The 66,989-nt window shown below is 37.6% G+C and overlaps 5 protein-coding genes and 1 long non-coding RNA gene across 8 annotated transcripts; 2 read left to right on the top strand and 4 right to left on the bottom strand.

The window, feature by feature from the left end:
- Window positions 1–5,213: 5,213 nt before the first annotated feature.
- LOC115978099 lies at window positions 5,214–9,355 on the bottom strand. Its single transcript, XR_004088640.1, has 3 exons — window positions 7,460–9,355; window positions 6,459–6,525; window positions 5,214–5,540 (listed from the first exon to the last, which is right to left on the bottom strand). It is a non-coding gene; the product is annotated as an uncharacterized LOC115978099 (long non-coding RNA).
- An 8,549-nt stretch (window positions 9,356–17,904) lies between these two features.
- LOC115975894 (nascent polypeptide-associated complex subunit beta-like) lies at window positions 17,905–21,200 on the bottom strand. The gene is made up of 6 exons (XM_031096932.1): window positions 21,036–21,200; window positions 20,584–20,651; window positions 19,981–20,129; window positions 19,796–19,852; window positions 19,472–19,510; window positions 17,905–18,251 (listed from the first exon to the last, which is right to left on the bottom strand). Exons 2-6 carry the CDS (start codon window positions 20,649–20,651, stop codon window positions 18,082–18,084), a joined length of 483 nt encoding a protein of 160 aa, XP_030952792.1. The 5' UTR covers window positions 21,036–21,200; the 3' UTR covers window positions 17,905–18,081.
- A 4,258-nt stretch (window positions 21,201–25,458) lies between these two features.
- Window positions 25,459–28,660, top strand: LOC115975890 (pentatricopeptide repeat-containing protein At5g66520-like). Its single transcript, XM_031096929.1, has 2 exons — window positions 25,459–27,452; window positions 28,089–28,660. The coding sequence occupies exon 1, from the start codon at window positions 25,795–25,797 to the stop codon at window positions 27,400–27,402; it is 1,608 nt and encodes a 535-aa protein (XP_030952789.1). The 5' UTR covers window positions 25,459–25,794; the 3' UTR covers window positions 27,403–27,452; window positions 28,089–28,660.
- Window positions 28,126–30,494, top strand: LOC115975891 (auxin response factor 8-like). Of its 2 annotated transcripts, XR_004088203.1 has the most exons (3): window positions 28,126–29,065; window positions 29,157–29,350; window positions 29,947–30,494. XR_004088203.1 is itself a non-coding variant. In XM_031096930.1 (2 exons), the coding sequence occupies exons 1-2, from the start codon at window positions 28,151–28,153 to the stop codon at window positions 29,280–29,282; spliced, it is 1,041 nt and encodes a 346-aa protein (XP_030952790.1). In that variant the 5' UTR covers window positions 28,126–28,150; the 3' UTR covers window positions 29,283–29,925. The 2 variants fall into 2 exon arrangements, 1 of the variants encoding a protein (XP_030952790.1); XM_031096930.1 differs by lacking the exon at window positions 29,947–30,494 and having other exon boundaries at window positions 29,157–29,925.
- Window positions 30,495–32,651: 2,157 nt separating this feature from the next.
- Window positions 32,652–52,694, bottom strand: LOC115975895 (nascent polypeptide-associated complex subunit beta-like). 2 transcript variants are annotated; one of them, XM_031096933.1, is made up of 6 exons: window positions 39,034–39,166; window positions 38,551–38,618; window positions 37,862–38,010; window positions 37,698–37,754; window positions 37,329–37,367; window positions 32,652–33,074 (listed from the first exon to the last, which is right to left on the bottom strand). In XM_031096933.1, the coding sequence occupies exons 2-6, from the start codon at window positions 38,616–38,618 to the stop codon at window positions 32,905–32,907; spliced, it is 483 nt and encodes a 160-aa protein (XP_030952793.1). In that variant the 5' UTR covers window positions 39,034–39,166; the 3' UTR covers window positions 32,652–32,904. The 2 variants fall into 2 exon arrangements, with proteins under 2 accessions (XP_030952793.1, XP_030952795.1); XM_031096935.1 differs by lacking the exon at window positions 39,034–39,166 and adding an exon at window positions 52,634–52,694 and having other exon boundaries at window positions 32,667–33,074.
- LOC115975893 (nascent polypeptide-associated complex subunit beta-like) lies at window positions 48,382–52,721 on the bottom strand. Its single transcript, XM_031096931.1, has 6 exons — window positions 52,634–52,721; window positions 52,142–52,209; window positions 51,475–51,623; window positions 51,289–51,345; window positions 50,912–50,950; window positions 48,382–48,745 (listed from the first exon to the last, which is right to left on the bottom strand). The coding sequence occupies exons 2-6, from the start codon at window positions 52,207–52,209 to the stop codon at window positions 48,576–48,578; spliced, it is 483 nt and encodes a 160-aa protein (XP_030952791.1). The 5' UTR covers window positions 52,634–52,721; the 3' UTR covers window positions 48,382–48,575.
- Window positions 52,722–66,989: the final 14,268 nt, after the last annotated feature.

Below are 66,989 nucleotides of genomic sequence, written 5' to 3' on the forward strand. Positions count from 1 at the left end.
GATTTGTATCTAAGGAAGATACAAATCAGTTTTTGTTTAAAAAATTCAAATCTACATATAATGAAGATGCAAATCAATTTTTTTTAAAAATTTTTTTTTTTATATAATTTTTTTTATTTTTTTTATTTGAGAAAAATTTAGATCTGCATCTAAAGAAGATGCAAATAAGTTTTTGTTTAAAAAATTCTGATTTGCATCTAAGGAAGATGCAAATCAGTTTTTGATTTAAAAAAAGATGTAGATAACATGCAGATTTTTGTAATTAAAAATAGATCATGACAATAATAAAAAGAATCAAGAACATATTTCTACAAAATAAATCAACAATTCATGATATGAATATTTAAAACAACTAAACTGCAAGAAATATATAAACATGCATCATCACAATAAGAGAAACATAAGAAAAAGGGTTGATAAGAAACAACCTCTTGCATGCAGCACTCTTCTTCTTGAGGGGATATTTTAGGTTTCAAATAAATTTTTGCAATTGTCTTTGAAACCTAAAAACCCTTGCTTATAAAAAAGAAATTCTTAAGACTAAAGCCTCCAGAACCTCTTTAACGTAAGAGAGAGAATTTCATAAAGGGGGGTCAGAAATATGTAAAATTTGAGAGCATGAAAAAGTGTGCTGAATTTTGAGATCTAGTCCCTATTTATGGAGGCTAGAATGCTTAAAAAATAGGCAAAGACAATTAGAATACGAATTGGGACGCGTCCTTGTGCTAAAAAGTCAAAAAGGATGTGTTTTATTGTCACCCGAAGACTGTCGGGCCGAAGCCTTAATAGGTTCCATTCGGAACTTTGAAAGTGCCAATTAGCACCCCAAAAGTGCCGAACGGTACTATTGGATGCCAATCGCGCTTTCGTGTTTGGGTGCGTTTTGGACTCCTTTTTTAGGTTTTCTTGAGCCGAGACTTGCACTTAGACATGTTTTCAATCCGTATTCTAAGATTTTTAACTCTTTTCTGTATAATTCAGGTCTTTTCAATAACAATTATCTCGTAGATAAATTTCTAAAATAAATCTTGATAAAGTCTAGATTATCCATAATTTTATTATTATCCAACCATCTCATTTATTCCCATGCAAGCAATCCTATTTTTGACACTAATCATCAACCAATCACAAAATTATTTAATTAATTTTAATTGTTTAGTCAATCTTCTTGATTAAATCATGGGTGCAAAATCGAGTGTCTACACCTGTATATGTGCTTCTCGAGAAGACTCAAGTTTAGTAGTGCTGAGTTTACCCCTTTTTGATGGTTTCTCTCTTTTCTCTCATGTATCTCTCCTCCCCTTAAAATTTGCCAACCACTTCCCTCACACCATCAGCCTTTATTTATAAACTTCCCTTAGTGGGGTCATCATGATGAGGAGGAAACTTTTCATGTTGGTGGGTCCTTCTAGGATATATTCTTGACCAGAAGGGACCCACTTCTCATGACTGATGCAACTCTCTTGAAACTTGTACCCATTGCCGAACAGTGTTTGGCAGGCAATTTCCCCTAAGGCACTACCATTCCCATTTGATATAGACCCTAACCTGGTACTGGACCCCAACCAAGCATTGGTCCCCCAAATTGATATGGGCCTCGACTTGGCATTGGGCCCTATACTCTTAAAGCATATTGAGGCTAATGGATTGGATTGGGATTTGGGCTAACTCCTATACATCGGTAAAGGATTGGTTAGGTTTAACTCGTGTATGTTGGTGAAGTGTACTCGGCGTACTGTTTCCCCTTGGGAAACCAACCGTCAGTCATTAAATGTGATAGAAAAGACAATTTGTGCACTTCACGCATGTGACTGTAGCTGTCATATTTGCCAGCCAGGCTCATCTGACGTTTTGTATACCGAGGCACAAGTGTAATGGATAACAAGGGGGAAGTTATTAAATTTCCCTCCAAAAGCATTTAAAGCCACTTCTCCTATAAATAAGGCCAAACCTCCATTGATTAGTTTCTTTATTTCATTTTTTCTCTCTTAGCCTCCTTCATTTCATCCTCCCGAGCCATAATCCTTCCCCTGTGATCATCCCTTTAGATGTAAATGCATCGTTTTAAGTTCTCTAACCTTTCCCTTACTATTCAAAATTTATCTTTAGACTCCCCCAAAAATGGGTTTTGCTCATCTATTAGGTATTAAAGTCGTTGTGGCGGCCTTTAAGACCAGGTTTAATATGCCTCAGGACATAGATATTGAATATTGTCCTAAAGGGAATATAGAAAACGATAGGCGTCCTAGGGTAGTATTCTTTCCCCTAATGGCCATCCTTGAGGGTGCAATTAGATTCCTTGTAGATCCTATGTTACTTAGGACCCTTAGTTTTTATGGGCTTAGCCCCGACCAGTGTCTCCCTAATTTCTATAGAGTAGTGAGTAGTGTGAGTTGCCTTAATGAACTATACATCTTAGGGCTCAACCACCATGACATCAACTTCCTGTACGGTATTTGTGGTAGTCTGAAAAATGGCTACTTCTTAAAAATTCGAGACCCCGTAGTGAGACTCATCTCATGCCTCCTCGGCTCTAATAGGAACTTTGCAGGGGAGTTCATAAAAGTGAGTGGGAACTGGCTCACTGGCGAACTCACATGCCCAACATTGCCTCGGCAAATTGGTTGGTACCTTCATTTTTCTGAGCATGAGTAGTGTAGGGTTGACCACTTTTTGCTTTACCTCCCCCCCCCCCCATATATTATTTTTGCATATGTTCCATCATATTCTATATATGTGTTATATATATATATGTATATATCCTCTCTTTTTTTTTGAATTTTCTTTTGCTAACATTTGTTCTCTACTTACTTGGTTTTCTATTTTCAACGTAGTTTCCAAGCGTTTCAAACCGGATCTCGGCACTGTGCATGTTCGGGATCTGAACTTTGTGTTGCGCTTGAAGATTTTCGTCCACTATGATGGGCAGCTTAGAACTTCACACTTGATTCTTAGTTGCATTCCATCCTACACAAGCTAATAGGATCAGGGACCCGCTCTGATAGTCGACAGCCCCCTGTTGTCTTACATAGATGTCTACCTTCCTAGATTCCTACTAAGAGGCCTTACTGTGGGTGAAGCTCGAGAAAGAGGACCTTGTCTTATAAGGGAAAGTTCTTTGGCACCAATCAATGACGGTTCCGGGGATACAGTTTTCCAAGGTAGAGTAGAGCATACCAGTAGAAGGGCCCATTGTTGTAGCTCTAGATGCCACCATGGTCCAACGATGTAACATGAGTATTAAGTGCTACTTCTTGGAAGCTCAGCCAGCTGGAGGTCAGATGACCCCCCAACAGGCTACACCTCTAGCTTCTTGAGGTCGCAACAAGAGACCGAGAACTGCTGATGAACCCTTTTAGAAGCCTGACGTTCCCCCTGCTAACCGCACCCCTTCTCCAGTCACAGCTATCACGAATCCTCCCCCAACTCGTGGCACTATTCTGGGACCGAGGACCTTTGGCCGACCGGCCATGACTAGTGCCAATATGGCTTCATCCTCTACTTTCCCATCCTCATGTTAGCGAAGCTCCTTCAAGCTAGGGGACGTGCCTCTCCCTTCAAATTCTTTCATGTAGACTTGGAGAAACGAGCTCGACGGCTGGGTCGCAGATAGCTTGGGGGCAGGCCTTGCTTCTCTTTGAGGATATGAAATACTGATCGGATGGCAGGGATAAGGCTATTGCCCTCAACTTAAAGTGGCACATCATTGCTGTAAGTGCTTTTGATCGGGATATTTCTTTCTTGTTGTTTCATATTTTATTTAAGTATCCTACCTCAGCTCTTATTTAAGCTTGCCCCCTCTTTTCTTTTATTTGCCTTAGGCCGCTCAAATGACACATATCCTTGAAAGTCAGTTGAAACTGGCCATCGAGGAGGCAGATGGGGAGAAACCTCTCAAGAAAGTGGCTGAATCTACCCTCCAGGTGAAGGTTCAAGAGTCGGCCCATATGCAGCAAAGGGCCATGGTAGTTTAGAGGGTCTGGGACTTTACCGAGTAGAGGGTTGGGGTGCTGGAAGGGAAGCTAGAGGATTCAGACTCTAAGCTGGCTGAGGCAATCAGTGTGGTCTTGGCTCGGGATAAGGAACTCGTAGAGCTGAAGGGGATGATGAAGCAGGTTGAGTAGCAATTCTATGACATGGGTTTCAGTGATGTTGAGAACTCAAATGGCCCCGCCATCTTTCAAGCTTGACAAATGGGGTTCATGTAGGGCTGGATAGCAGCCATGGAAGCCTTGAACTTGCTTCAGATCTTTCCCTTCAGAGATCCTACCCAGCTGCCACTACCCAATGACCCTCCCGTCTAAGCCCAGATCGGGAGACGACCTACTGCAAGGGGTGAAAAATGAGATGAGGAAGGGAAGGATAGCCCCAATATGAGAGAGCTTGCCAAGAATTGATTCCCACGTAGTGGTGGTAGACCTAGACAATTTGGCTTCTCCTATAGCTCCTGAAGATACTGGCACCTCGGAGGTTGCTCTTGTACCGACTGCCCCCTCTTCTGGTGGCGCTTCCCCTGTCCTCCCTGATGCTACCTAAGACCCTTCTCCTTAAATGTTTTACAGTGTTTGTATTTATTATTATTATTTTTTTATTTTAGTTCTCCTTTGTTGGGAATTTAAACTCTCCTTTACTATTTGATGGATTAAGCCATGTTTTGGTCACCAAGTTGTAGGACGCCTTTTTATTTAATATTAATTTGATTAAATTTGTTTTGAGTAAATTTTAATTTTAGTTTCACAAATTTTTACAAGTGCTTACAATCGGGAAATATTGTGATAACCAAATAGCAATAATCAACCAAATCATTAATAATTCCCGCGTTGTGATAGGCTTTCCTCCCTTATGAACGTTTCCTGCTAATTCGATAATCAAGGTTAATTAGAGCGAGATTTCTGTTTTTGGATAGTCTTCTCCCAGATTTTTATCTCACTCGTTGATTGGAATTGGTCCAAATTAGCTCTCTGCCCTTAGATATTTTCGTTATCTGTCCTTAGATCAATTTGTTAAGGTTTCCACCTAGTCAGTGACTGGAGTCAGACCGAGGCTAGGTGTCACGACCCAAACTTGTACTCCAGAATTTAGAGCATGACCAGTATGTTAATATCAAGTTTACCTCAATACTAACATGAACCAACTTAAACTGAAGGTGCTTATCAAGAATTTGTTTCTTGTATTCTTGCTTATTTCTCGCATAAAAGCCACAATATACAAAAATGATGAAAGCCTTGAAACTTCATTTCATTTGAACTTGGAAGATTACCACTTGGTTGAAAGGTCAGGTATCCGTGTAAATATTACATAGCTAAACGTTTAGCAAAACTCTTATTACAAACCTAACCCCAAAGACATACAACTGGGGTTCAAAACAAACTAAGGTTCTGAATTACATCTGTGCTCAAGGATCAAGTACATCTTGATTCCTTCTATAACACAAAAGAGCTAAACTACTATACAACAAAAACTATACATTCTAACAAGCGAGAATCACAGAATCCTTGCCATCTCTAATACTCTCGCTGCTTCCAGGAAGAACCTGTGCACTAAAATATAATAGGGTAAGCTGCGAAACCCAGTAAGGTTTTAAGCTCCATGGGCCTCTAATAAGAATGCATGTAAATCAAACATTTTATGGATATGCTAGCTTTGATAAATAGCCTTCATACTATTCACGTTGTTCTTAAAATAACTTATGAACTTTCAGATAAAAATACTTCATTTTCTTTTCATATAATAATAAAAGAACATAATAAGGAACTGAAACATAATTCAGTAATCTTATCTTTGAATAGACTATAAAATACTTTATTATAAATTCTCATCAGACTTATAACACATTTAACATACCTTTCTTATCATCATACTTTTCTTGTAATTTTCAAATAGCTTAATAGCTCATTTATAATACATATTAGTTAATCCAATTGTAAGTTTGTTACAACTTTGGGAGGCTTCTAGCACAGAGTGCCAGGCATCCAGCATTCCCCAAAATGCTAGGTAATTCCAGGATCATATCATAATACATATCTTCAACCATGGGGGTAGGTTGACATCTTCTACAAGTTGGCCGTTACCAATAAGGGCGGGTACAACAGAGCCAGTCCCACTTTTAATGGCCAATCAGAATCTCCATGGAAATACCAATATTATAACCTCTACTGGTTGAGTTTAGATCATAACAATGGAATAACTGAAAATTATATTTTTCTGATAACTTTGTTTTTATATAAATGTTTCACAACAGTAGCATATTCATTTCATTCTTAGATATTATGTTCGTGATATAAATAATAGCATCAATATGCTAAAATTATCATGTATATAAGATTGAACAACTCACGAACATATATTTTACTTAAATCATGCTTATATGTAATATCTTTAATTAAAAAACTTTAATGCATAATAGTTTTCTAAACAATTCTAATACTTATCAAACGCACATGTCACATGTCCCTTACCTGAAAACAGAAGATACGAGAGATTGTATAAGAGGAGCTTAAGTGTCCATGTTCTCGTTCTCGTCGCCTAAATGAAAGACCAAAACTTATTATTGACAAACTCTTCCTAAGTATATAAAATTATACCTGAATCACAACCTAACTCTCAAACTCAAGAAAATTTTAATTCCCCTCACATAAAGTTTCCTCAAAAACAAGGTACATTCATCAAACACATTACATACCAAAACATAGAGAAACAAAGACATAAAAATTTATCTATGATCCAAGCATACCAAAAGATAAGCATATTAAATTGTAGCTCAAAACATTGACCCTAACTTGAGAATTAAATCCACAAAGTCAGGTGTATCATATGTTGTTCACTGCTCATTTGAGCAGCATATTCCTCATTTGTAAAATACAAATGGGCTGTCCATACACATCAAAACATCATTAAATTTTACAGTACCACTCCCTTGGATGTCTAGTATATACCATATAAATTTCAGAGTTAAAAAATAAAATCATGATTTATTAAAAATCATACAAGGCAGCATGCTCAAATCTATTCTGACAGAATTTCTTGCAACTTAAAAATTAAACCATTATTTTATACTCATCCAACTGTTGTGAGACTACTTCCATAACAACCATGTGTGTCTTAGAAGTCATAAAAACTACTCCTAGCATTCTAATTCATAGAAAAAAATTTAATACAGATTTTTCTTGTTGTAGACATCAAATCTCTCACAGTGACAGTTTTAACATATGTTCTTACAAAATCATCAACTAATAGCAATTGGCTTTCACTTCAATTAGGTATTTTTATACCTATACTATATATGTCAAAATACGTTAATAAGCATTCAATAGACCACAACATCATCACTCTTTCAAATTACTAAAACAGAATCACAAGTTTAGCTTCTAAAATCAGATTAGAGAATAAAGAAGGGAAAATCAACAAAACAATTATACTATCAAAATACCCAAAATCAGATGAGGTTTAATGTACTTACCCACAAACTTTGAAGCTGAAACCTTAGTGTTAGGCTCTTAATTTCTTCTTAGAGAGAGATGTATATGATTTTCGGTGAGAGAGTGAGGGAGAGGTGTTGCGGTGTAAGAGCAAAGAAGAGAGAAAGAAAAAGGAATAGAGAAAGAAGAGCTGAAATTTCTGGTGCAGAAAAAGAAGATAAAGGAAATGGAATTTGAGATGGGGCACATGTAATGCTAAGGAAAGAAAAGATCATGACCCACCTTTTCAACTTTTGGCATTTATACTTTTCACCCCCTTATAAGCTTATATTTCTAGAAAGGCCCAAAGAACAATATAACTTTGCATATATATCCTTACCTTTATAAAATTTCTTTTTGCAACATTAAAAGAGCATGTATCTTCTATAATATCACAATATCAAAGTTTTAAGCACTCAAAGTAATTAAGATAATAACATGCATATAAACCCATAAAATAAATTATGCAATTAGGTTGGGGTGTTACACTAGGTTTTTGTCCTTAGATAAATTTGTTTTGGTTTTGACCTAGTTGGTGATTGGCGTCAGGTCGATGCTAGGTTTCTGTCCTTAGTCCCTTTAGAGTAAAAGTGTGTAATGCAACAAATATAATTTAACGCTAATAAAGATGATCACTTTTGTTCCATTTTTTCCAAAGAGAATTATAGTGTAAGACATCTCATCATAATGGTTGCACGTAGTGGTAGTATCTTTTCAAATTTCTCACATTCCAAGGTCAGGAAAGCAGTCTTTCCTCCATATCCTCCAAGTAGTAAGCCTCAGCTCCTGCCATTGTAGTGACTCGATATGGGCCCTCCCAGTTTGGAGCCAACTTCCCTGCACCTTGATCCTTTATATTTCCCACCGCCTTCCGTAAGACTAAGTCCCCTGCAACGAAATCTCTTGGCTTTACATTTTTGTCATACCTCTAAGCCAACTTCTACTGATAGTTAGCTAATCTGATCAAAGCCATCTCTTGGTGCTCTTCCAGGAGGTCCAACTGCTCAGCCACGCAAGCATAATTATTTCACGGGGAGACATTTGAGACCCTTATACTAGATAAGCCTACCTCCACAGGAATCATAGCTTCAACTCCGTAAGTCATAGAAAAAGGGGGTTTACCCGTGGATCTCGTGGGCATTGTGCGGTAAGCCCATAGCACATGAGGCACTCCTTGGCCCATTCACCTTTAGCCCCTTCTAGCATTTTCTTCAGCCTGTTAACTATTGCTTTGTTCATCACTTCTACTTGTCCATTACTCTGAGTGTATGCTCGAGTTGAATATCTGTTCTTGATTCCGAGATCACTGCAATATTTACAGAAGGCCTTGCTATCGAACTGTAACCCATTATCCCAAACCTTGTGAAAATATTTTTCCAAAAAAACTTTTTCACATCTACATCTCGAATGTTTGCCAAGGCTTCAGCTTCAACCCCTTTCATAAAATAATCTGTAGCAACTATGGCAAACCTTTTGTTATCAGTGGCTCAAGGAAACGTCCCAACAATGTCTAACCCCCACTGGGCGAAGGGCCATGGGCTGGAGATCGGGTTAAGACTCCTTTCTAGCTAGTGGATATTCGAGGAGTGCTTCTGACATTGATCACACTTCTACGTACTCGGTGGCATCCCTTTGCATGTTTGGCTACTAGAATCCTTGTGTCATAAGTCGATGTGCTAGCGACCATCTTCCCATATGACTTCCACAGATTCCTCTATGTAACTCAGTTAAGAGACCCTCCACATCCCTGGGTGAAGACATAACAAATATGGTCCTCCAAATGATCGTCAGTATAACCTTTTGTCCTTAGATAACCAAAATCGGGCCAAAGTCCTTCGTATATTTTTGGCCTCCTTTGCTTCACTTGGCAGAACATTATTTGTTATAAATGATACAATAGGATCCATCCAACTCGAGCTGGGTGTTGATACTATGGATACACATTGCTGACGTTCTATGCTCGGCTGGTTCAGCACCTCTATCGAAATTATATAAGGAACACAATCGTCCAAGGATAAAGCCTGAGTGGCCAAAGAATCTACATGATTGTTCTGTCCCCTTGAAATTTGAGACACCTTGAAAGCCAGCTAGTAGTGTGCCAACCAACTTCAAGTACTCGGCTATCAGAGGATCTCTTGCCTCAAAACTTCCTTCCACCTGACTCACTACCAAGCATGAATCTAAAAAGATCTCTACCTCTCCTGCATCTAACTTCTTAGCCGCTTTAAGCCCCGCAATTAGGGCCTCATATTCGGCTTCATTATTGGAAGTCTGGAAACTCAACCTTAATGAGTGCTCTAACCTTACGCCTTTGGGAAAAATGAGTACAATGCCTATTCTAGTGCCCCAAGCATTAGATGCCCCATCAACATACACTTGCTAAGGTTGACTGAGACTTGACAAACCCTATTTGTACTACTTGCCGAGGGGGTAAACTCTACCACAAATATGCCAACACCTACTCCTTAATAGTGTTCTTCAGTTTGTATCTCACATCAAATGACCCGAGCCTTGTCCCCCACTTCGCTATTTTTCTGAAATCAGACCTCCTTAATAGCGATTGTAAGGGGTGTTGGATTAGCAAATGCACTGTGTGAGTCTAAAAGTAGTGGGGCGCAACTTCCTTATTGCATGGACCAGTGCTAAAGCTAACTTCTCCAATGACAGGCATCGCATTTCCGAATCTACGAGGGCCTTACTGATATAATACACTGGCCTTTATACCTCATCCTGAGTTTTCTATAATATCACACTCATAACATGATCGAACACTACCAGATACATATACAGATCTTCCCCAAGCTCAGGGTTGGACATGATAGGCAGGCTCATCAAATAACACTTCGAATCTTGAAATGCTTCCTCACATTCCTCAGTCCGCTGGACCCTTTCAACTTCCTCAATAATTGAAAGAACGTTCTACACCTATCTACCGATTATGAGACAAAATGATTTGGTGCTGCAATCATCCCTGTGAGTTTCTGTACGTCCTTAAGGGTGCTAGACGGAGCAAGCTGTTCTATCACCTTGATTTGGTCTGGATTCACCCTAATGCCTCGTTTGTAATTATATACCCCAAGAACTTTCTAGAACCTACTCTAAATGCACACTTATTGGCGTTAAGGCGTAGTTTGTGTCGCCTCAGGATTTCAAAGGTTTCGTTTAAGTCCATCACATGCCTTTCATCCTTCTTACTCTTGACTACTATGTCATCGATATAAACTTCAACCGTGCTCTCAATATTATCCTTGAACATTCTTGTCACCATCCGTTGGTAGGTGGCTTCTGCGTTTTTCAGCCTAAAGTGCATCACGGTATAATGATAGTTGCCCTCAGGGGTTATGAAAGAGGTCTTCTCCTAATCCTCGGGAGCCAAAGTGATCTGATGGTATCCCTAAAAAGCATCTAAGAAACTCATCCTCGGATACCCACAAGTGGCATCAACTAACTGATCAATTTTTAGGACAGGGAAAGGGTCTTTTGAGCACGCTCGGTTTAAGTCGGTAAAATCTACACAGACTCTTCACTTCCCATTATTCTTTTTCACCATCACTGTATTTGGCAACCATTTAGGGAAGAACACCTCTTTAATAGCCCTAGTCTGCTTCAACTTTTCTACTTCTTCCTTCACGACCTCCACGTGCTGTTTGGCAGATCTCCTTGGCTTCTGCTTTTTAGGAAGGAACAGGGGATCTACATTCAACTTATGGGTGATGAAGGTTAGATCCACCCCGGGCACCTCATATGGACTCCATTCGAAAACATCCAAAACCAAAGATAACAACATGGCAACATGGTCCTTTGGCAGTAGGCTCTTTCCGACCTGGAAATATCTATCTTCATATGGGAGGATTCTAATCTGGACCAACTCTTCTGTACTATCAGCCTCGGTGCTCCCCTCGGGTTTCTGTGATTGCTATAATGATACCGGTTCCACTTACTTCTTCTGTTTGATCTTATGATTGATCGCAGCCACCAGGCACTATCGTGCAACTCGATGATCCCCCCTGACCACGACAATTCCATCTTCGGTGGGGAATTTAACCTTCATATGCAACATGGATGGTACCGCTCCCATGACATGAATCTAGGGCTAACCAAGAATTGTTGTGTATGGAGAAAAGGCATTAACTACGATGAAGTTCACCATTACCTCCTTCCTTTCGGTCATAACAAGGAATGAAATTTGCCTCTCAGGTACCATTACCTTCCTATCGAACCCCACTAGAGGCGTGTCATACTTCGTCAGATCTTTTGGCTTCAAACCCAGGCCCTTATAGAGGTTGGGGTATATTATCTTAGTCCCGTTCCCTTGATCTATCAACACCCATTTGACCAAAAAGCCACCAATTCTTGATGCCACAACAAGGGTGTCATCATGGGCTGGGACGTCCCCTCGAGGTCGTCGTTGTCGAAAGCGATCGGTTCTCTAGACGACCTTAGCCTCTTTTCTGGCTAATCTGTAGCTTCTAAGCCTTGTTATAGAGTAATGCTCAAACCCCTTTTTGGTGACTTACACTTGTGTCGATGGAGGCTGTGTGGATAACTTCAATAATTCCAAGGGGTGAAGGGAGCGCATTTCCTCAGTTTCCTAAGGTTTGCCCTGCCATGTTACCTCCTTGCCCAACTATAAAATCCTTCAAATGTATGTTCTTTACAAGCTGTTTCAAATGATCCTTGAACACTTTACACTGTTCGGTGGTGTGACCCTTCTCTCAGTAATATGTGCAATACAGGCTCTAATTCCTCCTAGATGGGTCCCCTCCCATCTTACTCAGCCACCGAAAGTAAGGTTCATTTTTTATTCACTCTAAAATCTTGTGGACTAGCTCCTTGAATGCTACGTTAACACCTCCTGTACAGACCTTAGGCTCTAGTGCCCTAACTTCCCTCCTAGGTCTTTGTTGAAAGCCCCTGGGCCGCTGATCCCTACTATATTGAGAGGTAGTCGGAGCTTTCCCCTTACTTTGCTATCAGTCATCTTCCAACCTTTTATGTTCCTCAATCCTCCTTATGAGCTGGTGCATGTTCTTGGGGGGTCGCATAATCAGCAATGCTCTAAATGTACTTGCTGCGACCTACTCATTCCCTCCACCTATCTCATTATATAGCTCCCCAGTATTTGTTAGCATAAGACCAGAGGGTCTCCCCGTTCCCCATCTTCATAGACAGCAACGCATTAATGGGCTGGGGGACCCAGCTACAAGTGATAAAATGGGCCCTAAACGCTTGAATCAACTCTTTGAAATTGTGTATGGATCCTTTCCTTAAACCATTGAACCATCTCATTGTCGTGGGCCTGAGACTAGATGGGAACACCTTGCATATTAGCCCATCATTCCGAGAGTATAAGGACATTAGCTGAATGTAATGACTGACGTGCTCCACTGGGTCAGTTTTGCCATCATAGCAAATAAACAGGGGACGGTTGAAATTCCTGGGCATCTTGTTATGTTCTATCTAGTAAAAAAACGGTGATCAGGCAGCTCTCCGAAGTGCCAAACTCATGGTATCTAAGGCAGTGCTGGGGTGCTCGTGTCTTTCTTTTCTCGGTATTTTAGAGCGACGCCCTATAATCTCATTAGATCTACTCTTGACTGCTGTGAATGACTTTGATGGGACGGCTCTCCCGTACTGTCGCCAATAAATTTAGGATCACTAGACGACTTCTCTCAATCTCTTCTTCGACGTCGCCCCCTTATTTCTATTTCCAACTCCTTAACTTGCTTTTGTAAGTTTTCTATCTCCTGGTCTCATTCACTATGATACAAATGCTCGGGAATGTAGGAAACCAATCTTTCTCCTTGTGAAGAAGCCTCATCTGAATCCACCCTTGTCTCGTGCTCATCTTGCATGTGATCCTTCTTCCTTTTTCGTTCCCTTTCTAACCTCCTTTGTCCTTAGGACGAGACCCTTGAATGATTACCTCTAGAGCCCACTGACCCCTCACTTGCATGTGGCCCCTCCATCCTTGGCGGCAACAACCTAGCCCTGGGTCTTCAGCTGAGTAAGAGATTCCCACAGACGACGACAATTGTGGTGCCAAGCCCAAGGTACTAGATGAATTTTTAAGTTTGGCTCCCAATTTACTTGTTTTGAGGGGTGTGGAATTTCCTACAATGGGAAAACCTCTTAAAGCCAACCTAACGGCCCAAGAAAAGGTGTTTCAGGCCTAGTCGGTATTCTTTTGCCCTGTATGTGTGCTTCTAGAGAAGACTCAAGCTTAGTAGTGCTGAGCTTACCCGTTGTTGAGGTCTAAAATTTCACATGTAATGTGTCAAGGCCCAAAATATTACAAATTTAAGAAAAAGAACCCACTTGGGCCTTCAAAGAAAGGACAAGGCCCAAATTCGTCAATCAAGGTCCACTTAAGATAAGTGAGAGGAGGTCTAAACCCATGAATGGGCAAGTTTTAAGCCTTAGAAAATAAAGAAAAATGAAAAAAGGAAGTTCAGCCCAGCCATTGTGAAGAAAACTTACTGGGGAGCCCAGAAAGGGACTAGACCAGGATACCTGGGGATTCCCAGAAGCCCGGGATCCTCGAGATATGCAGAAAGAAGTCAGCTGGGATTAAGACAGCTCAAGGGAGCATGCTCATAGACATAAAGAATGAAAGTGGATGTGTCCCATACGTCACCCATGGTTCAGAAAAAGGCTGATGGCTTAGGAATCAGCATTCCTAAAGAAAAAAGCCTAGTACCTCGGGAAATGCAGGAAAGTGGTCCATGAAAGAAGGTGGCTGAGGATCTTTCATCCTGACAAAGAAGAATCTGCCCATTTATAGAAAATGAAAAAAGGTTAAGCAGCCTAAAAGGTGGATTTGAAAAGTAGCATTTAAGAGTTTTGGAAAAAGGGAATTGAAAGTCTGCCCATAGGACCTCCTAAAAGGGGAAGGTTAGCTGGGGACTTTTGGTGGGGAAACCTCAAAAGGGGAAATGATGAGAAAATAAGGAAGGGATTAGCCACCAATGTTGTTGACACAACATTGGTTCTGGTACCTACGGCAACAAATGGAGGGAATTAGTGGTACCCCAAAAGCCCTAGGGAGACACTATAAAAGGGGATGGAGTCAACAGGAAAAACCAGTCAACAAGAGTGAATTAGAGTGAAAAGATCCTTTAGAAAACTCATTTAGAATTCAAAAAAGGGAAAAATAGGGAAAACTCTGCGAGGGATCTTGAGGCAGACACTAGAGGATACACTTGGATTTAAAGGGATTCAAACCTCACAAGTTTTAGAAGCCTTAAAGAGCTATCTAAGTTTGTAACTTTTGAACTTATTTGGACCTTGTAACACATCCTAGTGGAAAAAGGACCTAATGTATTTAAAAACTCAAGAAATAATGAAGTATTATTTATCATTCTAAGGATCCCTAACGTTTTAAATTACCTTTTACTGTTCCTTTACTGTTCTTTACTATACAATATGTATATATTTTGTATGTATGGGTGTGTATGTGTTGTAGGATCCATGTTTTGTGCACAACTTGGTTCGTAATTAGTCCAATATAGCTACGTTGAACCAAGCCTAGTCCACCAAACCATAAGCATAAGGCATAGGATCCCTATCTCTACTTGGGCTTGGGTACTGTAAAAAATAAAAAATAAAAAATAAAAAAATAAAAAAAAGAACCCATACCCCTTTTTTATGGTTCCTCTCTTTTCTCTCGTGTATCTCTCCTTCCCCCCAAAATTTGCCAATCACTTCCCTCACACCATCGCCCTTTATTTATAGACTTCCTTTAGTGGGGTCGTCATGATGAGGGGGTGGCTTTTCATGTTGGTGGGTCCCTTTAGATTCTTGACCAGATGAGACCCATTTCTCGTGACTGATATGACTCTTTTGAAACTTGCACCCGCCGCCAAACGGTGTTTGGCAGGCGATTTCCCCAAAAGCATTACTGTTCTCATCCGATATAGACCTCGACCTGGTATTGGACCCCGACCAGGCACTGGTCCCTCAAATTGATATGGGCCTTGACCTAGAATTGGGCCCTATACTCTTAAAGCATACGGAGGCTAATGGATTGGGCCTGTACTTGAGGTTTTCAAGGAGTCTTATTCTAGGGTGAGAGCACATTTGTTAAAAAGTCACAAACATGGAGTAAGTATATGCTCTAAGGTTTGAATTGAGTGTCTTGTAGAGACGCATCAAATAGAAAATGCAAGCCAAGAGGCTAATTAGAGGAGTAAGCCTAAGCTAGTACTTTTACCCACCGGTCCTACTCCTAGTCCTATTCTTACTAACGGTATTATAGGTACAAGTCAACCATTTCAGAAAATAAAATTGACTAGGGGGGGGGGGGGAACATCCTTTGGAGAGGGCTTTTAACAATCAATGTCGAGACCATTTAGATAGTCTTGTTGCTAGGACATTTTATTCTACGGGGTTACCCTTTCACTTGGCTAAGAACCCATATTTTATTGAAATGATTAAATATGCTGCTAATAATAGTTTAGCGAGCTATACTTCCCTGGGTTACAATAAATCAAGAACTACTTTCTTACAAAAAGAGAGGGGACATGTTGACAAGTTGTTAGGGTCAATTAAAGAAACTTGGAAAGAAAAGGGTTTAAGCATAGTAATTAGTAAGTGATTGGTGGACGGATCCCTAGAGAAGGCCACTCATCAATTTTATGGCTACATCAGAACGAGGCACCCTTAAAATCCATTGATGGTACAAAAGAGTACAAAGTCAAGCGCTACATTTCAAACTTTTTTCTAGAGGTCATAGCTGAGGTGGATGTCACAATGTTGTTCAAATCATTACTGATAATGCACCTGTTATGAAGTTTGCAGGATCTATTGTTGAAGCTGAATATCCCACTATATTTTGGTCACCATGTGTTGTGCATACCCTCAATCTAGCTTTGAAGAACATATGTGCAGCCAAATACTCTCTTCATAATGAGGTCGCATATGATGAATGTCAAAGGATTACAAAGATTGCTGATGAAGTATCTTTCATTTGTGTTTTCATCATGAATCATTCAATGAAATTGGCAATTTTTAATGAATTTTTCCATTTGAAATTACTTCTTGTTGCCGATACATAATTTGCTTTAATAATAATCACGCTTAAAAGATTGAAATTGATAAGAAGAGGTCTTCAAAGCATGGTCATTAGCGAGCAACAAACATCTTATAGAGAAGATGATGTTGGAAAAGCTCAAACCGTGAGAGATTATATTTTGGATGAAGTATGGTGGGACAAGGTTAACTATATTCTTCGATTCACAGGACCTATTTATGACATGCTTTAAGTGGCTGACACGGATAGAGCTATTCTTCATGAGGTGTATGAAATGTGGGATTTAGTGTTAGAAAAAGTGAAGAAAGAAATATACCGGTTCGAAGGCAAGCAAGAACATGAGTCTGAGTACATTTTCTAATGTGGTATACAATATACTCATTGATTGGTGGAACAAAAATTGTACACCACTTCATTGCCTTGCTCAGTCCTTGAATCCTCAGTAAAATTCCTTTCTATTCTAATTTTTCTTTTCTTCCTTTTGAAATAAATAAATTCATTTTTATTATTACTACTTATATACTTATTTTTTACTAGGTATTATACCAATCAATGGATTGTTGAGGTAAAAGGTTGTGTTCCTTCACATAAGGATCGTGACATTTTTTATGAGAGAAACAAGTGCTTAAAAAGATATTTTTCCAGATATGGAAGATAGAAGGAAGGTGCATGCAGAGTTTGGTTTATTTTCAGGACATGTCATATGATGCTCATTACATGGAAGAAAGATATAACTTAGAATTAGTCCTAAACGTGCTAAAGATTTAGTATTTGTTTATTCTAATTTTCAACTTCTTTCAAGAAAGAGTGATGAGTACACTAAAGGAAAATCTCAAAAGTGGGACATTAGTGGTGATTCTTGGGATGAACCATTTAGAGGATCTGGGTTGCTTGAAATTTTATCACTAGATGAGCTAGAGTTGGAGGTTATGCTTGATGAAAATGATGAGGAAAATGTTGAAGAAGATGATGTTGTTATATGATCATCTTGAAGTCTAGTCTTCTTTTTTTGTTTTTTGTTTGATATTGAATGTAGTTATTTGAAACTTTGAACTCTTTGTTTGTACTCAAACAGCACTTTCTGTGTGTCTGTTTATTTGAACCCTTGGTTTGTATTTGAAACAACATTTTATAATGTCATTGTACTTGTTTGTTGTTTAGTATTGCCTTTAAATTAATTTTAGATATGTTTTCAAGCATTTTAATGTTATTATTACTTAATTTTAAAACTTAAAATAAACATAAATTATGTACAAAAATATTTAAATATACCTAAAAATAAACATTAGTTAATTAATAAATTGCCGTATCCCCAATGTAACGTATCCTAGATTTTTGAAAAAAATGTTGGATCCCTGTACCCGTATTGTACCAATACCCATATTGGTGCATCATAGAGTTTATGGAGGGGCAGCATGACTTGATAAAAACTGTCATCCAAACGATATAATAGGTCTCATACAAGCTACAATTCTCTCTCTGGATTCAACAACACATCAAAAAAAGTGACTATCACAAGAGCTGAAGGCCATAAGGGGAAAAAATGCCAGCAAAGTATTAAAATTGATATTGGAAATCATTCATACAACCAGCCTAAGAAGTACGAGTATGATCATCTTCTGCAGCAGTTTCAAAGGTTTCACCAGCAACAAGCTCTGGGACTTCATCGTCATCTTCTTCTTGCGTTGCTTGTGCACCAGCAGGTGGCTGCTGCTTCTGAAACTGCTCTGCCAGCTTCCTTAGGTGGTCCAAGTTATCTGGCCCTACAAATTGAAACCCGTATATGTCAATGCAAGTTAGTCAACTGGACTGAGATAACAAAACACAACAAATTCATTTCCCGAAAGCCCATTGAATTAGTTTCTGTCAAGACTACTAGAAAAAAGTAATTTCCATCTAAATAATGTCCTGCAGCCATATAATCTAATACAATTAATATAACTCGGGTTAAAATAGCCTCATTTCCACAATCCATCAATCAAAGATTGGCAGTGGAATATTTATTTTATATTACTCTTACTTATGCTGTTAATACTCTTCATTTGAATCACATAAGCATAGATTATTGAATAAAAGAGACATTTCCCGTTTAAAAACTCCAACAACATGAATGTGACATAATTTTCTGTGTGAGCTGTTTGACATCAGCAGAGGTAGAGCTTCTGTGGTTGACAAAGATGGTAGAGGTGCCGGCAATCAATGACGCACAAAATAATTTTTAAACTACTTTGCTCAATAACAGTCCACAAGTGGGTTATGAATCCCTCGGGCAGAATTGTTTGGGACATTCTCAAGCCAGGATGTGGGGAGAAGGGGGGGGGGGGGGGGGGGCAACACTGTACACACATTGCCAACATTTGAACACATCCACCAGCAGGATTTTGAAATGAAAACCATAAAATCTCATTGTTTAAAAATTGAGAGTCAAAAGCTGAAGATTTTATCATTTGGATTCACCATCTTTGATTTTTTAAATTCAGATTTCAGAAAGAAGATTATGAAATTGGATCTTGGGGATTTTGACTTCACAGGAAAAGGATAACAGACAATAAAGTTCCTGTAGTGGATGCCCTGGCTTTTCATGCTTTTCTCTTTTGCAATTGTTCCTTCTTGTAGTGGATATCAATGCCCTGGTTTCATATTTTTTCTCTATTGCAACTAGCATCTACCTACCAAATTATATTGTGCAAAAACTTCCACAACAGGCAATGGGCATGCATAACTTACTAATCCAAAAAGAACGGGAAAATTGGATTGACTAGTCTACTATATACAAACCAATTAGATATTCAAGGCACATTTAAGAAATATTTAACATCAGTTAACTAGTAAAGACAAAAAGCCTCAGGTTAGCAAGCCAAAGAAGCAATTTGTTTGTACTGGGGTCTCAAAATACAGGTAGCTGACAAATACTAATATGGAACTATTAGAACAAAAACATTATGATTTAAATGCAAGGAAAATAAACATAACGGCATCATACCTAGTTGGTTAATGATCCCTGGGAGAATATCTTGCAATTCTGAAACACAATTTCAAGTCTTAGTTCTTTTCCATTGAAAATTATTAAAGAAATAGATGTGCAGCAGCAACAAATCAGTGACATGAATGAAAATCTGGGAATGCTAAGCATAAAGTTAGCAGACCCACAGCAATATTACAACATTTAAATGGGCCACCTACTATTTCAGCAACTCATGTAGACCACATCTTGAAAAACATAAATATATAGAAAAAACCACCAAAAAAAAAGGCAGACAAGCATTCTAGCAAATATAAACGGTAGAAGAAGAGAATGAGAAAATACTTTTTGTTTGAGGAGAACCACTAACAACCCAAGTGTTGGCAGCTATGGAAGCTTGAACTGGGATACAAGATAGAAAAAATTAATAGTCATTGGTAGCCAAATAGAAAAGCAATTACAAAAACATCGGTGGGGTAAAAAGCTTAGGCTACACAATCCTAAAGGCATATTTAGATTAGGAGGTTAACCTTTGGGATTAAGAAACTGAATGACTGCATCATCCCTGAAAATGTTAACTTCTTCAATAGCAGGGATGGTGTTCACCCCAATCCTCTTGAATATACTCTGAAGCCTTTTATCATCAGTGGTCGTGGCTCTGTGAATAGCCTTCTTTTTTCTAAGTACAAAAGCACACAAGACAGAGGCTCATCAAACTCAACTAAACTTACATACAAAAGTAACAAACAAAAACATTATGTAGTTTTTGTGAAAATTAATAGTACAAAATGATTAAATCTTTCTGATATCATACTTTGAATGAGAAGAATGACACTTGGAGAATCTCTTCAGACTGTTTATTAAATTAAATCCTAATGGTTTATAATCTAAAACAATTATAGGATAATTTAAATTACACTTCCTCCTCCCATAACAATAGCTGGTATTGAATAAAAAAAAAGGAAAGAATAAAAAAAAGCTTCCTATTACTGACCATTGTTGTGGTTCACCTATCATTCTATTTGTTTTTACAAAATGAGCAGCTCTTTCTAGTGAGAAATAAACTTTTTTTAGTTGATTAAGCTACAAAATGAAGTTGTACATATTCTATTGAACAAGAAAGAATGTCACACCTTCTCATGCTTCCTTTTCCACCAGTACGAACAGCAACAGCCATTTTCATGAGCCTCTCCCTATCCATCTGAGTAGGGAAAAACACTGAATCAATGACAACCCTTTTTCATATAATTTTTTGGGTCTCAAATCTGAATCCTAAGTCCAACAAAATTGTGAGTGAAAATAATTGGGAGATAAGGGTTTTCAAATAAAAGAAGCTTCTTTTCAACCCAATAAATTAAAGAAAAAGAAAATTAACCAAAACCCTAGCATTTTGTAGATACTGGAAAGAAAAAGAGTAATAGCAGCATGGGCTAAAGTTTCTGTATAAAATGAAACTATTTAACACAGTGAAGAGGCAAAACAAAGAAATGTTAGTAAATGTGTAAAATTCAAACTAAGACAGAAAACCTAATACAGAAACAACATTAAATAATAAATTTTTTTTTTTTTTTAATAAAAAAAGTACCTTTGTTTTGGTAACAAAATATGAAATGTAGAATATGAAACGAATAGCAGCAAAAGCCGCCGCGGCAGTACACAGGCAAGAGAAAGAGAGCAATCTCGGTTTGACAGATGAAGATGGGGATAAATATGCCCTCCTCTACTTGAGTGCCCAATTCCTTTTTTACCCTTCCTCCCTCCAGTAAACATTAGGACCTAATTCATTTTTGGCCAAGATGTCATTCGATATTGGGTGAATTATAATTTTCTTTTTCTTTTTTTGAGAAACTTTTTTTTTTTTTTTTTTTGAGACTGTGTATTGTAAATTGGAATAGTATATTGTAATAGATTTGGACCTAGAATAGCATAAATTAAAAATAACTTAGACCAACTTGACTGTATGTGAGCAATTACAGTAACTTTTTAGCACCTCAAAACGTCATTTTATCTATTTTAATACTTTACTTTACAGTACTTCCAACGTTAAAGATTTTATTATTTTGTCACTTCATTGAAATATTATTTATTTATTTATTTTTATCTATTTCTCTTTCTTTCTCTTCCTCTCTCTATCTCTTTGTCTCTTCTTTGTAGCAATAACAACCAGCAAGAACAACAACTCACAAGTCACAGCCATCACGCACAACCCACTACTAGCAAAACCAGTTGCCACAACCCATAGTCATAAACTCACTGTCCCAAAAAAATTCCATATCAAACCCACCCAAAACCTCCGCAACTATAATTAAAATAAAAAATAAAAATAAAAATCCAACCACCACAAACCCACCATCCATACCACAACCACACTGCCACCAACCACATCACAACCTAGTGACCCAAATCAGCCAAAAACTACCACACAAACCACAACTCCACTGAAACCCAACCACACCAAAAGCCGATCAACGACCCACCACAACCACAACCACTCCCACCACCATCCCTACCACCTAGTAAAACAACCAAGCACAACCGCTACCCTTCGCCACACCTAGCACTAACATAACGACCCCAGCACCATCATTGTCGATGCCAAATTACCCCCAAAACCCAGTAAGCCACAACTCACAAAACCCATAACCCACCCAAAAAAAATCTCCACCACAATGCACCAAACTTGAATGCTAGAACAACCCAAACCTAAGAATTCAAAACGTCAACGCCAATCTCAACAACCACCACACGTCATCGCACATTGATCTCAAAGCCATTATCACCATTTTGCTGTGAGAGGCGAGAAAGGAGAGGAAGCAATAGAGGAGAGAGAGAGAACTGGCTTGATAGAGATAAAGAGAAAGGAGAGAATGGGGGAATGGAGAGAGAAAGAAAAAACTAATTTAATATTGAGAGGGAGAAAGAGAAATAATATAATACTAGTAGTAGCTCATTACAGTGAATTGGTACTACTAGCAGTTCACTATTATAGATTGGTAAAAAAATTTAAGTTTAGCACCATTGATGTTGGACGTTGGGTGTTTGGAGTATTAAAATAGATATTTAACACCATTGATGTGGATGCTCTTAATTTCCAAACTCTATTATTTTACCACTTTATTTAAATCTTCTTTTATTATTATTTATTTACTCTCTCTCTCTCTCTCTCTCTCTCTCTCCTCTACAAGCAACCATCATCCCTTACAACCAAAATCCCAACCCAACAACCACGTTGCTGCACCACACACAGTAAATAATGAAACAACCCACCACCAAAACCCAACCACCAATCTCAACCCACCAACCATCGAAACTACCACCACCAATCCTAACCTATCAACCACCAAAACGACCCACCACCAATCCCAGCCCAGCAACCGATTCAACTCCACCAAGAGACCCAGACACCGATTAAACTCCATCACCGAAACTAAAACCCAAATACCACTAAATTGGCCACCACCGAAACCCAGTCACCAATTCAACTCCACCATTGAAATTGAAACCTAGCTACCACCAAAATCCCACCCCCAATCCAAACCTAGAAACCACGAAAAAGACCCGCCACTAAAACCTAGGCATTGATTGAACCCAACCAAAAATGTGAAGAGACAGAGAAGATAAATAAAGAGAATAGAGAGAGAAGAGGGAGAGTCATAAAAGAGAGAGAGTGAGAGTTAATAAAATATTGGAATTTAAGTTTACCAACTATGAATAGTAATTTGAAAAAGTACCAAATTACTGTAGTAGGTTGGTATAATTTTTTACATATAATAATCCAGTTTTTGCATGTTTTTAATGGTTTAGGTTGAATAGCAATTTGGAGGGCTTTACACCCTCGCTACTAATGCTTTAATGTTTTAAAATTCAGATTTATACTCTTGATGAGTACTTAGCTTTTGGAAAAATGGCATTCCATCCATGCTTGGTATTATTAAATGTCATATAAGCACCCATAATATGAGTTTTTTAATAGCCCACAGTCTTGAAGTTGATGATGTGCCAGAGGGAGACATATCACCACTTGCAAAATGGAATTACCCTCTCTATAGTGAGAAAATGACACTATTGCTCAATACAAACATAGCTTCGGATAAAAAAATCAAGACAATTTCCCTATCCTTCCAAACGACCTTTCCTAAAACTTTCCCCATTTCTCCCAATCTTTTCCCATAATTTTTACATATGTTCACAAAAATTTCAAAATGTGATCTTATAAAAGGAATTTCATACATGATTTGTCGATTTGTAGAGCTTTCTCATGGATTGTTAAGAGTTAAGACCCTAGTGACATTGCCTAATCACATTTATGAGAAGAACTAAAGTTCAAAATTCCCTTTCCCAAAGTTGTAACTATCAAATTATATATATGTGAGTGTATATATTACATTTTAAATGCAAACTATTTAATTAAAATTTTGTGTTCAAGTTATTCTAATACTAATATATCTTTTTTTCCTCAACATGCAAAATGACTAATTTTTCTTTTGTTTTTTCCCCCAAGTATTATTATTTCTACACCACCCACAAGTCTGATTAACAGCAACGTTAGTCAACCATAGTCCAGTATAGGGGTGTCAATTCGTGTTTGCCTGTCGGGTTTGTATCAACTCATGAGTATCTGACTATATGAGTCAACATTAACCCGACATGTTTATTAAACGAGTCAAGATTTCTCGACCTTAACAAAACCCATTTATTAAACGGGTCAATCATGTCGATCTATTTATCAAATTTTATCCAAAAAAAAAAGTATTAACCAAATTAAATTATTAAAAACCAAAAAAATAAATATTTTTAATATAATATTCAGAATAAGTAATTGTATAACAAATAATCATTTAAAACTAAAGTATATTTCAATATCACAAATAATCAATCATAATATGTCAAAGAAAATAAATCACAACAACTAATAAGTTTATATACTTAGGATTTGAAGGGTATATTAATAATTTGTCATTTAGTTAAAAGGTTCAGCCAGTTTAAACGGATTCCATGAATTGGACACTAACCTAACCTGTTTATTAAACAGGTAAGTTATGTCAACCCGAATATTATATCAACTCATTAAACCTCAACTAATAACTTGTTAATTTCGTAGCGTGTCATGTTGGGTTTTATAGGTCCTGTCCAATTTTGCCTCCCTCCCTTAAGTCCAAATTTAAAATACTGTATTAAAGAAAAAGCAAATGAACTCAAAACACAAGAGTCAAGACTTAAATAGGGTTGTAAATGAGCTAAGCTTTGCCAAGTAGTGTGTATTTGAGCTTGGCTTGTCAATAAAAATAAAATGCTCAAGCTTGGCTCGAGCTTGAGACAAGCTTAAAAACAATGTTTGAACTCGAGCTCGTGAGAATGCCAAAAGCTTGAGCTTAGCTTGATTTGGCTTGGCTTGATTAATTAGTTAAGTGAAGCTCGAGCTTAATATCAAGCTCAAACTTAAGCTCAAGTTAAGCTTTTTAGCTTGGGATCCAAAAACATTGGATGTACTTATCACCAAAAATCAAGTAAACAAAAAGAAAAGAAAATAATACGCTCATTTTATAATGCTTCTAATTCCACCCGTGATTAGAAATTGTTTAAATTACAATTTTACATAATTAAATCCATCCGTTCATTATTCATTTTCTATAACTTGAGTAATTGTTCAAAATGCAATTTTATATCCACATTTGTCATTTATGCAACTATAATCTTCATAAATTTAAATAAATTAACATTCCAAAACATATATGAATAAACAAGCTATAAATTAACATTCCAAAACGTGTAATATCATAATAATGAGTTTATTTAGTAAACATATATCAAGCTATAAACGAGCCTAAGTTGGCATGTTTTGTTTTGAGCCCTGTTGTTTACGAGTTTATTCACAAACAATTTTCTTTTGCTTGGGCTCATCTTGTTTATCAAACAAGCATAAAACTAAGGTTCAAACTTAACTTATTTATAAACAAACGAATATAAACGGGCTTTTTATTGAGCTAAACCTGAGTTGAACGGCTTGGTTTGTTTACCCCCCTAGACTCGGACCAGCGGCAGCAGATAGAGCGAGTGTGCGTGCCAAAAAGAATAGAGAGATATCATCAGAGAGAGGGAAAAAAAACTCAGATTAGAGAGGAGAACACCACACCTCAGCCGATTCTACTAGATCCGACGGAGGTGCGATGCCAAGCCACCAACGGAAGGGATTGACCAGTGGAAGAGGAAGAATGAGATTATGCAAATTTGCGTGGCAGAGCTTAGAGAGAGAAACGGTATCATATGTGTTGTTAATTTGTTGATATGTTGGGGGCAAAGTTTAAGTTTTCAGGCTGCCATTTTTTCCCAAAATATTGGGGCTGATGAAAGCAAGTACTCAGAGAGCTCTTGCCCTGTTGGACCAATCCCTGAGCCTTACCATGACGCATGTAAAGCAAATCCAATGCCATCTCACTGTTTCAGGCACCCTTTTGGATCCTCATGCCGTTACCAAGATCATCTCCTTCTGCGCAGTGTCGGACCATGGAGACTTGAACCACGCCTATCAACTTTTTCACCATTTACCCAATCCATCCAAACTCATTTGGAACACCATGGTCAGAGCTTTTGCCGAGAAAAATGAACCCATTAAAGCTGTGTGTCTTTATAAGAATATGCTTCACATTGGCTTCTTGCCCAACAACTATACTTTCTCTTTTCTCCTTAGAGCTTGTGCTCACCTCTCTGATATCTCATTGGGTAAAATTTTCCATGCCCAAGTCGTCAGGCTTGGCTGGGAATCATATGACTTTGTGCAGAACGGGTTGATCCATTTGTACGCGACTTGTGACTGCATGGAATCAGCTCGTAAGTTGTTTGATACGAGTGTGAACCGGGATGTCATTACGTGGACTGCTTTGATTAATGGCTACGTGAAATCGGGACTAGTTTTGGTTGCACGGGAACTGTTTGATCAAATGCCTGTGAAGAATACTGTTTCTTGGAGTGCGATGATAACTGGTCATGCACAAGTTGGTTTGTTCAAAGAGGCTTTGGAGCTCTTTAATGATATGCAGGTTTCTGGGTTTCGGCCTAATCATGCTGGTATTGTGGGTGCACTCACTGCGTGTGCTTTTCTTGGCGCATTGGATCAGGGAAGGTGGATACATGCATATGTGGATAGAAATGGGATGGAATTAGATAGAGTGTTGGGCACTGCTCTTATTGACATGTACGCAAAATGCGGGTGCATTGAAAGTGCTTGTAGTGTATTTGATGAGATGCCGAATATGAATAGAGATGTTTATGCGTTTACTTCTTTGATTTCAGGCCTAGCAAATCATGGTCAGAGTGGTAGTGCGATAGAGTTGTTTGTTAGGATGAAGAATGAAGGAGTTTTTCCTAATGAAGTAACATTTATATGTGTATTAAGTGCATGCAGTCGAATGGGGTTGGTGGATGAAGGTATGAGAATTTTCAATAGCATGAGTGAGGAGTACAGGATGGAGCCAGGGGTCCAACACTATGGCTGTTTGGTAGATCTCTTAGGAAGAGCTGGGATGCTAGAAGAGGCAAAGAAGGTGGTGAGAGAGATGCCCATGGAACCAGACTCCTATGTTTTGGGTGCATTGCTCAATGCTTGTAGAGTTAATGGAGATGTTGAGTTGGGTAAAGAAACGGTTGAGCACTTGATTCATCAGAGTCTAGACCATGGTGGGGTTCATGTTCTTCTTTCCAACATGTATGCTTCTGCTAACCAATGGGATGGTGTCGCAAAGGTAAGAAAGGGAATGGAAGAGAAAAGGGTACGGAAGCTTCCCGGGTGCAGCTTGATTGAAGTAGATGGTGTGGTTTTTGAATTTGTAGCTGGAGATAGGTCGCATGCGCCTATGGAGGAAATCATGTTAATGTTGCTTGCAATTGACACACACCTCAAGTTTTCTCAGCATGATGATGACGATGACATTGACTGTGATAAGATAAATGAATAAATCAACTTTGATATGAGAATTGGTGTATACACAGCTCACTTGCCAATAAGGTAGCAAGCTCTTGAGAAATTCAAACCAATTGAAATCTTTGTCTCCATAGAAAATAAGGCCATGGAGACTTATTCAGTTATTAGATATTGGAAATTACTTATGAACAAATTTTTTAAAAGAAAGGGGTTGTGAATTTGAAGTTAGAGGACATTTGGGAATCTGTAGATGATACGTCATTGTTTTATTGGAGGGCGTATATAAGGGATTGGGACATTCAGGCATTGAATCCTTATTATTATTAATTAATTTTGAATTTTATCCTCTTACTAGGACTAAAGTATACTTTTTGAAAACACAAGGGAGACTATTGTCTAAAAGAATTTGTTAAAATCACTTTTTTTTTGTCTCACATTAACAAATAATAAGTTGGCCAAACGGATAATGAGAGGCTTAAAAAAGGGTCAATATCCTTTACTGAAGTGGTTGTCTTTGTAAGTAGTTGCTTTTTAATTGATTAGAGCTATTTTTGGATAAGATCTTAGATCATTTGCATCACCTCATGCAAAATTTTGTCTATTTTAGCATAAGAACCTATTTTTTCTCTTTTACATACTCACTTTTCAAAACACATCACATTAGATTATCTATTTTACATTATATTTCATTAAATATTAATTTTTATTGATTTTTTCAAGGGGGAACTGGAGAGCATGGTCTTCACTCCCTTAATTTTCAAGGTGTTAGTTTGTATCCCTGGATGCGGCAGAGAATGGACCCAATGTTGCTTGGAAATTATCCTAATCAGCAGTACGGGTACCAAGCCATGTTGGCTGCTGGCATGCAGAACCTAGGAAGTGCAGATCTCCTAAGACATCAAGTTATGCAATTTCAGCAGCCTTTACAGGGTCTTCAACAGCCAGGGAGCCATACTTCACTCTTGCAGCAGCAGCAGCAGCAACAACAGCAACAAGAAGAAGAAGCAATTCCTCTTAATATCCTGCAGGCACAAACCCAAGTTTTATCAGAGAACATGCCACAGCACCTTATATGGCAATCACTTAACAACCAACAAGAGGATCAGGCATGGCAACAGCAACATACCTATCAGAATACACTTCATATTCGAAGTGATCAGCTGCATCAGAGGCTGCAGTCAAATGTGCCTTCTTCATCCTTTGTGAAGGCAGACTTCATGGATCCAAGTACAAAGTTCTCAGCATCCATTAGCCCTAGACAAAACATGGTCAGTTCACTTTGTCCTGAAGGGAGTAGCAATATTTTGAACTTCTCCAGAGTTGGTCAGTCCATGCTAGCTGAGAAGTTACCCCAACAATCATGGGCTCCAAAGTATTCACATTCAAAGGTTGATGATTTTGCCAACTCAATGTCACACTCACCTTATCCTGGGAAAGATGCTACTGAAGAGCCAGAAATTTGTAACTCTGCTTCTCAGAATCCTACTTCTTTTGTTGTTCATGTTGATTCATCTGGACTTCTACTCCGTGCCACTATGTCTACTTTTGCTACATCAGTTGATGCTGATGTGTCCTCAATGCCATTAGGGGATACTGGATTTCAGAATTCTCTGTACGGTTCAGAGCAAGACTCCTCTGAGTTATTGAACAGTGCAGGGCAAGTTGATCCACCAACCCCATCTCAGACTTTTGTCAAGGTATGAGCTGCAAGCTATTTGGGTCTTTCAATTTATTATTACTATTGCTTGCTTAGTAGTCTTGACTAGATGATGCACTGTTTTTGTATAGGTTTATAAATCAGGGTCGGTTGGGCACTCACTAGACATCTCCCGGTTCAGCAGCTATATGAGCTGCAAGAGGAGCTGGCGCAGATGTTTGGAATTGAGGGAAAGTTTGAAGACCCTCTTATATTAGGCTAGTAGCTTGGATGTGTTGACAGGGAAAATGATGTGCTTCTCCTTGGAGACGACCCATGGGAGTAGGTATTTAAATGGATAGCCCTTTGATTAGAGTATTTACAATGGATAGCCCTTTGATTAGATGCTTTTGAAGGTTTATCTATTAATTGGTTTGAAAATGGTTTTTTGTTAAATTTGGGGTTTCTTGTGACAACATTGAGATTGTGAATGAAGCCTCTTTTCTCTGTTCTCCTTCTCCATGATCTCCTTGAAAAGGCAAAGTAAAACTTGTTTAGTGACGGGTCCAGATGCTCTGTAGAGTCGAAGGCGTTCCCACTAACATTCCCCCCTCCAAAAAAAAAACATTGCCATTGCGTCTACTCAGAACTTGGATGAAGATTCTTTCTTTGTTATTGCATTCTGATGAGCTTCTTTAATTTTATTGATGCCTCTTTGAGAGAGTTGGGTTTAAGGATTTCAAGAAATCACTTTATTATATTTGTTTATCAACATTTTTTTTAGATTTTATTTCCCTTCACCTCTTGGTTATTTATATGTTTATCTATGAATGTACTTTTTAATAGTATAGAACAGAATAAAATGATTGCCATGGCCATGGGTTCTCAGAACAGGCTGGCAAGACCTATTTCTGTGCACTTACTATAAATGACCATGTGCAGGGCGTTTGTCAATAATGTTTGGTATATAAAGATAATTTCACCCGAGGGTGTCCATAAAATGGGAGAGCAAGCAGTTGAATCCTTCAGCCCACAAGGTGGTCAAAGGCTGAATTGCAGTAGTGGTGAAGCTCAAGACCTTGTCTCAGGGCTACCATCTCTTGGCATGCTCGGGAACTGAGGTTGAGGTTAATATAAAAGCATATTACATATATTCCCAGAAATTGTTTCTAGTTTCACTCGCTGATAAATCCAAATATTGGATATACTAGTTTTGGTGTGTGACCCTGCCTATTTGCCTTTGTTTGGCTCGCAAGTATGTTGTATAACCTTTTTTTTCTAAGACTCTAGTATTAATGGGTTTGACTCTTATGGAGAAAAATATAAGCTCACTACCTAGATAAAAAAATTAGAACTATTGAATTTCTAGCACCTTGAAACCTGTGTCCTAAAATCATGCTGGTGGTATTGCTTTCATGAAAGTAGCATTTGACACTCAAGTTTGCTGCATTTAGTTTGTCCTTGTTAATGCGGATACCATCATTTTGAGGCGCCACACTCTACATATAAGACACTACATTTTATTATGGATATAAATGTGGATACATATAAGACACTGCATTTAGTTTTTTTTTTTTTAAACAATAGTAAAAAGGTTCCTTGATACAACAGCTATAACTAATTATTTATTTGTTTATTTTTCAAAAAACCTTAAAAGCATATTTGACATTGTTTAATTTGATGCCCGAAAATATGAAATTGATGTTTGATTTTATTTTTGGTTTGAGTGGGGGGAGATTGGGGGAAGTTTGATCTTGGTGAGCAGTGTATTAACTTTCCGCTGAACGATGTCTTGTGTATCTACTTAGAGTGTGCTTTGTAAACTATTTTTCCCCATATTTACGGTGGCTCTTCAGACCTTGAAAAATTTTTGAAAGTGATTAAACTAACTAAACAAAATATCCAGTTGTCTTCTCTTCAAAGCATACTGGGCTCAAGAGGGAGATGCACAATCAAGACAGAAAACACAATTCTATCACACGTAGAACTAAAACAAAAGTGTGAAGGAATAATAAAAAACATAGAACTAAAACAAACGTGTGAAAGAATAATAAAAAACAAATGATAGAGATCCTGATTTGACCCAATATGGACCCCATGACCTTGGTGGTGGAGGGAACTATGGAGGTTTGAGAAGCGATTGCAATTGTAATTGTTAAGGCCTTTCAAGGGTGCCTCTAAAACAAGGCAGTATTGTATGGTGAATGCTGAATAATAAGAATAAAAAATTTGAATGAAGTAAAGGATTGATAGAGAGGCTCTGGGAGGGTGTGTTTTTTAAAAAAGTGAATAATTAATACAGAAAAGTTGGTTTATTTTTCAAATTTGAGTGAGAAAATAAAAAGGTTCTTGGAGATGCTCTTACTCTATGTATTTGTGTGTGTGCATATGGATAATGGTGCAAGCATATTTTGTGTGTACACTGTACATAACTACATATGCAGTCTAGTTTATAGTTCATATGTATGCGTGTGTGTTGGTTCGAGCTGGCAAGTCTCAGGACTTGGGTTCGAGCCTCAACAACTAGCTTTGTGTTGGTGCTCCTTATATCCCATCTCCATCCCAAACAGTCCAAAATAATAATAAGTGAGTTTCTCACAGACCGGGAGTATGGGGTCTCGCCCGGGAGCGGGTAGGGTGCTACTATGGTTACGTCCAAGTAGGGAAGCCACACTGGTCGCCCCCCTCTACCCATTTTTTTTTTTCACCAAAAAAAAAAAAATGTATGCGCGCGTGTGAAAAATCTATAAAGTAGTGGAGCTGCATTAGCAATGCTTTAGGCATTTTTTTTTTTCTTTTAATAGGAATTTTAGGCATATTCTAACATAAAGAGCTACAGTTTCTATTTTGCCTATTCACTCTCACATACAACCCACTTCCATTTCTCTACTCTTATTAAAATATTTTTTTCCCATTTATTCTTCAGCAACCTCACACATCGGGTTCTCATCTAGCTTCGCATCTTTGTTGAAGGTACAAAACCTTGCTCTATATGTTTTTGGCTATGGACGGTTTGATTCACTAATGTGAGTATGAGCTCAAGACTGAGACTAACAATGGATTGATGCTTGCTACCTTGACAAATGACAAATTTAAAATTCATATTCTTTGATCTTGAGAATTTGATCAACACTTATACTGCAAGAACTCTAATTCCTACGAGATGTGGTTGGTTCACCCTTCTACTTGTTACACCGTGAATTTTCTTAAGTTTAAAAGCTTGTGTACAACTCCAAGAATTCTGAGGATGCAAAATCTTGTGAATTCAGGCATGGTAGATTTCGTGTGTTTGAGAGAGAGAGAGAGAGAGAGAGAGAGAGAGAGAGGTTACAAGGGAGAAAAAAGAATACAAAATTAACTTTCCTAAGCTACAATGTTATCTACTTATGGATAATCTCTATAGCTCAAAATCCATTTTAACTAATGAATTGTTAATTCATATATGAATCATTTAAAAAAAAAATTTGTTAGGCATGTTTTAGCTCAAATAGTGTTTTGCGTAAGCCATTGTGAACGTGAGGACTAGTGCACCTATATGGTGTCCGTACAAGTGCAATTGTGATACTCTCCGACACAATTTAGTGAACTTCCTAAGCCATGTCTTCAAAAAGCATCAATATGGTAAAAATAAGGTTGGTGGGCTGGTATAATCCAAGGATGAGCCTCGCCATCAATGTATACAATAAAAGGGAATTAGCAATAATGCAGTTTATGGAAGGGCCGCATGACTCAATAAAAACTGCCATTCAAACGATATAATAGGTCTCATCAAGCTACAATTCTTTCACTGGATTCAACACATCAAGAAAAGTGACTATCACAAGAGCTGAAGGCCATAAGGGGAAAGAAATGCCCAGCAAAGTATTAAAATTGATATTGGAAACCATTCAAACAACCAGTCTAAGAAGTATGAGTATGACTATCTTCTGCAGCAGTTTCAAAGGTTTCACCAGCAACAAGCTCCGGGACTTCATCATCGTCTTCTTCTTGCGTTGCTTGTGCACCAGCAGGTGGTTGCTGCTTCTGAAACTGCTCCGCCAGCTTCCTTAGGTTGTCCAAGTTATCTGGCCCTAAAAATTGAAACCCATATATGTCAGTGCAAGATAGTCAATTGGATTGAGATAACAAAACACAACAAATTCATTTCCAGAAAGCCCACAGAATTAGTTTCTGTCAAGACTACTAGAAAAAAAGTAATTTCCAGCTAAATAATGTCCTGCAGCCATATAATCTAATAAAATTAATATAACTCCTTGGGTTAAAATAGCCTCATTTCCCACAATCATTCAAAAAGATCAGCACTGGAGTATTTTTTTTTATTTTATATTACTCTTGCTTAAGCTGTTAATACTCATCATTTGAATCACATATGCATAGATTATTGAATAAAAGAGACATTTCGCAGTTTAAAAACTCCAACAACATGAATATTATATAATTTTCTGTGTGAGCTGTTTGACATCAGCAGACGTAGAGCTACTGAGGTCAACAAAGATGGAAGAGGTACTGGCAATCAATGACACTCAAAGCAATATTTGAACTACTATGCTCGATAGCTATGGAGTCTTCAGGCAGAATTGTTTGGGACCTTCTCAAGCCAAGATTTGGGAGTTGAGGGGGGGGGGGGGGGGGAATGGGGGGCAACACTGTACACACATGAACTTTCAAGGGTCATTTTCTTATCTCATAAAAACATTGTATGTTAAGATAATTCAGAGTCAAAGCAGATGTATATTTCATTTCTTCTCTCTCTCATTCATTAGGGCAAGGGGATTTCTTTCCCTTTTTCAAATGTTACTGGTTTGGGTTGCATGTTGCATGTGCAAAAGTGTGTGTGTTTCTCAGGGGGGCTAGACAAACATTCAAAGAAGAAAGTAATCTGCTAGCTCGGGAAAAAGAGTCAAATAAAAATAGTCATTTGATCAGAGTCAAGTAGGAAAAAAAACATTAAACTTAAATATTTGCTGCTGTATAGCCTTAAGATTTGCATTTCATGTCGAAATGGAACAAATTTAAACGAGGCTATAATTCTACAGAATAAACCTTCAGAACTCAAGCTAGCAGCATTTAGCCTTAAGAGAATACATACATAAATCTTGCATAAAAAGATTAAATCCAGATTTGAGTAGTTTTTTCTGAAGCCAGGATTAAAATCTGACTCAAACCCACATGAACCTGAGCCATTGCCAACATTTGAACACATCCACCAGCAACTTCTTGCAGGATTTTGAAATGAAAACCATAAAATCTCATTGTTTAAAAATCAATAGTCAAAAGCTGAAGATTTTATCATTTGGATTTACCATCTTTGATTTTTAAAATTCAGAAAGAAGACTATGCAATTGGATCTTGGGGATTTTGACTTCACTGGAAATGGATAACAGACAATAAAGTTCCTGTAGATGCCCTGGTTTTTCATGTTTTTCTCTATTGTAATTGTTCCTTTTTGTAGTGGATGTCAATGCCCTGGTTTCATATTTTTCTCTATTGCAATTAGCATCTACTTACCAATTATCATATGTCAAAACTTCCACAACAGGCACTGGGTGCATGTGTAACTTAGTAATTCTTTTTGATAGGTAACAGAGATTTTATTGATAAAAAATTTCAAAGTGTTCACGATGATGGACACTCTGAACTGGAAATGAATACAATAAACTCAAGGAGTAAAGCTAATAGAACGAAGAAAAGCATGAATGGAAATACATTGTGTATAACCCCAAACTCGAGACACAGAAATAGAGTACCAAAGAGGAGATTTTAATAGTTATTGACATTTCTCTTTATCTTCAAATAGTTCCTGCTAAACTAACCACATTAGACACCCCGAAACCATAATCCAAATATTTGACCAATACTTTTTGAACTAATTCCTCCATGCAAAAAGGAGAGAAACAACTGACTTTGGCATCACCCACTGAATCTCGAACACCAAAAAATTTCACTCTATAAAGCATAAGCAAAATGATAGAGTAGCAAAAGATGGTCCACAGATTCCCCTTCACAACGACACAAACAACACCTATTAACGAAGGACCAGCCTCTCTTAACAAGATTATCAATGGTAAGTATCCCATCCCATGTTGCTTCCTATAAAAAGAAAGATACCCTTTTAAGTACGTTTACACACTAGATACTCTCCCAAGGAAAATCATCCGTAAGAGAACCATACAAGAACAAATAATAAGAGCGCACTTCAAACACACCAGACGGAGTCAACTTCCAAGTCAGGTTATCATCCCCCTCACCCCTCAACATATTGGAATAAAGAATCTCAAAAAGAGAACATAAACCCTCCAACTCCCAATCATGAAAAGCTTGACGGAATTGTAAATTCCAACTCCTTTCCCCTTCTGATGCAGAAATAACCAAGTTAGAAATCCACTCTTCTTTAGACAAAGAACATGCAAACATATTTGGGAAGAGTTCCTTGAGAGGAGTATGCCCATAACAAGGATCATGCCAAAACTGAATGCATTGACCCTCCCCTGCATCATACCCTACTGTCCAAAGAAGCTCTCTGCACCAGCCCTAATGTTCTTCCACATCCCGCATCCATGAGTCCCTCTCACACCTCTAGTACACTACCCCCCTCTAGCCACACCATATTTGGTTACTATAACCTGTCTCCACAACTTGTTACTCTCTTTCCCAAAACGCCATAACCAATTTCCAAGCAAGGCTTGGTTAAACCAACCCAATCTTCTGGATCCCCAAACCACCAATTTCCACCGGCCTGCAAACCTTTTTCCAAGCAACTAACGGATATTTAAAAGTTTCCTCAGAATTCCCCCACAGGAAATTCCTCTGAATCCTTTCTAATCTAGTTGTCAAAGGTTGAGGGATGGTGAACAAAGATAAAAAATAAGAAGGAAGACTCAAAAGAGTACTTTTTTACAGAGTAAGTTTGCCACCTTTTGGTAAATATAAAGGTTTCCAGAAAGCCTCTTCTCCATTTTTATAATAATAGGATTCCAAATTGATGCATCCTTATAGTGAGCCACAAGAAATAAGTCATAGGCAGGCTACCCACCCTACAACATTGCAAATGAGCCAGGGTATTCAGATTCCCTACCCTACCTCACCTACTAGAACAATCTTACTCTTGCAAACATTAATTTTCAAGCCCATGATAGCTTCAAAGAAGATCAACACCATCCGAACATATAATTATTATTGTTCCCTAGAAGCATCACAAAATAATATAGTATCATTAGCAGAAAGGAGATGAGAAATATTCAAGCCCCCTTGCATCTGGGTCCCAACTAGAAAACCACAAAAGAAAACCGCCCTCCTTTGTTCTCTTTAACAACTTGCTCAACACCTCCATTATCAAGAGAAATAAGAGTGGTGACAGGGAATCCCCTTGACAGAGACCACGTGAACTATCAAAAATACCCTCTGGAGATCCATTGATAAGAACAAAGAACCTAACTGTAGTAATACAAGCACTCATCCATCTCCCCCACCTCTCCCCAAAACCCATCCTCTCCATAAGATAAAATAAGGCATTCCAATTCACATGATCATAAGCCTTCTCAATATCCAACATAACAATCACACCAGGTGTACCACTCCTCACTCTACTATCCAAGCATTCATTGGCAATCAAAACCGAATTAAGGATCTGTCTCCCTCCAACAAAGGAATTCCGAGAGTTAGAAATGAGCTTACCCAAAATACTACTAAGTCTATGTGCCAACACCTTAGCCAAGTTTTATATGGGATACCCACAAGACTTGGGCAAAAGTCCTTAATATTGATAGCATTGGTCTTCTTAGGGATTAAACATAAGTGGCATTAAGAGAAGACACATTGCCTACGAAAATCTACCAAAAAAAAAAAAAAATATATCCATAATATCACCATCTAGCACACTCCAACATTTTTGAAAGAAAGCCACAGTAAACCACATTTTTGAAAGAAAGCCATAGTAAACCCATCAAGCCCAAGAACCTTATCACCCTCTGCCTCCCTAAGAGCCTCAAGAATCTCCTCCTTCTCAAACACCCCCCCAAGAGAAAGCCTCTCAAACTCATCTAAGCAAGCAAACTCTAACCCACTTACAAATCCAAAAATAATGCAAAAATTGGATTGACTAGTCTACAATATACAAACCAATTAGATATTCAAGGCACATTTAAGAAATATTTAACATCAGTTAACTTAGTAAAGACAAAAAGCCTTAGGTTAGCAAGCACAAGAAGCAATTTGCTTGTACTAGGGTCTCAAAATACGAGTAGCTGACAAATACTAATATGGAACTATTAGAACAAAAAAATTATGATTTAAATGTGAGAAAAATAAACATAATTGCATCATACCTAGTTGGTTGATGATCCCTGGGAGAATATCTTGCAATTCTGAAACACAAGTTCAAGTCTTAGTTCTTATCCATTGAAGATTATTAAAGAAATAGATGTGCAGCAGTGACAAGTCCGTGACAAAAGTGCAATGCCCCTTTAAGATCTGATTTAAGGCTTATTATATGACATGAATGAAAATCTGGGAATGCTAAGCATAAAGTTAGAAGACCCTCAGCAATATTACAACATTTAAATGGGCCACATACTATTTCAGCAACTCATGTAGACCACATCTAGAAAGAAATAAAGACACATAAAAAGCTACCGAAAAAAGGCAGACATGCATTCTAGAAAATATCAATGGTTGAAGAAGAGAATGAGAAATACTTTTAGTTTGAGGAGAACCACTAACAACCCAAGTGTTGGCAGCAATGGAAGCTTGAACTGTGATACAAGATTAAAAAAAAAAAATTATTAGTCATTGGTTGCCAAAAAGGAAATCAATTATAAAAACATTGGTGGGATAAGCATATTTAGGTTAGGAGGTTAACCTTTGGGATTAAGAAACTGGATGACTGCATCATCCTTGAAAATGTTAACTTCTTCAATAGCTGGGATAGTGTTCACCCCAATCCTCTTCAATGTACTCTGAAGCCTTTTATCATCAGTGGTCGTGGCTCTGTGAATAGCCTTCTTTTTCCTGAGTACAAAAGCACACAAGGCAGTTGTGCATCAAACTCAAATAAACTTTGACACATTAAACAAAAGTAACAAACAAATACACTACGTAGTTTTTGTGAAAATTAAAAGTATGCATGATTAATCTTTCTGATATCAAATTTTGAACCAGAAGAATGAAGCTTGGAGAATCTCTTCCAAATGTTTATCGAATTAAATCCTACTGGTTTATAATCTAAAAAAAATTTATAGAATGATTTTCATTCCAGACAAAGTTAATGTTTAAATCATATGTTATCATATCCCATTTTTGTGCCAATGAGCTCTGACTCAAATAACACTTCTTTCTCCCATAACAAATAGCTGGTATTGAATCAAATAAAAAGGAAAGAATAAAAAAAAAAAAAAAAAAGATTCCTATTACTGACTAATGTTGTAGTCCACCTATCATTCTATTTGTTTTTACAAAATGAGCAGCTCTTTCTAGTGAAAAATAAACTTTTATGTTTAGTTGATTAAGCTACAAAATGAAAGTATACATATTCTAGAAAGAACGTCACACCTTCTCATGCTTCCTTTTCCACCAGTACGAACGGCCCCAGCCATTTTCATGAGCCTCTCCCTATCCATCTGAGCAGGGAAAAACACTGAATCAATGACAACCCTTTTTCATATAATGTTTTTGGGTCTCAAATATGAATCCTAAGTCCAACAGAATTGTGAATGAAAGTAAATGTAGGATAAGGGGTTTCAAATAAAAGAAGCTTCTTTTCAACCCAATAAATTAAAGAAAAAGAAAATCAACCAAAACCCTAGCACTTTGCAGATACTGCACCCTGTTAGGCTGCTGAGAAAATTTCAAGAGCCTTTCTTTTTTCTTATATACTGGAAAGAAAAAGAGAAATAGCAATACGGGCTAAAATTTCTGTATAAAACGAAACTACTTAACACAGTGAACTGAAGGGGCAAAACAAAGAAATGTCAATAAAAGAATCAAACTAAGACAGAAAACCTAATACAGAAACAACATTAAAAAAAAAAGTACCTTTATTTTGGTAATAAAATATGAAAGGTAGAATATGAAACGAGTAGAAGCAGAAACCGGCGGCAGTAAACAGGCAAGAGAAAGAGAGCTCTGTCGGGTTTGAGAGACGAAGATTTAGATAGGGGATAAATATGCCCTCCTCTACTTGAATGCCTAATTCCTTTTTTACCCTCCCTCCCTCCAATAAACGTAAGGACCTAGACATGGCAAAACGGTACGGTCGGGTCGGGTCGGGTTGGGTTGTGGGTCGGGTCGGGTTGACCCATATTTTTTACATATTTTTTTTTTTAATAAAGAAAATAACATGTATTTGCCATTTAGAAAGTCATGTAACAAATTATTTGATGTAAAATACACTACTTTGAATTCACCACTTATATCAATAATAAACTCAGTTATATTAATATTTACCCAATAATTTTAAAATTATACAAATCCTAACATTGCTATCTAAAACAAAATAATACAAAGATAAGTAAAACAAATGCATAAATTTTATTTCTACACAATATCAACATCACAAAATATAAAATAAAATTACAAATGACTTATTGGATAACTCATTTGATAAAGAATAAAAACATATAAGAAACTTACAATCTTGAAAATTAATTTTATAATCTATTATCAATTGTGGTTGGTACTCTATTTCAATTTGAGATATACATTAAAGTTTGATTGTTTACTTATTTATATATGGTTTCTTTTATGAATATCATATCATTATTAAGCAACACACACTCTAGGAAATATCATAATTTATTTTGAAAGCCGTTTAGTTTGGACATAAATTGTTAAAAAATAGGTTTAAGCATTCATAATTTATGCTAATTTGATAATTTGGTTTCACTATTTTCACACTTATGAATATTTCTCACACATGTCTATAATTTTAAATCTATGTTTTTAACTCTACTGTAACAAGATTATCTTGGCATGTACTTTACTATTTGATATCTAAAATTTTTTACTCATTACAGAATGCTTAATCATTCATCTTTCAATTAATTTACATACAGTTATGTAAATGTTTCAGTTGTTTCCTTAAAGCTCGCAACAAACAATTAAACCAATGTTGTCTTAATTTTATTATTTTTTTTACCAAAAAAAAAGTTTTAAAAAATGGTTCGGGTTGGGTTGACCCGCAAAAAACACGGGTCGGTTCACGAGTCAACCCATTTTTGTTTTGGGTAAAAAAAAAAATTGGGTTTGGGTCATGTATTTTTCAGGTCGAGTCGGGTCAGGTCAGAAAATTATGACCTAACCTAATTCATTTTTGGCCAAAATGCCATTATTCCATATATTTTGGGATTACATTTTGGTAGTAATCAATTTTTTTAATTGTTTTTATTTTTAACCTGTAGTCAAGTTTGCATATGTTATTTTTAATCTCCTTCTCAAAAAAAAAAAAAATGTTATTTTTAATTTACAGTCATTATGGGTCCAAATCTAAGTTTGTTTTAGTTGCTAAGTATATATTTGTCTATTAGAGTTGGAGATTAGTAAATTTGATTTGTATTTGGTTACTAAGAAAGTGTAAGAAAAGTTGTGATTTGGTGGTATGGACCAAATTGATTACAAGTTGAAAATAATAAGAATCAAATTGAATACTATCAAAATGACATATTTGCCTACAATTTTGTAGTTTGTTAAACTTCAGTTTAAATTACTCTTTTGTAGCTTGTTGAACTTTAAATGGGTACAATTTTTTAGCCACTCAAGTTTGGCCACACGTCAAGAGTCTTATAATTTAATGGTATAATCTTTGTGGGGGACTACATGCACCTAAAGGAATTATTAAATGCTCAAAGAAGTCCGGATACTCTTATTTGTTTATATATATATATATATATATATATACACACATACACACACATATTGGCCACACGTAAATAGTCTTGGAATTTAATGGCATAATCTCCTCTTATTTAATAGGAGAATATGGTTCAAATCCCCCTCCCCCACTATTGACATTATACACACACACTATTGACATTATAAACAAAATTTTGGGTGCATAGGATGGTTTTGATTTTTCCTCTGAAGAGCATTCACATCCGGGTTTGCATAATAATTGTTATTTTACCATCTAAAAAGTTACCTTATCTATCATATCATATCACTTTACAATACAACCAACATCCTAAACTCTTTTTTTTTTTTTTCTTTTTTTTTTTACCTCTTCATTTAAATATTCTTTTATTATTATTTATTTACTCTTTCTTTCATCTTTATTTACTCTCTCTCTTTCTTCCTCCTACAAGCAACCACCACCCCCTACAACCAAAATCCCAACCCACCACCCACCGTTGTTGCACCACACAAAACAACCACTGAAACAACCCACCACTGAATCCTTGCCACCAATCCCAACCCAACAACCACCGAAACCCACCACCAATCCCAACCTAGCAACTACCAATCCTAACCTAGAAATCACCAAAACGACCACATCAAAATGACCCGACACCAATCCTAACCCAACAACCACTGAAACCTAGCCATTGATTCAACTCCACCACCGATTAATGCTGCTTGCAATTGACACGCACCTCAAGTTTTCTTGGCATGATGATGACGATGAAGATGACATAGCTCAACTACCAATAAGGTAGCAAGCTCTTGAGAAATTCATACTAATTGAAATCTTTGTCTCTAATGCGGTAGATAGTTTGCTTAATTCTTTCATACCCATATATTGCTGGACGTGAAGAAACTTCTCCCTAGAAAGAAGCCCATGGAGACTTATTCAGTTATTTGATATTGGAAATTAATTATGAATAGAAATTTTAAAAGAAAGTGGTTGGGAATTTGAAGTTAGAGGACATTTGGGAATCTGTAAATGATATATCATTGTTTTTTTTGAGGGCGTATATAAGGGATTTTATATTGAATCCTTATTAAAATTAATTAATTTTGAAATTTATCCTTTTACAAGGACTAAAGTATACTTTTTGAAACAACAAGAGAGACTATCATCTGAGACGATTTTTTAAAATCACTTTTTTTGTCTCACATTAACAAATAATAAGTTGGCCAACCGAACAATGAAAGGCTTAAAAAAAGGGGTCAAAATTGTTTACTGAAGTGGTTGTCTTTGTAAGCAATTGCTTTTTAATTGATTAGAGCTATTTCACACTTGATCTTAGCCAAAAGGCTAAGATCTTAGATCATTCACATCAGCTTGTGCAAAAAATTTATTTTGTCAGAAGAACCAATTTTTTCCGTCATACATCTCACTTTTTAAAACATCTCACATTAGATTATCTATTTTATATTAAATTTCATTAAAATATTAATTTTTAATGATTTTTTTTTTATTTTTTTTATCTTTCTTTGTATACAATAAGCAATATTTACCCTCTTCATTCATCATTAGAATACATAAAAAAGAATAAAAAGTTAAATGCAAAATAAATAGTGCCAGTATAAATCTACACTATTATTGTAGTAATCATGTATTTTTACAAAATTTTGCATTGAATGGTATGGATGAATTTTGAACTTGGTTGACTAAAAAAGTGATTCATATTCTGTGATCTTGAGAATTTGATCAAGGTTGAAAATGTAAAAACTCTAATTCCTAAGTGATGTGGTTGGTTCACCCTTCAATTCGTTACACCATGAATTAACTAAGATTAAAAAGCTTGTGTGTACAACTCCTAGAATTTTGAGGATGCAAAATCTTGTGAATTCGAGCATGGCAGGTTTGGTGTGTGCAAGAGAGAGTGAGAGAGATTACAAGGGAGAAAAAAAAAAAAATTTAACTTGCCTAAGCTACAATGTTATCTACTTTATGGATAATCTCTATATCTAAAAATCCATTTTAATTAATGAATTGTTAATTCGTATATGAATCATTTAAAAAAAAAAGTTTGTTAGGCATGTTTTAGCTTAAATAATGTTTTGCGTAAGCCATTGTAAGGACTAGGGGTCTGGCTCTCCTCCAGTCTATAAGTCCCTCGTTCTCTCCCATTTTAAAACTAATGAATGACACATGACAAGTAAACTATCCAAAGGTTACAAAAAAAAACACTACCCCAGAAAATGTTCTCACCATAAGCCTAGTAGAGTGCTTCTTCCTTTTGGAAATAAGAGAGTCTGTTAAATAAAGTTAAGGGGGAGCTCGAATAGATTGAGGAATAGGAGCCAAATTACAATCCAAAAGCAAAGCCTCTAAGCAAGAGGAGGCTGAGAAAAAATAATAAAAGGTTCTACTTGAGAACAACCATATTTAGCAAGAAAATCTACTGCTCTATTAGCCTCTCTAAAGCAATGCCCGATTTTCACCTAATGGAAAGTTTGAAGAATGGCCATGCAGTCAACCACAAGAGGCTAGGTTAGTCTATTTGTAGAATTTGAATTAGAAACAAGTGATATTATATCTGCTGCATCCACATTGACAATGAGCTTTTCAATCCTAAGAGATTTTGTCATAAGTAGCCCATCTCTTAAAACCCAGAGCTCTGCCAGAAGGATGGAAAAGTCCCAATTGCATGAGAAAAGGCTCGAACCCAATTTCCATTGGAATTACGAATGAGCCCACCACCTGCAGCATAGGCGGAGTTGGGAGAGACCGAATCATTTGTATTCAACTTACTACAACTCAAGGAAGGTTTTTCCCAACAAATGTAGTATGTATAGCAGGAGCGAAGGGGAGATTTGCCTGAGATTAGATATTGAAATTCAACAATCTTAAGAACACAATCCTTGGACATATTGGAGTTAGGAGGTTTTGCTTGGAATGTAGCCAAATTTTGGTTGAGCTAGAGATCTCATAGGTTGAAGAGAAATAAGGTGCACCAAGGAATATTATGGTGGAGGGAGGAAAGGTTGGAGGTACCATTTATATGGAGCCAGTTATGAATAAGCAAGAGCAAGGTAGATTTGAGATTGTGAGGAATACTGAGCTCTTCCTGAAAGGAAGCTGAGTAATGGCAATCTTGAAGGAGATAGATGATGGACTCATCATGGAGACAGCAAATGGAGTAAGAGCCATTAATGTTTAAACCTCTAGAACTCAAGATATCTCGCACAGGGATATTGTTGAAGGAGCAGAGCCAAAGAAAAAAATTGGATTCTCTAAGTAGTCTTAGCTTTCTAAACCCAGTTAGCATAAAATGATGGTGGATTTTGTGGGCATAATCCTTTTGCCAAGCGGTAGGCAGCTTTGAGAGTAAAGTTTCCATCCTTGGAAGGACCCCAAGCCTAAGAGTCATCACAATAAGAAGATTGAGAGGGGTGGCTTGAAGGTTGTCAGTAATGGATCTACGTAAGTCAAAAGAGAGGGGGCTCCAATCCCATTTCTTATTCTCATCTAGAACTTGATTAACAAGAGAAGAGTCTTCATTGATGTTAAGAGATCTAGGGATACAAGAAATAATGGTGCCTAGAGATGTCCATTTGTGATGCCAAAAAAGGGTGTTACTGCCAGAATTCACCCCTTTTCTAAGGTCAAAGTCAAGAATAGGCTTAGCCATTTTACAAGTAGCCCAAGTTCTTGATCCTGGTCTCCTAAAAGACCAATGAGAATAGGAGTTATGAGAGGTGAGATATTTGGCCTTTAGCACACAAACCCAAAGAGAATCGGGTTTTGCAATGATTCTCCTATTTAGCTTGGCAAGAAGTTAGTAAAATAAAGACCAAGAACTCCAATATTTCTTGGAAGAGTTACCTTGTCCCAACTCACTAAATGAAGCTTCCTTTTCCTAGCTGTAGAACCCCAGAGGAAGTTCCAATTAGTACAATCAATCTCTTTACATATTCTGCTTGGAATGAAGGCTCTTTGCACAACATAATCAGGAATAGGGCTTGACGTTAATTGAATAAGGACCCTTTTACTTGCAAGGGACAGTAGGTTAGCTTGCCAGCTAGCCAACTTGTCTTGGACTTTGCGAAGAATGAAGTCAAAATCTCTCTAACCACGATCAGAGAATTTAAGAGGAAATCCCAAATATTTGTCGGACTTCTTGTTTTCAAGCATATCAAGATTAGAGTAGACAGCAAAGTGACATGACTCGGGTATTTTTAGAGAATAGAATGAGTGACTTCTCTTTAATAACTTTTTGTCCCTAGATACAAAACTTAGTAAATACTTCATTAATAACATCAGCATTGGAAAGGGTGGCATGAGCAAATATAGTGAGATCATCGGCAAAGAAGAGATGAAAGAAGGCAAGTCCCAATTGAGAGGCTTTGACTGGTTTCCAAAAGCCAAAAGACAACTGACCTTGAATGAGCAAACCCAAATATTCAAGGCAGAGAATAAACAAATAAGGGGAAAAAGGGGTCCCCTTGTCTAAGGCCGCGGAAAAACTTGAAAGGGGCAAGTTTCTCACCATTAAAAAGGATGGAGACAAAAGTGGAGGAAACACAGCTCATAATCAAGGAGATGAGCTTTGAGGGGAAGCTGAAGTAAATGAGAACCATTCTAATGAAGCTCCATTCCAATCTATCAAAAGCCTGCATGTAAACCATCCTCTTCGGGGGCTTTATAAGGCTTGAAGGAGAAGAGAGTAGAGTTGATTTCTTGGGGCATAACTTCATACCAGAGAAAGGAGGAATCCTCACTAGAAAGAGATTTTGCCCAATCAACATCAAATTCAGAGTGGGAGATGGAGGCAAGGTGTTGGGATTTGTATAAGTCCTTGAATCTGTTAAGGATAAGGTCCATAATTTGCTGCTCTGAGTTTAACCATTCCCTAAGATGGTTTTGCAAGCGAAAAATTTTGTTTTGCTCCCTTCTTGTAATCATCTTAACATGAAAAGAGGCTGTGTTTCTGTTTCCATGAATTTGCTAGTTTAGCCAGGATTTTAGGGACCAAAAATCTTCCTCTTGGTTAAGAATAGTAACATATTCCAAGGATAGCTCTTGCTCAAAGGAGATAAGAAAAGACGAATGCCTAGTAGCTAAAGCTTTTTGGAGGCAATGTAATATTGTAAGGACATTTCTTTTCCGGGAAAATCGGCTGCAGAAGTTTATTTATTCTAGGTGGTCGCCAGAGCATTGAAGGAGATAATGCCTTGGTCAAGATTATTGGGGGGAGCCGAAGCTTTCTCTACAACTGTAGGAAAACCAAGGTGATGAAGCCACATTTTTTCAAAGTGAAAAGGCCTCTCAAGTTTGATTGACATAGAGCTGTCCAAGCTGAAGAGGAGAGGGCAATGATCTGAACTAACCCTGGGGAGATGAGTAACATGGGCCTTTAGGAAGGCAAGGCACTATCTTGGATTAGCCTAACGACAATCAAATTCTCAACTGAATGAGGCCTGAAATACCATTACAATTAGTCCAAGTGAACTTAGGACCTAAGAAACCCAAATCTATCATGTTGCAGGATTTCATACAATCACTTTAGGCTGTGGTTCTTCTTAAATCAACATGGTGTTCCTCAGATTTTTCTGAGTTTGTGAGCACACAATTGAAGTCACCAACTATTGACCATAGTAAGGAGTGAAGGCTAGAGACTGTGTAGAGATTTTCCCAAAGAGCTTTCATTTCTTCAAACTTAGGACTAGCATAAATGGAGGAAAGCAACCAAGAAAAATTTTAATTATGTACCTTAACAATGGCTTGAATTTCCTACTCTGTAGCTGAGAGGACTTCCAGATCAACTATGTCTTTACGCCAACAAAGCTAGATACCACTAGCATAACCAATGTCATAAGTGGTATGAATGTCATCAAAAGAAAGATGACGAAGAATGTCTCCAGCTCTATTGCCCAAAATGCGAGTTTCAGTGATCACCACAATTCCAAGAGAATGAAAAGATGTCAAGTCACAAATCATATTTCTAAAGGAAGGCTTCATTGCCCTTCTAAAGGACTCATAGGTTTGGGAAAAAAATCCTTGTGGGTCATTGATATCCCTTGGGCAAGAGTTATCGCATGCTCTAGAAGATTCTTCTAGGATTGGATTTAGACTGGGACCAATTGTAATTCCAACTAATCCAGCAATATTTCGAGGCAAAGGATTGCTTAAGCTGCTCAATGGCTCCTGTCTAGGGGAAGTAGGAGAAAGTAATCAAGGGGAAACCTCCACCATGGGTTCGGAGTGTGGTGCAAAGCTGGGTTTGAGAGAGGAAGGTTGTCGCCCCTCATACTCTTTTTCGTCACTAGAAAGATGAAATTCCATGCTTTCTGAAGCTCCTTGTCTGTTTCCCTAAATATGGTAAGGGGATTCTTCCTTATTGTGTCTATCATCTACTCTCCTAGAATCACAGCTTTGTTCTTGTGCCAAATTGCCCACGACATGGTGAGAAGATGATGAGGCTAAGGGAAAGTTAGAAGAGAGAGAAAGGTTTCCTTTAGCTTTGAATGAGAAAGATGGAGGGAGGTTGGGTGGGTGGGGCGAATCTGAATGACTGGTAGGAGAGGGTGTGAAGAAGGCTTAGCTTAATCCTTAATAGAGAACTGTCTGCCTAAATTTCCCAATGAGGACATTATATATATATATATATATATATATAATGTATATTTGGCACTACAAGTACCATAACAATTGTGGTCCTTCACTCAATGCATTCTCTATGAAGGTGTATTGCCTGGCTAGATAGGTGTGACCTATGACAAGTGCTACTAGTGCTACAAACTTTGTCGATATTTGCAATTGTTAGAAAGGATACAACTCCTCACAAGGTTATGAGCTTATCAATCACAAGATTGTGACCTTGCACGGAGTGATGGGTTTGTGTTTATAAATGAGACACAAGGACTGAGCGATTGATTATCAAGCCATTCTAATTCTCCATTTCTAGGACAACATTCCTAGATTTGATTTCCATCCACACAAGACTACCTTCCACAGTCCTCACAATGGGACCAAAACTTTTCTGTTCCCATGCTTGTGTTTTTGCAGCCGGATATATGCAAAATTCCACGATTTTTCCAGCCAAAAGAACTAGTTAGTTTTATGGTGTTTCACTACTACGATTTTTCTCATGCTTGTTGACTACTTCATATCACAATGAATGTAATTGTTGATTTAAATGAATATAGAATAAAAAAAAAAAATTTAAATGAAGTGGTAAGATAATAAAACCTTTGATGTTAAGTGTATTGTAAAGTAGGTTGTTAAAATGAATAAAGAAACTTTTTGAAATGTTAAATGTTATATTTTATAGCATTCTTGATGAGAATGCTCTTATATAGTGTCATGCAAAGTCCATACAGGCGCAATTGTGATACTTTCCAACACAATTTAGTGTTTATACATTAAAACTTCCGAAGCCATGTCTTCAAAAAGAATCAAAATGGTAAAAAGAGGTTGGCGGGTTGGTATAATCTCTGATGATACTCGCCCATCAATGTATACAATAAAAGAAACAGAAAGAGCAATAATGCAGTGTATGGAAGGGCCGCATGACTCGATAAAAACTGCCATTCAAATGATATAATAGGTCTCATACAAGCTACAATTCTTTCACTAGATTCAACAACACATATCAAGAAAAGTGACTATCACAAGAGCAGAAGGCCATAAGGGGAAAGAAATGCCCAGCAAAGTATTAAAATTGATATAGGAAACCATTCATACAACCAGTCTAAGAAGTATGAGTATGACCATCTTCTGCAGCAGTTTCAAATGTTTCACCAGCAACAAGCTCTGGGACTTCATCATCGTCTTCTTCTTGTGTTGCTTGTGCACCAGCAGGTGGTTGCTGCTTCTGAAACTGCTCCGCAAGCTTCCTTAGGTTGTCCAAGTTATCTGGCCCTAAAAATTGAAACCCATATATGTCAGTGTAGGTTAGTCAACTGGATTGAGATAACAAAACATAATAAATTCTTTTCCAGAAAGTCCATAGAATTAGTTTTTGTCAAGACTACTAGAAAAGAGTAATTTCCAGCTAAATAATGTCCTGCAGCCATATAATCTAATAAAATTAATATAACTCCTTGGGTTAAAATAGCCTCATTAACATTGTCAATCAATCAAAGATCAGCACTGGAATATTTATTTTATATTACTCTCACTTAAGCTGTTAATACTCTTCATTTGAATCACATAAGCATAGATTATTGAATAAAAGAGACATTTCCCATTTAAAAACTCCAACAACATGAATATGATATAGGCTGTGTTTGGTTCGTGTAAAAGTATTTCCGGAAAGGAAAATGTTTTCATGTGTTTAGTTGCATTTCAAAAAATGTTTCGGAAAATATTTTCTGATGTTTGGTTGTGTTCATGAAAATAGCATAGAAAACACATTTTCACATTTTCTCACATTTTCTTGGTTACCAAACGATTATATAATATCATTTATTCATCAAAACACAAACAAAACCCAGAAAAAAATCATCAAATCCGGACAAACGAAGGCGAGATCGCGATCGGCGCATCGCGATCGGCGGCGCGATGCGTCGATCGCGATCTCTCCAATCGGCGCATTGCGATCGGCAGCGCGATGCGTCGATCGCGATCGCGCGAAGATTGAAGCGGAGATCGCGATCGGCGCTACCGCGCCAGCCGGTGATGTCGCGATCTCTCTCTTTCTCTCTCTCTCTCTCTCTCTCTCTCTCTCTCTCTCTCTCTCTTCTATTTTCCAAGGCCGGAAGTACTTTAAAGTAAAAATAGAAACGGAAAATCATTTCCGTTGTTTTGGCTCTCAAATTCGGTCAACTGGAAATGCTTTTCAGTTTGACCGAATTTGAAGTAACAACCAAACACCCCTATTTTCCGGAAAATCATTTCCGGAATCACTTTGAAGTCGATTCAAACGCAGCCATAAACTTTCCAAGGGTCATTTTCTTGGCAAATAAAAACTTTGTATGTTAAGATAATTCACAATCAAAGGTATATATAAAATATTTCGCCAAAGGAAAAAAGCAAATCAATAGTTAGGCCAACCAGATGTATATTTCATTTCCTCTCTCTCTCTCATTCATTAGGGCAAGGGCATTTCTTTCCCTTTTTCAAATGCATGTTGCGCACGTGCAAGTGTGTGTGTTTCTCAGGGGGGCTAGACAAACATAAAAAGAAGAAAGTAATCTGCTAGCTCAGGAAAATGAGTCAAATAAAAATAAAGTCATTTGATCAGAGTCAAGTAGGGAAAAAAAGACATCACTTAAATATTTGCCATTGTACAGCCTTAAGATTTGCATTTGATGTAGCATTCAAACAAGGAGATCAGAAATGGACCAAATTTAAAGGAGGCTATAATTCTACAGAATAAACCTAAATCTTTCATAAAAAGGTGAAATCCAGATTTGAGTAGTTTTTTTCAGAAGCCGGGATTAAAACCTGACTCAAACCACATGAAACCAAGCCATTGCCAACATTTGAACACATCCTCCAGCAACTTCTTGTAGGATTTTGCAATGAAAACCATAAAATCTCATTGTTTAAGAATCGAGAGTCAAAAGCTGAAGATTTTATCATTTGGATTCACCATCTTTGATTTTTAAATTCAGAAAGAAGACTAGGAAATTGAATCTTGGGGATTTTGATTTCACTGGAAATGGATAACAGACAATAAAGTTCCTGTAGTGGAAACCCTGGCTTTTCATGCTTTTCTCTATTGTCAATGCCCTGGTTTCATAATTTTCTTTATTGCAACTAGCATATAATTACCAAATTATCATGTCAAAACTTCCACGACAGGCAATGGGTGCATGCATAACTTACTAATCCAAAAAAAAGGGAAAAATTGGATTGACTAGTCTACTATGTACAAATCAATTAGATATTCAAGGCACATTTAAGAAACATTTAATGTCAGTTAACTAGAAAGACAAAAGGCCTCAGGTTAGCAAGCCAAAGAAGCAATTTGTTTGTACTGTGGTCTCAAATTTCAGGAAGCCGACAAATGCTAATATGGAACCATTAGAACCAAAAAATTATGATTTAAATGTAAGGAAAATAAATATAATGGCATCATACCTAGTTGGTTGATGATCCCTGGGAGAATATCTTGCAATTCTGAAAAACAAGTTCAAGTCTTAGTTCTTTTCCGCTGAAAATTATTAAAGAAATAGATGTGAAGCAGCAAAAAATCCGTGGCAAAAATTCAATGCCCCTTTAAAAGATCTGATTTAAAGCTTATTATATGACATGAATGAAAATCTGGGAATGCTAAGCATAAAGTTAGAAGACCCTCAGCAATATATCAACATTTAAATGGGCCACCTACTATTTCAGCAACTTATGTAGACTACATCTTGAAAGACATAAAAATACAGAAAAAAAGCCACCAAAAAATAAATGCAGACAAGCATTCTAGCAAATTTAAATGGTAGAAGAAGAGAATGAGAAAATACTTTTCGTTTGAGGAGAACCACTAACAACCCAAGTGTTGGCAGCAATAGAAGCTTGAACTGGGATACAAGATAAAAAAAATTTATTAGTCATTGGTTGCCAAATAGGAAATCAATTTCAAAAACATCATTGGGATAAAAAGCTTAGGCTACACAATCCTAAAGGCATATTTAGGTTAGGAGGTTAACCTTTGGGATTAAGAAACTGGATGACTGCATCATCCTTGAAAATGTTAACTTCTTCAATAGCTGGGATAGTGTTCACACCAATCCTCTTCAACGTACTCTGAAGCCTTTTATCATCAGTGGTCGTTGCTCTGTGAATAGCCTTCTTTTTTCTGAGCACAAAAGCACACAAGACAGTTGCGCGTCAAACTCAAATAAACTTTGACACATTAAACAAAAGCAACAAACAGATACACTATGTAGTTTTTGTGAAAATTAAAAGTACACATGATTTAATCTTTCTGATATCAAATTTTGAATCAGAAGAATGAAGCTTGGAGAATCTCTTCCAAATGTTTATCGAATTAAATCCTACTGGTTTATAACTAAAAAAATTTATAGAATAATTTTCATTCCAGACAAAGTTAACGTTTAAATCATATATAATCATATCCCACATTTGTCTGACTCAAATAACACTTCCTTCTCCCATAACAAATAGCTGGTATTGATTCAAATAAAAAGTAAAGAATAAAAAAATGCTTCCTATTACTGACCAATGTTGTGGTCCACCTATCACTCTATTTGTTTTTACAAAATGCGCAGCTCTTTCTAGTGAAAAATAAACTTTTATGTTTAGTTGATTAAGCTACAAAATGAAAGTTTGCATATTCTAGAAAGAATGTCACACCTTCTCATGCTTCCTTTTCCACCAGTACGAACGGCACCAGCCATTTTCATGAGCCTCTCCCTATCCATCTGAGCAGTGAAAAACACTGAATCAATGACAACCCTTATCCATATAATGCTTTTGGGTCCCAAATCTGAATCCAAGTCCAACAAAATTGTGAATGAAAGTAATTGGGGGATAAGGGTTTTCAAATAAAAGAAGCTTCTTTTCAACCCAATAGATTAAAGAAAAAGAAAATTAACCAAAACCCTAGCACTTTGCAGATACTGTACCCTGTTAGGCTGCTGAGAAAATTTCAAGAGCCTTTCTTTTTTCTTATATACTGGAAAGAAAAAGAGAAATAGCAAAATGGGCTAAAATTTCTGCATAAAACGAAAATACTTAACACAGTGAACTGAAGAGGCAAAACAAAGAAATGTCAATTAAAGAATCAAACTAGGACAGAAAACCAAATACAGAAACAACATTAAAAAAAAAAAAAAAAAAGAGTACCTTTGTTTTGGTAATAAAATATGCAAGGCAGAATATGAAACGAGTAGAAGCAAAAGCCGCCGCGCCAGTACGCAGGCAAGAGAAAGAGAGCTCTCTCGGTTTGACAGGCGAAGATAGGGAATAAATATGCCCTCCTCTACTCGAATGCCTAATTCCCTTTTTACCCTTCCTTCTTCCAAGAAACATTAGCTGAACACCCTTTCCAAATAACCTTTACTATGGTAATAATCTCGTTAGTTGCCCAGTTTTGAAAGAATATGTGAAACTAGCCTCTCGAGTTTTTAAAACTCGAGATCCAATTAGAACTCGAGTTTTTAAAATTCATTTTGCCCGATTTGTCAATACACTTATGTGGACAAATTTTCTAGGTGGACGAAATTTAGCCAGGTAGATTTCAAGTTTATAAGGCTCGAAATCTGCACAATATATCAATCTAACACTTTCAAACACTCTCTCTCAGTTCAAACACTCTCTCACTCTGTCTCTCAAACACTCTCTCAGTCTCTCAACCCTCGGCATGCAACAAAAATCACCCTCACCCTCAAACGTTCTCTTTTTCCTCACAATCGGCTTTAGACTTGAAAATCCCTTTTCCTCGGCTTCAAACTTGAAAATCCTATACCTTGAAAATCCCTTTTCCTCACAATCGGCTTCAGCCTCACCCATACCTTGAAAATCCCTTTCATCCCTACCAATGGAAGTTCAGATTTTTTCAAGTTTGAAGGTATGTTTTTCTTATAAAAATTTGAGCTTTTTAAATAATTATTCCATCTGGGTTTAGCCCAAGTGTTTGTGTTTGATAATTTCCCTTGTTAGTGCTTTAGTTTTTCTTGTTAGTGTAAGATTTAAGTTAGACGGATTTGTTTTGTTACTTGTTGTATGATTTGGGTTACTGTCATGTTTTGTTTTTGTCTCTATTTTTTGTTGGTTTTTGGGTAATAATGCTTGATATGTGTTTACTTGCTGGGATTTATGTTAGTAAAATCTTTGTTATGGGGTGGTTGCAAATGTTGCAGAACTCTTTGGAGCAGTGTAATATGTCTTTACTTATAGTTTGTGTAGAAATGATGCAAATTTCTTCACTGGGCTCAAAATTAGAGAAATTTGTGCTTTTCTTTGTGCTCTTATTTTTGTTCTTGGGTTATAATTACAATTTTTTTTTTTTAAAAAAAAAATTGAGGCTTTTGAGTTTTGATACCTTATTTTGTTGTGATTTTTTTACAGTTGAAGTTGTTTGCAACAATTTCTTGGGTTCAAAGTGACATTACTTTCATGGGTTTTCCTTGTTCTGTACTCAGCTTTTAGCATATAGATTTGTTCTTACTATCTGACACAGAAGATTCTGTTTAACTCTTTGGGATTTGCTTGATTTAAAAGTATTGTAGTTCTTGGTCTATGAAGATACATCAGCACAATTAGTTTATTTCATTCCATAAAACTGCTGCTACACATTGAAGGTACCAAGAATCTGATTCACATAATCCATAGTACACCTTCTTGGCTAGGCTTGACCACTAGCTCTATGGTATGGGATGCAACCAAGTGGTTCCACTCCTGTTAATAAGAACTTCCTTAATCCCATACCGTACAGTGCCTGCAATGCATGCAGTAAACCATTTCATATAAATTGTTCACTAATCCCACACAAAGGTTACAGTCTCTAAATTATTATTGTGTTTATAAAGACCCATATATATTCTAAATGATTCATTGAATTTATAAAAGAGAAAAAAGATAGAGAAAATAAAATTGTGAAATATACCAAAATAAGGCGGGGATCGCGATTGGGTAGAAGGTTTGCATAATCTGGGGGCTATAGGTGTGGCTGGAAGAATAGAGGGATGGCAAGAGGTAGTTGTTAAGGTAGTCATTGTTTCCAAACACCAATATTGCTATCGATTTTGCCAAATATTGGCTCAGCTGGTTCGACCCATTCATTATTGTTCTTAATTGATTTAATGTGATGGACTAAAAATGTAACATGATTTCTAGATTAGATTCAAAGAGGGGATTTTGAAGTTTCTAGGTCTTGTGAGGAGTTTTCTAAGGGGCTTCACTTTTGATCCATGTTTTGTTATAAATTTGTATAAAAATGTGTTTTTCTAATGTCTAAGGGTGAAGTGGGTAATGGGGACCAAACGGAGTTAAGCACAGGTGGGCAAAAGCTCAAGTTTTAAACATGTATATTTACGTTTATCTATAAAAATATTTTGAGAAAATAATAATTTGTTCTTCCTATTTTGGTTTTCTTTAACTTATAGATTGATTTTATCTATTTTTTAAAAGCACATCCCCATTTATCCAAAATAAAAATCATAAATCTCTGCACATTTGTAGTTCCTCTTCTTGCCATTGATGTCACACGTTTTTTATAATACTGCATTTTATGCTTTGAGGAGACATTTCTTAATTTTTATGCAAATATCAAATCATTTCATTTAGAGCATCAGAGGTGGTTTAGCTGTAATATTTCAAATCTTTTATGCAGTGAACTATTTTTTATATTTTCATGTGAAATCATTGTGTGTTGTGGTAATGCTTAATTTGTGATGATCATAATGTACGTCTGCCACTATGTATGATCTCACAGTAGCACTCTTTGCAGTATGGAGCTTCGGATGGATGAGGAGCTAGAGATCGTGTGCCCTGGTCTAGAAGATCCTTCATTGTTGACGCAACAACGAAATCATCGATCAAAGGACAATTGGAATGGCGAGGTGAAATATCTAGTTCTAACAACCGCTTTAATTTTTACGTTGTCTTTGACTTTTAGCAAGTTTTTTCAAAGTTGTATATCTAGTTCTAACAACCGCTATAATTTTTATTGATTTTGCAGGACCTGGGCCCACTTACGTGCCGTGGTCACGCTGAGGAGATGGCAAACATAACGATGCAAGATAATAAGGTGATTGACATTATCAAGTTGGTGGGGCTAGAAGGATTGTTTAGGACCCCTTCTAGAGAGATAGATTATTGCCTAATATCGGTCCTAGTTGAGCGATGGCAGCTAGAGACTCATACGTTCCATCTTCCACATGGTGAGATGTCAATCACCCTAGAAGATGTGGAGGTCATTTTCAGACTTCCTATAGATGGGGAGGTCTTGGTTGGGCCGACTGCTGTGGTGGATGAGTATTGGAGGCAATTGTGTGAGGAGTTGCTTGGTTTTAGAGTTCCAGCGAATGACAACAAAATTTTGGTGAGGCAAAGAATTCTCATCAGCCGCCTTGTTAAGCGCATTGCAGAGCCACTACCTTATGATGTAACGAAGATTCAGATACATTAGTATGCCCGGTGCTATATTTTAGCGCTACTAGGGGATAAGATTTTCATGGACAAGTTGGGAGATAGGGTGCATCTAATGTTCTTGGAGTTCCTGAGGAACCTTTGTGATCCGCCATAATATAGTTGGGGTAGTGGTTGCTTGGCATGGTTGTACAGAGAGTTGTGCCGGGCAAGCGATAAAGAGGCATTGCAGATTGGTGGGGCATTGCAATTGGTCTAGTATTGGGCATGGGCGAGGTTGCCATTCTTATGCTCGAGGATAGAGCCCCTACCTGGATGTGATTATGGTCCATGGCCAAAAGCTCCACTTGCATTTAAGTAAGTATTTTCTTGATATTTAGTGTGTTATGAATTGTACTTTTCTTAGTAACTAAGTGGTATTATCTTATCTTATGTTATTCGTTCATAATTGTAGGTGGGTACGGGTGCCAAGCCCAAAGAGTAGGCCATCCGAAATGGCGTTGATCCACTATTGTGAGCAATTAGTTAGAGTGCGGTTGGACCAGGTAATAATATACAAAAATTCTGTTTGGTTATATTAATTTTCCTTAAGAATATGTTAAAATCATTGCTTTAACATATCTTTTGTTTTAATTTTTGTTTTTCCTTTATCTATGTATTCTCCCTTGTTTCACCTTTTAAGATGTTATGATAATTCTTTTTTGTTTCTATTGTAGATTATGTGGCAGCCATATGTGGCAGACTTCAGCCACCTTTTTGACTTTTGCATTGTAGGGAGGGATACGTGGACGGCAAGGGTGCCACTTGTGTGTTTTTGCATAGTAGAGACACACCACCCAGACCGTGTCCTTTGACAATTTGGGTTGGCGTAGGAGCGGCCCGACCATGTTGTGTATGATGATAGATTGCATAAAATAGACTTGCGTGGGAGGGTGGAAAAGAATTAGAGGGAGGAGCATGGACCGTATATCCTTACATGGGATATGAGACAACAACGACTTTGCCATGCACCTTCTCAGACTGGTGAGATGCCTCGCGATCATGACTATTACCGCTGATACCATCCGATCACTCGAAAGTATGTCGACCGCAACAATACTAAATTATATATGATGGTAATGTGTTCTAATTAGATTTTATTGCCTGCTTTGTTTTTTCTTTAGTAGTACATGTACGAACGTAGAATCAACTGATTTCTTTTTTCAACAAATCTGGTTTGATTTGACTGACATCCAATTAAAAAGACTTTCTGTTACATATAGTATTCTAATAAAACTTTTAGTTCTTAGTTGAGTATTTGAGTAGATTAATAAGTATTATATTATCCATTCTATAGTTGATACATAAATGTCTCAAATCTGATTGTACTGGTTTTTTCTCCGTTTCAAATTGAAAGCCATTTAGTGTTGTTGGAGATGCTTCCTGTAGGCAGCTGAGAACACAACCATGTTCGGCGTGTCCTAGATAATGTGGCTGGGCTTGGTGGTGGTCCTAGAGCAAATGGGCAGGCAAACAATGGCATGAGACTGAAGTAGTAGCCATTGCAACCCCAAGCACAAGCGTAGCACTCGTAAGTACACCGACCTGTGGTCGGCGTGCTACTACAAGCCTAAGCACAGGCACAGCTAGGGGTCATGGTTGGCCTGCTACAGTAAGCCCAAGCACAAGTGCAACTAGGGGCCGTGGTCAATGGGCAACAACCTTTCGAGTTGTAACTAGTCCTGAGATACTTGCACCCATCTTGCACGTATCTCCTCAGCCCGAGGTCCCTCCACCCATCCCAGATGCATCTCCTCAGTTTGAGGTCCCCCCACCCATGGTAGATGAATCTCTTTAGCTCAAGGTCCCTTCACCCACCCCACCTTCATAGCCCAATTTTGATCTCGGTATTGATCAAAATTTAATCCCTCCTATTCTCCCCAAGACACCCTCATACCCACCCACTAGCTCCAGTGCACCCACTCCTGGCCTCTACACAGAGCATCATTACCCACCTACCTCATCCTCATCTGACCCTTTAGGACCTTCAGTTGGGATTGACATTCTGTAGCCACATACTGATGTACTGGACGAGCATCCCCCTCATCAGCCATCAACCCCACGAGGTAGACCGCAACGCACTAGAAGAGCACCCACTTGTGGGACAGGTGGACACAAAATAGGACACCAAGGCTGCTCTATGGTATGATAACATTAATTACAATGTAATGATATATTATGTAGTTCACTTTATTCTTATCATTACACTGAATATTGATTGTATGCATCTAATATCTTTGCAGCATGATGATGAGCCTAAGGATGATGCCTCGCAGCCTCATCCCCCACCCAAACATTACACGAGAGTTAAAAAATGCAAAATTGGTGAACCTTGAAAAGGAGGCTTGTTAAAGAGGTAAATTTCTGATGAATCACTAGACTTGATGAATTTTGGTTTGATTTAATGTGGCTAGGTGTTTTTGAATGTATATTGGGAAAAGAATTTGGATTTGTGAATGTGAAGTCATACATTGGAGATTCTAGTGATCTTGTTGACTGTTTGGTAGTGGGATTTGTGAATTGTGATGAGAATGCAAATTGTCATATTTTTCTCCCTTAATGTTTAGTCTTTTATATTTATTTGGTGCCTAAATGTACTCATTATTATTATATTTTGATTTAGGATGCAAATGGAGGCGTTAAGTGCAAAACGTAGCTAATTGGGTGATTCTGGATAGCTATGACATCACTTCGTAATCTGGGCATAACTCTCTCATCTAAGCTTCGATTGAGATGATTCAAGATGCTATGGAACACCAAGACAAAGCTCTACAACTTTCATGTTTTGAGTGCCGATCGCTAGCGCATCCAGGGCCCCGGCGCCCAGCTCAGCTGGAGAGGCCTAGCCTGATTTGAGAAGTGCTAATTCGGTTCGGATAGACTTCATTCAAGAACGCCGCCGCCCCTGGAATTAATAAGAAAACAAGTGCTTCAGATCAGTGAATAAACCGAAACGAAAGAAGAGACGTTTCTCGCTCGGCGCCTAAAGCGCACTATGCTCCGCTTCAACAAATTAGAGTTGCCTACAGCTGGGCGGAGTTCGATAGTTCCTATCTCATCCCTTCGGATGTAGGACATCCTTCGGGCCCTCACGCTTGATGCAAGCGCTCGGCTGCGGGCTAGTAGGACTAGCCCTTGTCCGCCATGGGCTGTTGGCAAGAACAGACTGGACCTCCACTTCGCTTCGCTTGCTCTATCGCTTCGCTTGTGCTTGTTTAACTGCCTTGAAAGACCATGGCGGTATCCGGTAACGCTGTAAGACAAGAAGGCAATGGTTGCTCGACGAAGCTCAGGGGATTCGGCGGTCCGACGTAGTGCGTGATAGGGGAGTGCCAGCGATGGATGCTCTCTGTTTCCCAATGCTGAGCTGACATCGAGCGTGTTTTGGTGCTTAGGACGGGGAGTGGTGACCCCTAATACCGGCGGTAGCTCTGCCTCACGGGGACAGCAGGAAGAGAAACTAGTTGGCAGAAATTTTGTTGATAATCAAGACCCCCTACGGATTATGCACTGGATCCATCCGGCCCGGAATCCAATAAACCGAAGGTTTAGGTATGCTGCTCCGCGAGCAGAGCGAATGAACATAAATCCAACCTAATATCATGAATATCCTTCGACCGTTATATCCTCATCGAGGAAGTCACCGAATGGGTCAGTCTTTTTCTTCAGTTTGTCTTATATTTCAAATCAAAAAAGCGTGGGAGGACGTTGTAGATGTCCGTCCCGGACACGACTTCTTCTAACGCTAGAAGACCACTGGAAGACCCCGGGACCAGAGCACTAGACCGGTGGTGAACTAGAGCGGCAACAGCCCTCGCTCTAGGAGGGGGAGGGTATGGTTTACCCTCCCGTAAGGGGATAGTTAAACAGTTAGCTCCATAGGAGTTGTATTCCTTAAGAAGAGCTTATAACCGTTATGAGCGGTACGTTTCAACCAATTAAACTATAAGCCCCTACGAATCGCTACATGCAATTCGCTCACTTCGGGAAGAGCGGACGGAAAGAGGAGGCCTTTGCTCTATCTGCTTTTTCCTCTTCCCAGGAATGAAGAATTGGATAAAAAAAAAAATGATTTTCTTATTGTTTATATATATATAGAATATTATATATCTATTATTAATTATAATAATATAATAAAGCAAGCGGCCCTTTCACGACTCAAACTGCCGGTACGCTTTCCGGCTCGCAACGACTCAATGAGTTAATGAGTTCAAGCAGCCAGCTTCTTGTATGCAAGGTACCCCTACGGGGCTTTTGCAGGTTTGAAGCCATCAGCTCGCTATTCCTGACCATGTGGTCGCGAACAAAGGGGGAAAACCCAGGCATACAGAGAAATTTGAGCACTAAGGGAGCTGTGGGGGTTACATACTGATGGGTGGAATCCTGTCTCATATTCTAATTTGGGGTTGCGTTTGCCTAACAAAAAAAACCCCAGGTAAACTAAGGATCTTAACTGCTCTCAATCCCCCTGAGGGGGACTTTAGGGGGGTAACAGTCCATATTATGAGTTCTGAGCTATGAGAGCCCCTACTCCTAACAAGTTGCGGAGTTCTACCAATTGTTTATTCGAAATGGCTTGAACGAATCCGACGAAGAATCCCTTGCTTGATAGGGGAGCTAGTACAGATGCTAACCCCAAAGCCTCAAGTTTGGTGTACTGGGTGCCACTTGGAAGGGCACCACGTTTCTGAGTGTCCCAGCCTAGTATGACTGGCTTTCCGGAAAATGAGACGAAACCCGCTTCTACACTACATATGATATTCCATTCCGGCCCTCACTAGCTCTTCGCTTGGTTGTACAAGGAGCATGCCCGAGAGGGGGCTACTACGCTCACCGCGCACTTGCATCACCACCTGAGCTTCGCTACCGCTTGGCCCAGCTTCTACGCCTACCACGAACTTGAATCATCACGTGGCTGCTAAAGCAAGCTAAGCTTCACACGGCCCTGAGGAAGCCAAAAGACCCTCTCCTCTCACGGCCGAAGGCTCCGAAACACGTTGGAGAGCTTTTATGTCGTGACTCGATTGAAGCCCTTCTTTCTTTGTAGCTATTCAAAGGGTATTCAATCAGGAGGTTCTTTTCGAAATAGGCTGTGTCGAGACTGCAATTATTGAAGCCAATAGAGATGCTCCTGAAAGTAAGGTAATCCATATCCGCTGCCTGAAGTCTCTCCTCAAGAGGTCGATCATCCATAGCAGGAATGGACCTAAGAACGCTACGCAGAGCTTTCAACATTCGCTATGCTACGCGCTACGCGGCTCTATTCATTCCATCATTCAATACACACGGAGAAGAGAAGAGGGCTGTAGGCAAGAACAGAATTGACCGTAACGCAGCGCAGCGATAAAGTGCTTCATCTCAAAAAATGAGTTAATGAGTTCAAGCAGCCAGCTTCTTGTATGCAAGGTACCCCTACGGGGCTTTTGCAGGTTTGAAGCCATCAGCCCCAAAAGCCTGCCTACTTAGCCGTGTCCCCCTCCCATTCTCTTCCTCGTTAGAAAGCCGTTCGGTTGGCGTACTTCTGTATAGACCCACCATATAGTCTTTTCGACCTCTGAAACCTATTTCAATTTAAGTATCCTTCTTCCCGTTTTGAGAGATACAGGTTTAATCAAGGTCGAAATCGGGCTTGAAGTTGCTACACCTGCACTGCTGACGTTCTGGAATGTTCCTTTGCCTGCAATTCTAATATGTAGATCTGATGGGGTTTATTTTCAGAAGCTTCCAGATCTGGTGCACGAAATTTCCAGCTGAAAAACACCACTTTCCTAGTTATATTAGGACTTTGTTTTATTTTTAATATTTTTCCTTAATTAGTTAGATTTGGATATTATTATTGAGAATATTTTTAGGAGATTTTGTAGGCTAGATACTCTCCGTGGGAACGATCCTTACTCGCACTACTACATATATTTTTAGGAGTATAGGTTTTATTTTTGGTTGCCTGCGACAGCACACCAAATTAGTATTGAACTTGGACTTGGTCTTATCACTTTGGTATTAAATTTTGCAAGACAATTTTGTCTGATTCTGGGTTTTGCTTTTTGTGGACTGGATTTTAGTGAATGCTGCTAGATATTTTCTTCTTGCTGTCAATCAAACTGTTTCTTCTTGCTGAAGCTTAGACCTCTGGATCATATGCATGGAATTTCATCAAATGCAATTTTCCTGTATATACTTGAGGATTATTCTAGATGTTACTGACTTAGAATTGGGGTTGGTTGACTCTTTGTTTGATATTTTATACTCCAATTTCCCAAGCAGCAAGGGTTCTGACAGAATGAGATGGACATTGACTAGTGATGGTGAATTTGATGTTAGCTCATATTTAGAGGCTTTAAGAGGCACAAGGGAAATGTTGTTCCCTTGGAAAAGTATTTGGTATGCTAAGGCAACAAAAATGGTATCTTTCTTTGTGTGGACAGCAGCTTGGGGAAAGATTCCAACTGGTGACCATCTTATTAAGTGAGGGATTAGTTTAATAAATCAATGTAGCAGGTAAAAGTAGAGGTGAGAATGTTGATCATCTGTTGTTGCATTATGATATTGCTCATGAAATGTGGACTTTTACCTTTTCAGCTTTTGGAGTACAATGGGTAATGCCCAAGAGTGTAGTAGAACTACTTTTTGGATAGAACTTAGCTCGTTTATGTCTTTTATGGCCTTTGTGGAAGGAAAGGAACCGGTATACTTTTGAGGATGTAGATGCCTTCATTATTCAGCTAAATCATCTTTCCTAAGAACTTTGTTGGATTAGTCTTGTGATTTGGATCACAGTGAGATATATTCCATTGTAGATTATTACTATCACTTATCGTGTCTCTTAAGGACTGCTTTGTTACTCTTTTGTAAGTAAGTTCCTTTTTTTAATAAAATATCTTTACTTATCAATTTATTTATTTATGTATTTTTTTTTATAGAAAATAAAAGAAAAAAACTTGAGGATTATACTTTGTGGTTTGCTGAATGACCAGTACAAGTTTATGATTGCATTAGTTGCTATTCCTTTCTTGTAATTACATTTCATTGGCAAATTTGGTGTGGTTGCAGCGTAAGTCAAAAGGTGAACATGAATCAAGTAGAGGACTAAAAACACAGTTCCTCATTGAAATGGAAGGTTTTGACAGTGGTAGTGAGCAAATCCTACTTATAGGTAAATTGTTTAAATGAAGGGTTCTTAAAATCAGTAGTTTATTTTTTAGAGACACTATGTCTCTGGAAACTTCAACTTTAATTCAATGTTTTGTTTTAGTTTATTTTTCTGAGCAATTCAACGTTTTATTAGCTTGCTACTTGTTTTCGTTTTGCTATCGTCATTACTAAGCTAAGCAAACTATAGAAGCTATATAAGCCAGCCCTATCATACCATATTTTGGGGCTTAATTGGTGCCATTTTCGATTTGGTGGGAGTTAAGTATATCTATTTACGTTCCATGTGATATCAGTTTTGTTTCTTTCTCTTCAAATCCAATGCCACTCTTAAAAGTGTTTTAAATTTGGATGAACTACTCTTAATAGTCTACTATTCAAATCTCTTTTGTGGCAATTGTACTATAACTTTTACAAATGGTTACATTTTCCAGGAGCAACAAATCGACCCCAAGAACTTCATGAAGCAGCATGGAGGCGACTTACCAAAAGACTTCATATACCCTTGCCCTCCTCCAGTGCAATTTACAATATTTAGTTAATTAACTGACAATTTCAATGCTATAATTTTATGGCTAACCAGCTGATTTTGACAATGCAGAAGCAAGAGCTTGGATTATACGTAATCTCTTAGACAAGGACGGACTATTCAAGCTGTCAAAGGAGGAAATTGAGACCATCTGCAATTTGACTGAAGGTATTTACTGTACATGCTGTACAGGCTAAATTCATTAGCATCTTTGCAGTACTACTGTAAAGTTGACAACAATTAAACAAAGAGTCAAACACTAGGAGGTGCTACTTGAGCTAAAATGATCTTTGATTGACAGGATACTGTTTGTGTGGTTGCTGAGTTTCTGAGAACATTGACTGGAAGTAAATGGAAACAAAGTGTTGATTTTGCTTTATTTTCTCTTGGTTGTTGAAACTGGATAAACTGAGGTTATTAGTTTATTAATGCTTGGTTGAGTGGTAGCTTGTTTACTTGGTTCTGGTCTATGAACAATGGAAAAATTCTGACTCTGGGATCTGTTTTAAAATGATTATTTGGTGGCCTTTGGTAAATATGATAACTTCAGTGTTAACCTGGAAAGCATCGACGTGGCTCCAAGGTTGCTGCACCAGAGTCCGACACAGCGTCCGGCGATCGACTCGCCGACTCTCCCCTTTTTTTTTTTTTTTTTTTTTTTTTGATTTGTGCCGATTCGCGCCAACTCAGCCAAATTCGCGTCGATTCGGGCCAAAACGGGCCGATTCGGGCAGAAACGGGAACCGATATGGCCGAAACGGCCACTGAAACATGCCGATATGGCCGATTTCGATCGAAACGGCCATCGAAACAGGCCGATTCTAGCCGAAATAGCCGTTGAAACAGGTTGAAATGGGCAACGACTGTCATTCTTCTACTTCATGTGGCCTTGTGTGAGGAAAAAAAAAGAAAAAAAGAAAAGAAAAGGAAGAAGAAGATGAGAAGACACAAAAAAAATGGATGGAAGAAGAATAAAGGTATGTAACAAAAGAATATAAATTAAGTAGGTGGGAAAGTCAATTATTTAATGTGGGTGGGCTTGGGAATTGGAAAATGAGTAAAGGAACCTACTTGAAATGTGGTTTTTTGTTTACGATTACCAAAAGTATTGATTTTATTAAAAACAAATTATAAATAATTGTTTTTTAATAATAAATTCTACCATTTAATTGAATTTTTTATATGAAAATATTAAATTCATAATATAAAAATATTTTTAATAATTTTTTAATTACCGAGTTCTGCTACACCCGCATCCACCTTTTTCAAAAATTGTTGAGTTCCGCATCCGCACCCGAGTCCCAAAACGCACCTATGCTTCATAGGTGTTAACTATTAAATGTTTTGATTGCTGTGACAGTAGGAGATAGAGAATTTGTTCAGAGGTCTAATATTGACGGTTGGATTGATCTAATCAAGGACTTTGCTTTTTGGAAATTGGTATTTGCGTCTGATTGTTCAAAGATACTATTATTTATATAAAAAAACGGTTACAAGTTACCATTTCTACTTCTTATAGTCATATTATGGATTCAATAAAGCAAATTATTGGACGATGGATTCTTTTGTTGAAGTCAATGTAAATAACTATAACATCTGTACAGTTAACACTGAATTAAATGATTGGTTATAAGTTTGTGCAGTTTGCTTCTAAACTTGCAGATATGTATTACGAGTACGACAAGTACTTCAGCTGGTTTAGAGCAGCTCTTGCCATGGATGTTTTGAAAATAAGGTTATTGGAGTCTCAACCTTTTTTCTTTTTGTGGAGGGAAAGGCTGCATCTCCGGCTGTGTCTAAAGTTCTGGAATCTATCCCAGTAAGTTGATATATATCCTCTTCTCTGACTGCTTGACATTCATTTATTTGTTGACCTTTTCGTTTGCTAACTTTTCAAAATGAAGCTGTTCTACTTTGATTTATATTATGTTTTTTCTCTGAGCCTCTTTGAGCATGATTTTCATGTTGTTTTCTCAGGGAGTAAAAGTGATATATAGAACAAGAGAGCTGGAGGAGCAACAGGCCAAGAGGTTTGATCACTGTTATTTTCAAATCACATATGATTGAATTGAAGCTTACTGTAGGGTATCGTTTCATAGTTTTTTCCTCACTAGTATGTTGTTCTTAAAGCTTTGGACAACTTTTTTTTTTTTTCTATTCCTGATTTGCTGGATCATTGTAATTTGGGTTCTTGATTGTATTGCTCTGATAGTACATTTCCATTGTACTTGGGTTTGTTTTGTTTTGAATAAAATTTTCATTACTTATAAAGAAAAAAATAGAGAGTTGCAGTTTTCTCCTACTATTAATCATATGAATATTTAGTAGTCTTTCTTCTACGTTTCTTTAGTTTTCTAGACACTAGGTCATTCACATTTTTGCTTCCGTTGGAACGCTATTTCTGTATTTGATGTAAGCAACTTTAAATGGGAAAGGCATTTGATACAAGTAACTTCCTGAATTATTAAACATTGAAGTATTTCTTCTATCACCTCTCTTTAATTGTTTATATGATATTTTGTTTCTTTTACTTATATATATATAATGTGTCTTTATTTATTTATTTTCCTTTTTTTTTGGGGACCATCAGCCGGATTTGGAATGAGACATGGCTTTCAAGTTTCTTTTACAAGCCTTGCAATTATGAGCTGAAGCAATCTCTCAATATGAAGATGGCTATTGTAATGGCCCGGGTATGAAAGATAGTATTCTCCTGTATCTAATTCCTCTTTTTTGTTTTTTTTTTTTTTTACAAGTCTGTCCCGAGTTAATTTTTCTCAATATAGTCTCTTGCATATTAAAACATCAGAATGCTGGCATGGACTGGATAATTCATCTTGACACTGATGAGTTATTACACCCAGCTGATGCTCGGGAGTATTCACCGAGGCAGCTGCTGCTTGATGTGCTTGGGAATGTGGATAAAGGAGGTTATATTTCCTAACTATGTGAGTGAAATATTTAGATTTGTTATAATGATATATTAGTGATAACTTATAGTTAGGGGCCTTGTTGAAGATGGTAGCATATGCTGGTCTTGTCATTCTTCTGTACTCTCTTCAACAATGACCTGTGGCATTCACTACTTGAATTACAACTGATTGTGGTATTTATTTCTTTAGGAGAGCAGTGTTGAACGAGAGGATACCAAGGACCCTTTTAGTGAGGTAAACTTCCCTTAGCTTCCAACCAACGAGCTTTTTCTCCACCCTTTCTAAAATAGGATTCCAAATCAAAGCATCCTTAAAATGAGTCCTAAGAGGCATTCCCAAATAAGACATAGGCAAACGACCAACCTTTCAGCATAGAATACGAGCCAAAGCATCCAAATTCCCAACCTCACCAACTGGCACAATTTCACTCTTGCCAACATTTACTTTTAGTCATGGATGG

This window comes from Quercus lobata, chromosome 2 (assembly GCF_001633185.2).
Source record: "Quercus lobata isolate SW786 chromosome 2, ValleyOak3.0 Primary Assembly, whole genome shotgun sequence".
NCBI lineage: Eukaryota > Viridiplantae > Streptophyta > Magnoliopsida > Fagales > Fagaceae > Quercus > Quercus lobata.

Coding starts and splice junctions, on each gene's coding strand:
- LOC115975894 (XM_031096932.1), bottom strand. CDS start 20,651: ATGGATAGGGAGAGGCTCATGAAAATGGCTGTTGCTGTTCGTACTGGT. Junction 20,130..20,583: donor GGAAAAGGAAGCATGAGAAG/GTGTGACATTCT, acceptor TTTTGTACTTAG/AAAAAAGAAGGCTATTCACA. Junction 19,511..19,795: donor TGGTTCTCCTCAAACAAAAA/GTATTTTCTCAT, acceptor ATTGTGTTTCAG/AATTGCAAGATATTCTCCCA.
- LOC115975895 (XM_031096933.1), bottom strand. CDS start 38,618: ATGGATAGGGAGAGGCTCATGAAAATGGCTGGGGCCGTTCGTACTGGT. Junction 38,011..38,550: donor GGAAAAGGAAGCATGAGAAG/GTGTGACGTTCT, acceptor TTTTGTACTCAG/GAAAAAGAAGGCTATTCACA. Junction 33,075..37,328: donor AGGGATCATCAACCAACTAG/GTATGATGCAAT, acceptor TTCAATTTTTAG/GGCCAGATAACTTGGACAAC.
- LOC115975890 (XM_031096929.1), top strand. CDS start 25,795: ATGAAAGCAAGTACTCAGAGAGCTCTTGCCCTGTTGGACCAATCCCTG.
- LOC115975893 (XM_031096931.1), bottom strand. CDS start 52,209: ATGGATAGGGAGAGGCTCATGAAAATGGCTGGTGCCGTTCGTACTGGT. Junction 51,624..52,141: donor GGAAAAGGAAGCATGAGAAG/GTGTGACATTCT, acceptor TTTTGTGCTCAG/AAAAAAGAAGGCTATTCACA. Junction 51,346..51,474: donor CCAGTTTCTTAATCCCAAAG/GTTAACCTCCTA, acceptor CTTGTATCCCAG/TTCAAGCTTCTATTGCTGCC.
- LOC115975891 (XM_031096930.1), top strand. CDS start 28,151: ATGCGGCAGAGAATGGACCCAATGTTGCTTGGAAATTATCCTAATCAG. Junction 29,066..29,156: donor CATCTCAGACTTTTGTCAAG/GTATGAGCTGCA, acceptor GTTTTTGTATAG/GTTTATAAATCAGGGTCGGT.